Raw genomic sequence first — 53877 nt, 5'->3', positions numbered from 1 at the left:
AGCGCTGGGCCGGGCGCGTCGGTAGGGCGCGGGGGCGGCAGCGGCCAAGGGGTCCCCGCGGCGACGGGCGAGCGTAACGACCCAGGCCGGCGGGCGGCGAGTTCCCGGTAAGTGCGGTCCCGCGAGCGGAGCGCGCCGGAGAGGCGTGGAGAGGGGGGCTGGGCGCCGGGAACGTCTGGGTCCGCGCCCAATGGCTGGAGGGCGGCCGAGCGCCGCCCGCACGCCCCGCCCGCCCCCAATCCCCTCCCCCCGGCGCTCCCCTCCCCCTCCCCCGCCCGCCGCTTTCCCCCGCCCCCGCCCCGGCGCCAACTCCGCGGCGCCTCCTTAAAAAGCGCGCGGGAGTTGTAAGGGGGGGCCGGAGCGAGCCGGAGTGAGCAAGAGCGCAGGGTAAAGGGGCGGGCGGGGGGCCCGGGCTCCACCTTAAAAGCGGCGCGTGGGGGTGGGAGGGAGGAAGGCGGGCGGCGGGGAAGGGGGAGGGAGGGAAGGAAGGGGGGCCGGAGTGTCCCGGGCGCAGGGCGCGCGTGCGGCGGCGGCGGCGGCGGGGAGGGGCCGGCCGCGCCGCGCTCCCCTCCTCCCTCGCATCCCCGGCCCCGCGCGCGCTCAGTAGAAGCGGGGCTGTGTGTGCGTGCGTGCGAGTGAGTGAGTGTGTGCATATTTTTTTCTCTCTTTTCTTTCTCTCTCACTGTTTTTTCTCTCTCTCTCTCTCTCTCTCGCTCCCTCTCTCTCTTTTTTTCGCAAAGAAACAGCAGCGCCGCCGCCGCTCCGCCGAGGCGCTGCGCCCCCCGGGGGGGAGGCAGAGGAGGCGGGCAGCGGCGGAGGGAGGGAAGCCGGGGAGGGGGGCGCCGCGCTGGGAGGGAGGCAGCGCGCACGGTGCAGCCGGGCCGGGCGGGAGGCATGGCGGGGCCCCCGGCCCTACCCCCGCCAGAGACGGCGGCGGCCGCCACCACGGCGGCCGCCGCCTCGTCGTCCGCCGCGTCCCCGCACTACCAAGAGTGGATCCTGGACACCATCGACTCGCTGCGCTCGCGCAAGGCGCGGCCGGACCTGGAGCGCATCTGCCGGATGGTGCGGCGGCGGCACGGCCCGGAGCCCGAGCGCACGCGCGCCGAGCTCGAGAAACTGATCCAGCAGCGCGCCGTGCTCCGGGTCAGCTACAAGGGGAGCATCTCGTACCGCAACGCGGCGCGCGTCCAGCCGCCCCGGCGCGGAGCCACCCCGCCGGCCCCGCCGCGCGCCCCCCGCGGGGGCCCCGCCGCCGCTGCGCCGCCGCCGCCCACGCCCGCCCCACCACCGCCGCCGCCCGCGCCCGTCGCCGCCGCCGCCCCGGCCCGGGCGCCCCGCGCGGCCGCGGCCGCCACAGCGCCCCCCTCGCCTGGCCCCGTGCAGCCGGGCCCCCGCGCGCAGAGGGCCGCGCCCCTGGCCGCGCCGCCGCCCGCGCCCGCCGCGCCCCCGGCGGTGGCGCCCCCGGCCGGCCCGCGCCGCGCCCCCCCGCCCGCCGTCCCCGCCCGGGAGCCGCCGCTGCCGCCGCCGCCACAGCCGCCGGCGCCGCCACAGCAGCAGCAGCCGCCGCCGCAGCCACAGCCGCCGCCGGAGGGGGGCGCGACGCGGGCCAGCGGCCCGGCGCGGCCCGTGAGCCTGCGGGAAGTCGTGCGCTACCTCGGAGGTAGCGGCGGCGCCGGCGGCCGTCTGACCCGCGGCCGTGTGCAGGGGCTGCTGGAGGAGGAGGCGGCAGCGCGGGGCCGCCTGGAGCGCACCCGCCTCGGAGCGCTAGCGCTGCCTCGCGGGGACAGGCCCGGACGGGCGCCGCCGGCCGCCAGCGCCCGCGCGTCGCGGAGCAAGGTGAGCGCGCCGGGGAGCGGGGGCGCGGCGCGAGGTGGTGGGCAGGTGCGGGCGAAGTTGGTGGCTGAGGCTCGAGTCCCAAGAGGGATGGGGTGGCTGAGGCTTTTAGGTCCTTCCCTGCGGGCTCGGTGTGTGGTGACCTTGGCAAGTAACTAAATATTCTCGGACCTCAGTTTACTCTGCTGCAAACGCGGCTTAATAACAGTAGCGACCCCTTGGGGTTGTTGAGCAAGTTTGGTGAGATTTGGCTGCAGACAGCTTTATTAATCCAGGGCCTGGCACGGAGTGAATGTGTAAAAGTTAGTCAGTGTTGTTATTAAAGGTGGCGTTGGGCACGCGACTCAATCCTGGAGCCCAGGCTCTGGGTGCAGCGTTAGAACAGCTATTATTAACCTTGAGTGCCTGTCTCCCTGGCCCCAGAGAGGTGGAGAAGAACGGGCGCTTGAGAAAGAAGAGGAAGAAGATGATGAGGAAGAAGATGATGATGAAGACGATGTGTCAGAGGGTTCTGAGGTGCCTGAGGGTGACCGTCCTGCAGGTGCCCAGCACCACCAGCTTAATGGCGAACGGGGCCCTCAGAGTGCCAAGGAGAGGGTCAAGGAGTGGACGCTCTGTGGACCCCACCAGGGCCAAGATGAAGGGCGCGGGCCAGCCCTGGGCAGTGGCACCCGCCAGGCCTTCTGTATGGCCGCAATGAATAAGGAAGGGGGATCAGGTAAGGATGCCTGTGAGTGGGGGTAGTGCCAGGAGAGAAAAAATACACCCCCAAGACAAAGCCACAGATGGTGCTTTTGCTTCCCCAGCCTCTGCTGCCACCGGGCCAGATTCCCCATCCCCTGTGCCTTTGCCACCAGGAAAACCAGCTCTACCTGGGGCTGATGGGACCCCCTTTGGCTGTCCGTAAGTTGGAACATTTGAGATATGGGGTGCTGTTCAGGGGTATGAAACAGAACCAGAGGGGGCATCGCTGTTCACTGCTCCATTTTGATGCAGTTCTGGGCGCAAGGAGAAACCTGCTGACCCCGTGGAGTGGACCGTAATGGACGTGGTGGAGTATTTCACTGAAGCTGGCTTCCCTGAACAAGCCACGGCTTTCCAAGAGCAGGTGAGCTCCTGGCCTGGAGGCCTGACTCTCCGAGGACCTCAGTAGGCGCCTGCTCTGACTTAGCTCTGTCTCTCTCCCACCCAGGAAATCGACGGCAAGTCTTTGTTGCTCATGCAGCGCACGGACGTGCTGACCGGCCTGTCCATCCGCCTCGGCCCAGCCCTGAAAATCTACGAGCACCACATCAAGGTGCTGCAACAAGGCCACTTTGAAGATGACGACCCCGATGGCTTTCTAGGCTGAGTGCCCAGCCTCACCCTTTCCCCCACCCATTCCAGCCCCTGTCTCACCCCAAGACCCCCGAGTCCAGGAGCTTCTGGACGGGGACACCCTTAGCTCTCATGACAGATTCTACTGAGGGGGCACCTTCCCTAGTCATCTCCTTATGTCCCCTCGCCAGCCCTCATATCTGCCCCCAGCACATCTTGGACTCTGTGTTGGGGTGTGGGGTGGGACAGGGCCTGCCCATTTCATCTCAGGAGGCCAGCCTCCCCACCCCAGGACATTTATGAAAGAAAATGGGGGCTTCCCATCTCCCCAAGATCCTACTCGGTTCAGCCAGATGTTTCCTATATAAATGTCTTTTTCTGCCTGTTCATTTTGGTGGGTGGGTGGCCTGCCTTCTCTTCCCCACCACCCACGTCCCTTCCCCATCTGCCCCTGGCCTCCAGGCCCTGTGAGCAGCTGGGGTAGGGTCTCTGGGTCTTCCCCACCGCCTTTTCTTCTGTCGTTGTCGCTCCAGCTGGCTGTATTGCTTTTTAATATTGCACCGAAGGTTTTTTAAATAAAAATTTTAAAAAAAAGGAAAAGAAAAAATGCCAGGGAGTCCATTTTATGAATGGGTTGGGGGAGGAGGCAACTGAAGAGCCACCAGCCTACCAGTAGAGCCTAGGATAAGGACAGTGATGTTTGCGGAGGGAGGCAGCATAGTGAATGGGATATAATAGTAGTCCCTCCAGGAGGGCAGGGGTATCGGCTTTGTTCTGTGACATTTTCCCTCACCGTCCAGATAGTGCCTGACACACAGTAGGTACTCAAAAGTTTTTTGAGTGACTAGCAGTCCATTACAAGTCTTTTGTCAGTCATCCTTTCAGCAGCCCCATGAGGAGAGAGCTCATCAAAACCATTTTATAGATGAGGCAACTAGCTCAGTTTTAGATACTTGCTCAAGGTCACACAGGGCAGGGGGTGACACCTGTCTGCATTCTTTAAAAAACCTATTGCCCTGGAGTCAATTCTGACTCCCAGCGACTATAGAAGAGAGTAGAACTGCCCCAGAGGATTTCCAAGGAGTGGCTAGTAGATTGGAACTGCCCACCTTTTGATTAACCACTGTGCATTTTTTACCCAAACCAAAAAACCAAACCCAGTGTCACTGAACTGATTCTAACTTGGTGACCCTGTGTGTGTTAATAAAACACTCCATAGGGTTTTCAGTGGCTGTAATCTTACAGAAGTAGTTTGCCAGGCTCTTCTGTGGCACCACTGGCTGGATTCCAATTGACAACCTTTTGGTTAGCTGAGAGCAAACTGCACCACCCAGGGAACCTGAGTTCTTTACCCAGAGGCTTCAAATGTAATTAGTGCATTTGATCTAACAGCTATTTGCGTATCGGCCTTTGCATGCTGCAGAGAATCCAGTGTACAAGTATTGGGGGCAGAAGTATATTCTGGGACCACGGTAGGGTCTCTAGGCCTTTCATCTGCTGCATAAAAGGAACAGAAGAGATTGGGCCAAGTGAAGATTTTTATTCTTGGTAGTAGTACCAGCTAATACTTTAGAAGTCCCTACTAAATTTTAAGGCAGTTTCTCAACTCCATTGGCGTTTAAAAAATACAAGTTCCAGGGCCTGGGAAGTCAGTGTCTGGAGGTGGGGTCTGGACATCCTCTATACCTGCGCCGGGGGTTTGGACACACTTTAAGAGATCCCTTTTCCCTAGGAAACTGCCTCCACGAGAAAAAGTCCCCAGCCACACCTCCAGGACATGGCCGCGCCAGTCCTGGCCAAGGTCGACGGCCGGTGCCGGGGAGAGCGCGTGTGCGCGGGGCCCCGCGGGAGCGCAGAGCGGCCGGGAGCTGCGCGCCCCTCCCGCGTGTTGAAATTCAAATGAGGCGAACTCCCTAGACGCGGCGCGGCCCCGGCTAAGAGGTCGAGGCAGGGGCGAGTTGGAGGGGGCCGCGCTCCAAACCTAGGCAAGACTGAGTCTCCGAGACTCCCGGAGCTCCTGGGGCGGGGTCGAACCCGCGGCCAAGGTGCGCGGAGGCGCTTTAGAGAGCTCCCGCCCTCAGCGCGATGGCTACAAAGCAGTGGTTCCTGGGGCCGCTACTCCCGGGTCCTGGGGAAACGCCACCGTTGGAGGACTTGGAACCCGGGGCGCCGCCCTGTGGAGACCCCTCGTGGTCTACTCCCCTTGACAGGCCTGCGGACCCCGCTGATCTGGAGCCGGAGGACGCTCAGGGGCCGCTGCCTGAGGCCCCTGCCTCCACACCGTCCCCAGAACCTCTGACTCCGGCCCCCGGGCCGAATCCTGCTTGCCTACCCCTGGACACCATGTTCAGGCCCATCACCGAACAGCTTCGCTACCTGCTGAAGAAGGCAGATGATTTCCAGAGCTACCTGCTCTACAGGTGATGCTGGACGGGACTCTAGGTGATGGGTGAGGAGACTCGGAAGAGAGGGTAAATGGGTTAGCCACAAGCACCAGGGTCGCAAACTCAAAAGCACAAAGAGCCAGGTGGAGCCAGGCAGAGGCAGTAAATGAAGCTGGCAGGATTAGGAAACTGCTGTGGGTAAGAGAGGAGGATTGGATAGAATTAGGGGTGTGGGGCAACCTCGAATTACTCTCCTGAGGCAGCGTGCACCTTGTGTTGCCAAATCTCCAGGACTTTGTCTCCCAGTTTGTAAATGTCACCTCAGATTTTTAACTCTGCGCCGGCTAAACAAAACGCGTCTGAGCAAGATGCAGCCCGCGGGTAACCAGTTTGATACCCCAAAGAATAACCTGATTACATGACCAGGGAAAAGGTAATTATTGGGGCCGTGGTTCTCAAATTTCAGCGTAAATCCCAGAGGAGAGTGTGGTGTGTCAGTCAGGTGTAGGTTTATGAGACAAGTGCTGCTGGAAGAAGGCCTGGCATTGGGGGATTTCATGATGGGGGTCCAGGCCAGGAATATAAGTGGTGGGGCACATGGGAGAAATTAGGGGGGTGAAGGACCTCAGGCAAAGTTCCCCTTCTCTCTCCAGCAGGGACCGAGTGCAGAAGGAACAGCTGGCAAAGGCCATGCCCACCTTCTTAAAGATGTGTGAGCCCTACTTCCTGTACCTGGAGGCGGCTGCGCGGAGTGTGCCCCCCATCTATGGAACCTTGCAGGAGCTGGTTCGAAAAGGGGTGTGTGAAGCAGGTTTTCTGGGCCCCACAGCCCTTTCCTCACACAGTCCCAGGCCTGGGGGGGGCGGGCAGTGCTCCTGGCAAGGCAGCTGATCTCATGATGCCTCCTCTTCCATGCAGCTGTTGGAGATCTCCCAACAGCTGACCCTGCGCCTAGAACAGCTGGTCCTCATGTATGCCTCCTTTGGGTTGGTGGACCTGGAGGAGACTGACCCCCTGAGGTAAAAGGGTAGGAAAGAGGGAGGAGGCAGCAGGTCTGAGCCCACCCTCCTTCTTCACTCTTCCATCTCCTGCCAGCATCTCCTGTTTCTTCTGCGGGAGGTTCTCCATCAGCCCTTCCCATGAGGTGTCCATCTTCAGATACTGTGCCCCAGCCGCCTACACTGCCAGCCGCTTCCCCCGCTACCTCTACAAGAAAATGCGCTGGAACCTGGAGACCACCCCAGAGCCCAGCAGCTGGGGGCAAGATTCCCATGTGGATTAGTGAGTCCCCCTGCCAAAATTAAAGTGTCCTCCTTCCTATGCAGAATGCAGATATGCGCCTCTAAACCACTACCACCAAGTGTGAAAAGCCAACCAGGAAACCAAGGGCTTTGAAAGGCCATCCCCATCTTTTTTGTAAGTTAACCCATCTGCCCATCAAAATAAGAGTCCTCATCTCAAAAGCAGGCTGGCAGGGAAAAAAGTTCTCCATGTTGAGACACTGCCCTACCTTAGAACTTCAGGACAACTTCTGATAAGTTTCCACCTCACCTCCAAAACCAAAGCCCTCAACAGAAAAAGCTAGGAAACTGATAACTTTTAATTGCTACCGTCTCAACTCCCAGCTACTTCCTGTGCTATCGAGACACATGGGAAGACACAGGCAAGAGTCCAGTCAACTCCTGCGCCCAGATCCAGAAGCTGTGGTCCATTGGCCGATGGGTGCCCCTAGGACCAGTCGACGACGACCTTTATTCATGGTAGGAGTAAGGGCAATGGCAAGATAGGTTTGGGCTCTAGGGGGAGGGGCAAAACCCCCTCAAAGATCATCTACCTCCCCCAACACCTTAATTGGCTTCCCTTGATAATAAAGATAGCATTTTATTGTGCCCTTGTTTTATGCAGAATCACATAACAACCCATTGAGGTCCAGACTACTAGACCCATTTTACAGAGAAAGAAACCGGTGCTCAGAGAGATTAAGATATCTGCCCAAGGACACACAGCTAGCTGAGTAACTGGTGGGGTCAGGGCAGCTTCCCCCAGCCAGGCCCCTCTAGGTTTCTCATCAACAAGGAAACAACTTTTCCCCAAGGTTTTCCGACCCTCAGCTTAAACAAGGCCTCTTTTAGCATTAGCCTCTGGCTTGAAGGGAGAGGCTCCCAAGGGGCAGGGGGCGCTCACGTCTGGGCCTGTCTGTCTCTGGCTCCCAGGATTTTGTGCCCGCAGCCGCCTGGAGACTACCAGCAGCTGCTGACCATCGGCTTCGAGGAGCCGTCGCACATGCTGGCCACTGACTTGCTGGTGCAGATCCTCACTGGCCAGGCAGGCACTGCCCGGCCTCCGAGCGCGGCCGCTGCGTGGGCCGCTCACGGATCTTGAACTGGGGGACGGGGTGGGAGCTGGAGCTTGACAGTTCCAAACTCCAGGAGAGGGGGCAGGGCGGGGGCTCGCTCGTTCTCCTAGTGCCTCTCGGCCTCTCCCTTCAAAGGGTCAAGCCGAACTAACCCGTCGGTACTGGGTCAACCACGGTCGCGAGGCCCTGGGTATGGTGGACACGCCAGTTTCGTGTTAAATAAAAGAAAGAGGTTAGAGGCTCGGCGTCTGCTATGAGCGCCGTGTCCCTCCCGTTGGGGCGGGGGAGGTCCCGCCCACTCGCATGGCCTTCTGGGAGATGTGGTTTTTAGTAGTAAATTAGGCGGATAGGCGGACATGAGCCTGGCGCATGCGTAACGGTGCACCTGAGGCAAAAAAGAGAGTAGCGGCGCCAGTCAACAACCGGAAGTCAGAAAATTGCCGAGTTTCGGGTAACCAGAAAATTCAACGCCTACTGCGGGGTGGTGGGAGCTATAGCCACGCCCATTTTATACTTTGACCCAGAAGTGATTTCTTTCCTACCGCAAAAGACTTCATTTCCCGACGTGCCTCAGGACAGCGCCTGAGATCAGTTTCCGAAGGGCTGAGGTTAGTTTCCTCCTCCAGCTTTTGGGTTATGAAGCCCTGCACGTCGCTGTCCCGCCGTGGGGTCTCCCGGGCACGGCGAGGGTGTGAGAGTGCTGTAAGATATTCCAACTTGGGATCCCTAAGCCTCACCCCAACTTTGGACTGGATAGGAAACCCAGGTTGAGAGAGGTGAACTCACCTGTCCAAAGCCACACCGAAAGGTTTCAGTGTTATTCCTGAACTGGATATTACGAAGGGACGCTTTGGTCTCTTCCCCCACTCCCCGCGACATTTTTAAAGTCGGAGGGGAGACCTAGAGCCCTGCCCTTATGCTTTTGACCAAAGCACTTGCCTGCCTAATAGTCCCTGGCACGTAGTGTTATCATCAGCCTCATTTTACAGATGAGGAAAACGGAGGTAAGAGGTAAAGTGAATCATCAGCTAGAAACTGGTGACGCCAGGATTGGACACCAAAGCTCTTGCTCTTTTACAGGGTCTTCTGGTGACAATTTCTGACTACATCGTGGAATTTTTAGTGCCCAGTCCAGGTATGAATGAATTGAAAAGGATTCTGAAGCTTCCTGATAGTGATTTGAGGTAGTCCCTGTGACTTTTCCGCGGCTTAAGACTATTTAGACCGGCGTCTTCCACTAGAAATATAAAACGAACCATATACATAATTTCAAATTTTCTGGTAGCCTCATTTAAAAAAAAAAAGGTCAAATTTATTTTAATATTTTTATTTTACCCACTATGTCCAAAATAGTTCAACATGTAATCAATGTAAAAAGTTGAGATATTTTCCTTAAAAAAAAAAACTAAGTCTTTGAAATCTAGTGTGGATTTTACACTTAACACATTTCCGTTCAGTCTATCTGCAGCACTGCTTTAGACTGTCTCATTTAAGACAAATCCACAGGGCACTTAAGGCTAAAGTTTCCGGTGGGTGTGGCAATACTGAGAGGGGAAGGAAACAGACTTGATTTCCTGGGTGTCGTTGCACGAAAACTGTTTACAACCATGATTCTCAGACTTTACCGTGCATCAGAATCACGTGGTTTGTTCTAGCTCGAGGGTGAGGCCCGAGAATGTGCATGTCTAACAAGTTCCCAGGTGATGCTGATACAGCTGGTCCAAGCACTGCATTTTGCGCTGGTCTATAGCATGGTTCTCAAACTTGGCTGCAAGTCAGAACCACGTGGGAAGCTTTAAAAAACACTGATGCTAAGTCCTCACCTTCAGATTCTAATTCCGGATCCTCAGGTGATATTAAATAAAAAGGAGCCCTAGTGGCACAATGGTTAAGTGCTCAGCTGCTAACAGAAAGGTCTGGGTTCAAAACCACCAGCGGCTCTTTAGAAGAAAAGGCCTGGCAATCTGCTCCCATAAAGATTACAGCTTAGGAAACCCTAATTTGCAGTTCTACTCTGTCATATTGGGTCACTCTGAATCAATCAACTAGAGGGCACACAACAACAGCAAAGTTAGAGACTCCTAGGCTGTACTTGTAGTCCTGTCTACACCTCATGTTTCTCTTGTTCAACTCTCCACGTGCTTAGTTCTTAGCTCCCCTTTTGGGAATTAAGAATAGGTCCTGGGTATTTCTATTTCTCCCCTTGGCAACCCTGGCTCTTCCCTGCCCTTCACTCCAGACATCGCAATGTCATGGTCAAGCATGTGGTCAGTGTGCTGATGATGGGGCCAGGGGGCAGGCCCTTGGGCTGAGCTGCTCCTGGATGCAGTGCTGTGTGAGTTTTTCCATTTTCTGTTTTATTCATTCATCCTTCATTAGCCATTTTCTGCCCTGTGCAGGGTCAGGCACTATTGCTAGGCCCAGGACATACAGAGTTGGACAGATCCAGGAGTTTGGACAGATCCAGGAGTCTCCTTCCATGGAGACTTGGGTTCAGTTTCCGACCAATGCACGTCATGTGCAGCCACCACCTGTCTGTCAGCGGAGGCTTGTGTTTTGCTATGATGCTGAACAGGTTTCAGTGGAGCATCCAGACTAACATGGGCTAGGAAGAAAGGTCTGGTGATCTGCTTCTGAAAATCAGCCAATAAAAACCTAATAGATCACAATGATCCAGTCCTGTAGGGCATAGTGTCACTATAAATAAGGGGCTGACTCCATGACAGCTAACAACAACAGGAGTTTAGGCAGTGATTATAAAACTTCTGGGTCTCAGTGCACCTCCAACAAGCTGTTGTTACCCTACAGCTGCATCCCTCCAATATGACCACTTAGGGCATTCACAGAGCCCTTGAGCCCCATCCAGGGGGCCTTGAAACCCTTGTCCCAGGACAGAGAAATCAACCAGGGCTTGCAAATCGACAGCCAGCCACAGGCCCTACTGCAAGCTGGTGGTGCTTGTGCCGACGCCCCTCCCCCCCCCCCCGCCCCGCGCGACAATTTGAAAGCTTTTTCTTAATACTATCATTTAAAGTTCACTAGATTTCTCTTTTGAAAGCTGGGTTTCCAGTTGCTTTTGAAAAGCAGAAGCTCCGGCACCACTGAGCTCACTCATTTGTTTTCCAACACACCCCAGACTCCACCCCTCCCTATTGCTTCACAGCGGGCCTATTTCCCTCTCAATATCTGCCTGGCCCCGGTAGGCATCGGAGGTTTGTAGGCACGTTATCAACATGCCTGCTAAGGAGCTTGAGCCCCCCACTTTTGGGGGGGCAGCTGTTGTTTACGTCCTCAGTGCAGGAACAACCTCTTATCAACTCTGTCTAGCCAGCGCCCAGCTCGGGGCATGCTGCTGGCACCAATAAATTTTGACAACGCGGCGGGGAAAGGGCGTGAGCGCTTGGACGCCGCAGTTTGCGTCCTAGCCGCCAGGGGGCAGTAGGACCCGGGCCGGGCCGGGCCGGCTGAGGGAGGCGGGCGGTGGAGCAATAGGGCGATAAAAGCGCAATACTGCAAACTGGACCGCGTCTCCCGCGGGTTTCTCAGGCCTCCCTTCGTCTGCCGCGCTCCGGCCTTACCCCAGGCGAAGAGGCCCCAGAAGAAAACAGTGTGCATTGCCCAGGAAGAAGGGGCTTTATTGGGGAGTGGGGGGGGGGCAGTCGAGGCAGTGACCCTGGCCCTCTGTCAAGGCCCGAGGGAGAGGTTGGTTGGGTTTGCAGAGTTATGCCGAGAAGGGCTGGACAGTTTCACTTACAGGGATGGGGGTATGGTCAGGTTCCCAGAGGGGACTAAACAATTTTATAGAAGGGACTGGTCAATTTCATAAAGTCAGGTTCAAGGATGTAATGGTCGATTTCATTGTTCCCTTTGCGGTCAGCTGAACCCTCTCCAGGCCTCCCCGCAATCCGGGGGCACTCCTGGGGCACCCCCGACCCGGTTGTCCGACGTGAAGGTTCCTTCCTCCGGAGGTTCCAGCCTGCTCAAACCTCAAGGCTTGCGCTCCTCCTGGGGAGAGGGGGCCAGACGGAAGGCCGGCCTCAGGGACCCGCGCAACGCGATGGGGACGCCCAGTTCAGGGTGGGGCGGTTTGGAACTCAGGCCCACTGCCTCCTCTTCACCCCGTGGCGGCGCCCCAGCCTTAGTTGTGACGCCTCAGCGGGAGTGGACATGCGCCTTCCCTGACCCAGCGTTCTGGTGCGCAGGGAGGGGGGAACGACAAGCGCTCGGGCACGGTGGTAAGGGGCTCCTACCTGCTCCAGGCAGTTCTCTGAAGCCTTCCTGCGCGGGGGCCAGATCACCGCCAGCTTTCCGTTGCCCGTACTCGCTGCGGCGGAAGGGGGCGCTCAGCCGGGGCTGCCCCTCCTCTCACCTGCTAGTGGCGGCCAGGACCGAGGAGGCCAGCCGTGCCCCTTAAACATACACAGGCGTTCACCCCCCTCCTCCACCTGGAGACCTCCATCTAGCCCTAGGAAACCAGAAACATGAGGGAGGGGGGAGCCCGAAAGTTCAGAGACAGGACCCAGGATAACAGAAGCGAGGCAGAGGTTTCTGGAATCCAAAGAAGAGGAAGGCACCTGAATCCCTGAGCCTAGGGAGGTGGATCTTGGAGTCGTCCACTCGGGGTGGGGGGTGGAGTACCCAGGAGGGGGCAGGACACAGAATTGAGGAGTCTCAACCCGAGCAGGAACCCCGAGAATCGGAAGGACAGAGGAGGGGCCACTGGAGTTGGATAGTCGGGGGGCGCGGCTGGAGCCCCAGGGGGCCCCGGCATCCTGGCACCCGCGTCTCACCCGTGAGGCTCGGCGCGGGCTCCTTGAACTTGGCGGTGCCATAGACACTACGCCGCAGGCGCTGCAGCTCCCGCTCGCGCTCGCGCACCTCGCACACCTCCTGCTGCAGCAGCGACAGCTCGGCGAACTGCGGGGCGCGGGCCAGCACCGGGCACCCGCTCTGCGCGGCCGAGCGCCGCGGGCCTTCAGGTTCAGGTGGCCGCTGCGGGACCAAGCCGCCCGACGACGAGGGGCCGCGCTCCCCGGCGGCCTCGAAGAATCGCTTGAGCTCGCCGAGCGGCTGCGGCAGTGACCTGGAGCTTGGTTCGGGGGAGGCCGAGCGCGCTAGCGCCGCCTGGCGGTGGGCCTCCCGCTCGATGTCTCGCTGCATCTGCGCGCCCGCCCGCGCGCGCTCCAAGGCGCGCGGGAGCGCGGGGCCGGGCCCTGGCCGGCTGAGCACTGGCCGCACGCGCAGCTCGACGAGTTCGCTGCCCGCGCGGCCTGGGCTCAGGCCTCGGCTCCGGCGCAGGCTCTCCTCGCGTTCGCAGCTGCGCCGGATTTCGCGCTCGATGGGCGTCTCCATGAGCGGCTCCTCTGGGGACGGTGGGCGGGCCTCGGGGCGCAGTGGAAAACGCGGCTGGGTGGCTTCCGGGCCTGACCCCGAAGAAGGGGTCTCGGGATCCTGAGGGGGACACTGCCCCGAGACCTCTGCACTCCGCGCTTCGGACGGCCCGAGGTCTTCGCTGCCCGGCCCGGGGTTCTCTGAACCCCCGGCTGCGGACGACCTGGGACCCTCTGCGTCCTGCCCTGCTGGTGACCCGCAGACTTGGCTGTCTTCCTCGGGAGTCTTGGCGCCCTGCTCTGCAGAGGGCTTGGGGACCTCGCCGGCCGGCCTGGGGACCTCGGTGTTCTGCTCTGCGGCAGGCCTGGGGACTTTTCTGTTAGGCCCGGGGGGCTCGTGTCCCCACTCTTCAGAAGACTCCAGGGCTCCGCCCTCCGGCCCGGGGGCCTCGGCGTCCAGTGGTGGGAGCAGCTTGGAAGCCTCCGTTCCCAACGCCGGGGTTGTAATGTCCAGAGCTGGGACACCGTGCCTTGCGCGGCACCTGTGGCCACAGTCGCCGCCCGTAGGTTCCAAGGTGTCGCCCGCACTGCCCGCTTCTCTGACCCGCCTCTGGACTCCAAGAACCGCCTCCTGGAGCAGGGCCGGGCACCACCCCCGGCACCTGCCGGGAAATTTTCGGCCCCGCCCCTGCCCCGCCCTCGGGGCGGGGCGACAGCGTGGACCACCGGGTTTAGTCAACCCGCCGGTCCGAGGCCGGCTCCCGGCACAGGGCTTCCGTGAAGAGGGTTTCTCTAGATCCGGTCCACTACCTGGGGGGACGACTCTGGGTGCCGTGTTCGCCCGCCACTGGAAGCCACCCTGGCACCTCTGCGGCCCCACGTCCCCGTCATTGCCCAGGAGGCTGTCCCCAACTGTCCGCCGAGCTGGCCTTCTGGCGGGAGTGTCCACTGAAACCATCTTTTTGGAGCCTTGCCAGCCCCTCCCAACTCGTGCCCAGCCCGCGTGCAGCGACCCTCCTGGCAGTGGAGCCCTCCGCGTTCCACCCCTGCCGCCACAGCTCGGGCCTACAGGGCGCCTGGAGCCGGCTCTCGGCGTGCCTGGGTCTTCCTTTCAGTCCCTGGCATCAGCGAGGTTCCAAGTGGTTGTGGCCGTCATTGTCAAGCTCAGAGACCGCTTCACCTCACCCTCTCCGGGAAGAAGTCCGCCAAGCGTCCTCGGCCAAGTGCACTCCCAGGCTGAGAAAGGAGAGACCTACACAGCGCGCCCAGGTTGTGGTTAAAAGATGGTCGGTCACTTTGGGCAGCTGGGGAGGCCCTGATAAGGCAGAAGGCATGCATCCAGGCTAGCGGAAGGGAGCAGCTCCCTGAGATTGAGGCTACATCATGTTCAAGGGCAGGATCCACACCCCACCCACCCCCAAGGACAGTCTCCACTCTTCCCAGAATCTGGCCCCCACCACTATGGGGTGGCTGGGGAGAAAGAAGTAGTTACCTAGAGAAAGCAGGGGTCTACACAACCTCAAACCAAAAACCAAAACCTGTTGCCTACGAATCAGTTCTGACTTATCGCGACCCCATGTGTTAGAAAGGAAAACTGCTGTGTAGATTTTTCTTGTCTGTAATCTTTATGGAAGCAGATCCTCTCAGGCTTTTCTTTCAAGGGACGACTGGGTGGGTTTGAACTGCCAACCTTTAGGTTAGTAGTCAAGAGCAAACCATCTGTGCCATCTAGGGACCTTAGAAAGCCTTATTGGAACCCCCAGTAATCAACTACCTGATTACACCTTACCCCAATCCCTGGCTATGGTGATGCCCCTCCCCTCTTCCACCCTCTCACTCTACCCCCTTTTAGATCCCAACTTCCAGCTGCTGCCCTCCTCCCTCTGACCATCTGACCCCTCCCACCACCACCATCTCCTCATTGGCCTAATGGAATCGGTAAAACCTGGATTATTACCATTTATTACCTGTGGGAACTTGAACAAGGTGAGGGCCTTCTCTGAGCCTCAGTTTCCTTATCTGTAAAACCGGGATAACAGTGCCGTCTTAGTGATCTAGTGCTGCTATAACAGAAATACCAGAAGTGGATGGCTTTAACAAAGAGTTTATTCTCTCACAGTCCAGTAGACTAGAAGTCTGAATTTAGGGCACCAGCTCTAGGGGAAGGCTTTCTGTCTCTGTCGGCTCTGAAGGAAGGTCATTGTCATCAGTCTTCCCTTGGTCTGGGAGCATCTCAGCGCAGGAAGCTGAGGTCTAAAGGATGCACTCTGCTCCCAGCACTGCTTTCTTGGTAGTATGAGGTACCCATGTCTCTCTGCTCCCTTCTCTCTTTTATATCTCAAAGAAATTGACTTAAGACACTAATCTTGTAGATCTCATCAATATAACTGCCATTAATCCATCTCATTAAATCGTAGTGATAGGATTTACAACACATAGGGAAATCACATAAAATGTTGGATAATCACACACTACTGAGACTCATGACCCAGCTAAATTGACAGATGTTTTGGAGGGACACAATTCCATCCATGACAGGTGCCAACTCGCTTCTGAGGTTATAAGTATATATTCTTATATACTTCTTGAAAGGGCTGTCTCACATACTCTCTCCAGTTCATCATCTCTTGTTCTTCCTCCAGCCATGCTAACCCTCCCTGCTGAGGCTTCCCTGTTCTCAGGACACCAATAACCACCCTTGCCAGATTCAGTCACTGGCTCCTTCTCTGTCCTCATCTTCTCAGATGGTTAACTTTATGTGTCAACTTGGCTAGGCTATGGTTCCCAGTGGTTCTACCAAAACTACCATCTGTGGACTCACGGAATGCCTTACCCACTGTCATGGTATCCCACACAGCATTGCCTCAGATCAAGGAACTCACTTCCCAGCAAATGAAATGTGGCAATGGGCCCATGCTCATGGAATTCACTGGTCTTATCATGTTCAAAGCCGAAAGAGAAGAATACGCTCGGCATTTCTCATGCCAAAAGAACTGAAGAAAAAATTCTAGCCTTGAGTTGCAATTTTGAAGAATTCTACAGCCAAATATTAAACGACACAGGAAGCATCAAAAGCAGAGGGAAGGAATACATAGAGTCACTGTACCAGAAAGAATTGGTCGTTGTTCAGCCATTTCAGGAGGCGGCATATGATCAAGAACTGATGGTACTGAAGGAAGAAGTCCAAGCTGCACTGAAGGCATTGGCGAAAAACGAGGCTCCAGGAATTGATGGAATACCAATTGAGATGTTTCAACAAATGGTTGCAACATATATATACTCTATAATGCAATCAAATTTTCATGTTGAGCTTTAGACTGTGTTTAGTTGGGTTTATCATTTGCCACTGTCCATTTTACCACAACTTTTCTATTTCTAAGCTTTCTAAGCCATTCATCTCATGGTTAACTGGTTTTCTCTGTTGGATTTTTTTTTTTTCAAAATGGGTAAAGGCGCTATATTTCATTAACTTTTCACGTTTAAGAACGTCCTCTGTGGCCTTTTTATTTAACTAATAAGTTGTTTTGGTATAATCATTTTAGCAAATCATTTTATTTTTTTTAACCAAAAACCAGTTGCAGTGGAGTTGATCCCAACTTGTGACAATCCCAGGTGTGTCATGTATAAATTTTTGAGGAAGAGACTAATTTGCACTGTAAACTTTCACCTAAAACACACACACACAAAAAAGTATACTAAATGCAATGTGGTATCCTAGATTGGATCATGAACATGAAAAGGATATTACTGGAAAAGCTACTAAAATCCAAATGAAGTCTGAAACTTAGTTAATAGTAGCACTCCAATGTTGGTTTCTTAGCTGTGACGAATGAATTGTGGTAATATAAGATGTTAATATTAGGGGAGACCGATGAACAGTTGATGGGAACTTTTTTTTTTAATTTTTATTGTGCTTTAAGTGAACATTTACAAATCAAGTCAGCCTCTGAAACAAAAATTTATATACACCTTGCTATATACTCCTAGTTTCTCTCCCCCTAATGAGACAGCACATTCCTTCTCTCCACTCTCTATTTTTGTGTCCATTCGTCCAGCTTCTGACCCCGTCTGCCCTCTCATCTCCCCTCCAAACAGGAGCTGCCCACATAGTCTCATGTGTGTGCTTGATTCAAGAAACTCACTCCTCACCAGTATCATTTTCTATCCCATAGTCCAGTCCAATCCCTGTCTGAAGAGTTGGCTTTGGGAATGGTTCCTGTCTTGGGCTAACAGAAGGTCTGGGGACCATCACCTCCAGGGTCCTTCTAGTCTCAGTCAGACCATTAAGTCTGGTCTTTTTACTAGAATTTGAGGTCTGTATCTCATTGCTCTCCTGCTCCTTCAGGGATTGTCTGTTGTGTTTCCTGTCAGGGCAGTCACTGGTTGTAGCTGGGCACCATCTAGTTCTTCTGGTCTCGGGCTGATATAGTCTCTGGTTTACGTGGCCCTTTCTGTCTCTTAGGCTCATAATTACCTTGTGTCTTTGGTGTTCTTCATTCTCCTTTGCTCCAGGTGGGTTGAGACCAATTGATGGATCTTAGATGGCTGCTTGCTAGCGTCTAAGTCCCCAGATGCCACTCTCCAAAGTGGGATGCAGAATGTTTTCTTAATAAATTTTATTATGCCAATTGACCTAGATGTCTGATGGGAACTTTTTGTATTGTCTTTGGAGCTTTTCAGTAAATCTAAAATTATTTCAAAATAAGTTTATTTTTAAAAAATTGGGGAAAAAAAGACTCAATTACAGCTCCAGCTTGGTGGCAATACCTTGCAGGGCTGGGTCGATGTTCTCCAGGAGGCTGTATACGTTCACAGTCAGCATCCAATACATGACGCTGTTTCTCCCATAGCCAGGATTCACCCGTCCAGGAATCAAGGAGTGGAAAAGGGAGTGGCACTACTTACTATTACCCTCAGTGATCCACTTGCAAAATTTGTGCATCCTGTCCCTGCAACCCTATGCTCCCCTGGTCTAGAGGCATTAGCTCCAAAGGGAGGAATGCTCCCACCTGGAGATACAACACTGATTCCTTTGAAATGGAAGTTAGGAATGCCACCTGGCCACTTTCCGCTCCTAATGCCTCTGAATCAACGGGTAAAGAAGAGAGTTACTACACTGGCTGATGTGATTGATCCTGATTACCAAGGGGAATGGACTGTTTTTACACAAGGAGGTAAAGAGAGTATGGAAGACAGGAGATCCTTTAGGGCATCTCTTAGTATTACTATGCCCTGTGATGAGAAGCCTATGGAAAACTATAACAACCCAGTTCAGGCAGGATTACTAATGGTCCAGGCACTTCAGGAATGAAGGTTTGGGTCACCCCAGCAACCAAGAAACCATAACCGGCTGAGGTATTTGCTGAGGACAAAGAGAATAAAGAACGGGAGTAGAAGAAAGTACTAGCAGGACCACATGACCAGTTGCAGAAACGAGGACTGTGAATGTTATGGATATTTCTTCCTTATTTTGTTATGAATATGTTTGTGTATGTGTATATATATAAAATATCTTTGTTTACTTCCCTCTTAGCCCATTATTTATCATAAAATACAAGATGTGAAAGAAATGTGTTTTCAGTTGTACACATATTAGTGCTATCACGTTAGGCGGCAGTATGACTTTGTAATTGTCTTTATTTGGAGATTATGTATGATTTAAAGGATGTGTATAGGTGGCAAGTCGACAGGAAATTGGACTGTGATGGTTAATTTTATGTGTTTACTTGACCGGGCTATGATTCTCAGTGGTTTTGCCAAACACTAGACTAGTTGTTGTTCTATAATGTAAGCTCAAGAAATATAATGTAATCACTTTCCATAATGTAATCTAATGTAATGTAGCCAGTCAATCCTTTGAAAGGAGTTCCTTAAGATGAGGTCTGCCTTCAGACTATAAATAGATATTTTGGCAGAACTTGCTGTCCACACTCTTCCAGTCCCCTGACCTATTGATCTTGGAACAAAAGCCTACAGAAGTCTCCAGCCTGCACCTGACCTACAGACTTTGAACTCGCCAGACCTCCACAATCCCGTGAGCCAGCAGAAGTCTCCAGCTTATCATCTGACCTGGTTCTGCTTCCCCAGAGAACCCTGACTAAGGCATCTTCTTTGACCTCTCAGCCTTAGCTCCTCGGTTCTCTTGGCTGCAAGGACTCCACCCTCTCCTGGTTCTCCTCTTATTTCACAGACAATCCTGCTCAGGCTGTTTCACCTGCATCAGTGAGCTTCCATCCACTCTGGGCTTCCACTGGGTTTGACTGATGAGTGAAGGGAGCCTGAGATCAGGGTGTTTATTCCATGTCCCATGCAGCTCTCTCTCTCCAGGGTCCAGGGGTGTGTTACGGATTGAATTGTGTTCCTCCCCCGACAAGAAAAATTTATGTTGAAGTCCTAACTCCTGGTACCTGTGAAGGTAACCTTGTTTGGAAATAGGATGTTTGAAGATGTTAACAGTTGAGTTACATGAGTAGGGTGGGTTCTAATCCCATCTGAGTGGTGTCCTTATAAAAGAGAAGAGACACGGAGACACAGACAGGGAGAAGACATAGGTATCATGTGATGATGGAGTGGAGTTATGCTGCAACTGCAAGTCAAGGAAGGCCTGTGGCTACCAGGAGCCAGGAGAAACAAGAAACGATCTTCCCCTAGAGCTTTTGGAGACAATGTGACCCTGCCAACAGCCTAGACTGTTAGCCTCCAGAATTATGACACAGTAAATTTCTGTTGCGATAAGCCACCTGCTTTGGGTGGTAACAGTTCCTGGATGTTGCTAGTCTAGGGTGCTGTACTATTCTTTGAGGATCTCCCTACACCATTGTAAGGAGCCCTGGTGGTGGTACGGTTAAGCACTAAGCTGCTAACTGAAAGGTTGGCAGTTCAAACCTACCTAGTGGCTCTGTGAGAGAAAGACCTGGCGATCTGCTCCCATTAAGATTACAGCCGCGAAAGCAGTTCTTCTCTGTAACACATGGAGTCACCATGAGTCAGGATTGGCTTGACGGCACTCAACAACTGGTACACCTTTCTAAAGAGCCTGTTTGCTAAATTCTCATCAATTACTCTGTTTCAGTACACAATCTCTTTTCTGCCAGAAAATCCCCTGACCCTAACAAGTCCAATCTCACAGCTTTAAATACCATCTATATGCTGGTGGGAGCGCTGATGGCACGGTAGTTTAAGAGCTCAGCTGCTAACCAAAAGGTTGGTGGTTTGAGCCCACCAGCCACTCAGCAGGAAAGATGTGGCAGTCTGCTTCCATAATGATTTACAGCCTTGGAAACCCTATAGGACAGTTCTACTCTGTCCTGTAGGGGCACTATGAGTCAGAATCGACTCAATGGCAACAGGTTATATGCTGATGTCTCCAAGATCATATCCCTAACCCCCACCTCTCTCCTGAGTTTTGGACTCATATCCAACAATCTCCAGTCTGACAGATATCTCAGAATGAGTATTTCCAAAATGAACTCTTGATTCCCCAAGCCCTGTTCCTCTCCTATATATATATATAGACAGAGAGTTGGAATTCAGTAAAAATAAAAATGAGCCATTTTAAAATGTACAAATCAGTGGCCTTTGTACCTTCATAAATTTGTACAACCACTCTCTCTATCTGGCTCCGAAACATTTTCATCAGTCCAAAAGGAAACCCCACACCCATTAGGTAGTTACTCCCCATTTCCTCGTCCCTCCACCTCACCCCTCACCCCTTCCTGCCCAGCAATCACCCATCAGCTTTCTGCCTGCATAGATTTGCCTCTTCTGGACATTTCACAGCAATGGAATCCTATAATACATGACCTTTTGTGTCTTACTTCTTTCACTGAGCATGATGTTTTCAAAGGCTATCCACACTGTAGCATGTATTCGAACTTTGTTCCTTTTTATGGCGGACTGATATTGCATTGTACAGATACACCGCTATTGTTCATTCATCAGTTAATGGATGTTTGGGCTCTTCCCACCTTTTGGCTGTTGTGAAGAGTGCTGTTATGAACATGTGTGTACAAGTTTGTATTTTGTTAGCTGCCATGGAGTCAGCTCACGACTCATGGCAGCCCCATGCACAAAGGATTGAACTGTTGTGATCCCTAAAGTTGCCAAGTCTGTCTTAGCCTGGAAGCGCCACTGAAATCTGTTCAGCATCACAGCAACATGCAAGCTTCTGCTGACAGACGAGCAATAGCTGTGCTTGAGGTGCACTGGCCAGGAGTACTGCTTGCAGTTATTTGGGGTGTAAACATAGGAGTAGTCCCCACTATGTTTTGGTAACTCTGTTCATCCAGCTCCTCAGGCCAGAAATATAGGAGTCAGCCTATTTCTCTCTTTTCCTCACCTCCCACCTCTGATCCATCAGCAAAGTCTGTTGGCTCAGCTTCTAAAACATCTTCTGAATTAGTTCACTTCTCACCGCCCGTGTCTCCCAGCCACCATCATCTCCCTTCTAGACAAATGCAACAACCTCTGAGTTGCAACTGTCCCCCTCCCCTACAATGGGTCAAGCCCCAGTGCACAGGGTTTTTTTTTTGTTTTTTTTTTCCCTGTATTAAACTTTCCAGTGAAGTTTAGAATAAAATTTAGAATAAAAATCTAAATTCCCTGACCCGGCGCGGAAGGCCCTGCCCACTTCTCAGATCTCATCTTCCGCCACTCTCCCTCTCCTTCACTCTGTTTCAGCCTTCCTGCTGTCCCCAACACCCCAACTGCATTTCCACCTCAGGGCCTTTGCACTTGCTGCTCCCTCTACTTGGAACGACTCATGACGCAGCTGGCCCCTGCTATTCAGGTCTCAGCTCAATGATCAAGGGGGAAGCATGGGGGTGGGGAGGGGCGGGACTGGGCCATATGGGCCTTATTAGATCACTCAGCCTATGTAGCACCCCCGGCCCTCCCCACCAGCCCCATCCTAGTTATTCTCTAGAACTACCTCTAGGCTGCAGTTACCACTGTTTTTGTTGTTAGCTGTGGTTGAGTCGATTCACGTGACCCCACGTACGATGGAACAAAACGCTGCCCAGACTTGTGCTGTTCCCGTGATCGCTTGCAGTGAGGATTGGACCATTGTGACCCATAGGGTTTTCATTGGCTGATTTTCAGAAGTAGACCACCAGGCCTTTCTTCCTCATCTGTTTTAATCCGGAAATTCCTCTGAAACCTGTTCAAGCCTCCGCTAATGGACAGTAGTCTGCACTTAAGGTGCATTGGCTGGGAATCAAACCCAGGTCTCCCAAAAGGAAGGCAGAAATTCTACCACTGGGCCACTAATGCCCCCTAGCAGTTACCACTCATCACCTTTAGTTTATTTGTCTATTATCTGTCTCCCTCCAGCAGAAAGTGTGTTGCATTACAGCAGCTTGTTTGTTCACTTCTGTATCCAATCACTCCCTCCCATGCATAGAACAGTGCTGGCACATAACAGTTGCTCAAGAATTATTTAATGATACACACTAGGTGCCTACCCCAGTGTTGGGAATAAAGAGATAAATCAGACTTGTAGGTCAAAGTCAATGGGGGAGACACACACAATTATAACACAGAGCAATCCCACCCCAATGCAATACCCCGGACAAGAGTACAATGGGACATTCACATGCTATATGTCTACGTATTTAAGTTATAAAAATCAAGCTACAAACAATTAAAGGAAATATGTTCTCTCCTCCTATACTGACAAATATACCTTCAGAATGACCTAGAAGGCCAGGTTCAATTTTAAACATTTTTGGAGTCCTACTTTTCTTTTTTTTAGGAGTTATAGACTTGAATGTGGAGCAGAGGGAGACCTCAGCCTTCAGTCTCCCCTTCTATTATCACCCCCAATTCTATCCTGCAGAGTAAAGGCCCTTGCACATGCACCTAGGAACACCCCAGCCTGCATGTGGTAGCTCTTTTCACACCCCTCTGTCAACAGCCACCCCTTGGTTACCTCTCAGGCCAGGGGACAGGGGGGCATAGCCTGGCAGTGTGGTCTGTTCTCTGGAGGACCCAGGGACAGGGCCATATGGGCCTTATCAATGAGCTCAGGACCATGTGGGCAGGGATTCTGGGTTCCCAAGGACCCAGAGTATGATCTGGAAGAGTGAGATGCCAGATTTAGGTGGAACGTCCCCTTAGTGCCATGGGAGGGGTCACAGCAAGAGCGAGGCCCTCTAAAGCATCTCAGAGCAAGGGCACCAGAGTGAGGGTCCCAGAGCAAGAGTCCCTGTCCGGCTAAGATCATATTGCACAGTGTGACCAGGACTGTGACAGGGGAAGCATGGGGGGGCAGGGGCTGCAGGAGACCAGAAAGGCCCCTGGCCCAGCCTGGAGAGTAGGAGATGACTTCCCCAGGGAGTGGTTAAATGAACCATTGAGTCAGCTGAGGAAGGATGTGCTGGCCCTTTAAGAATGTGATGGAGGGTAGAGCAGGGACCCTCAAGATTTGGGTGGACTGTTCTCTGGACTTTTCTCACTCTCACTTCCACCCACCCCTAACTCTATCTGAGGGATGTCCAGGGTCCTGGAGGCCACTTTGTCTAATTCACCCATTTTACAGAAGGGAAACCGAGGTTTAGAAACATAACGCAAGTTACCCACAGTTTCCCAGGGTCAAAGCCTCCTGGTTCCCGTCATGCCTAGCCCCTGGTCTCCAGAATCCTCCGGGTGCATGGGCCCTTCCTCTCCCCCACTCCAGAGCCGGGGTGCCAGAAGCGAGGGGTTTGGCAGCGTGGAGCTATGCAAATGTGCACACATGTGCGCAACCCTTGGGGGGCAGTTGAACTTGAGATGTCTGGGGTGCCAAGTGGAGGTGCAGTTCTCTGGGGGGGTCAGTAACCCCCTCCACCCTCGTCAGCATACCTAGCCACGTGTGTGAGAGCGTGTTTGCTGAGAGGCAGCCGAGAGCTGCAAGGTGGCCAGTGGCTGGTAAATAATTGATTAGGACAGCTGATAGTGCCTCCCCAGAACTGCCCGCCAGCCACCAGCGCCCCTCGCCTGGCCGTTCCCGCCTCCCTCCAGGCCCAAACCAGCTGGACCAGCTCTCCCGGTGCCGCCCCGCCCGCCGCCGCCCCCCCACCCCCACCGGCCTGCCAAGTCACAGCCTCCAGGGCACCTTCAGGCAAGCGGGTGGGTCCTGAACTCAGAGACAGCGCGGTGGGCTTTGGGGAGAGATGGCCCTGCAGAGCCAGGTGTGGTCTTCTGCCATACCTATGTAAGTGCTCAGGGTGGGTGGGGGGGGGACAGTGGGCAGGGCGTGGAAGTGCCCGGGGGGATACTGGCTTTGCTCTGGGGCCAAGAGCCCCAGCTGGTCTTTGTTGAGGGGACCAGGGAGGGTGGAGGGAGGCAGCAGCGAACCCAGGGGGTGCTTCAATGTCCCCCAGCCCCAGGGAGGTGGGTGGGAGGTGTGGACCTCCTCCCCCGCCCCCTTTCTCTGTGGGGATTTTCCACTGGCACTCTGCAAGCCCAAAGTCCAGCCTGGGGGTGGGGCTATGGCTGAGGCTGGGGGGTGCTAGGGTCCCTGGCTCCCACACTCTGCCTCTAGAATTGCCCCTTCAGTGTCCAGGGTGGGAGGAAATGTTTGAGATCCTGCAGAAGTTAACAGCCCCTAAACTGGGAGAGGGGATGGCACAATGGAGGTGATGACCTGTTGGATGAAATGGCCTCTGGACATTCCTGGTGGCAACAGGCCACAGGCCCTGTTCTTGTATAGTTAGATATAAGTAACTTCAAACGGGGTGTGCAGAGTGTTTTAGTATCCTGTGCCTGAGGGCCTTTTAAAGCAAGAGTGTGGAGGGGGTCCAGAGGTTTGTAAAAAATTCTGGAGAAGGGGCTCCCCCCCCCAGGGACCCCAATTTGGTTTCTTACCCTTCTGGGTCCCCCATTGCATTATTTACCAACTACAAACCTGGTTGCCTAGCAGTAGGAACCCGATCCCCCCCAGCAAAGAAGAGGCAGAGAGATTACATCTTGGGGGCAGGATCCTGAAGGGGTGGCCTTGGATTCTCCCCCAGGGGCAAACCTATAAACTGGGAGTGGTGGTGTCTTGGCTTTCTTTCAGCAAATATGACTTTAGCCCACTGCCCCAACCGAAATCCAGTTGGGGCCTCCTGGCTGTCAAGCAATATGGGAGTTCCTGGACCCCCACCGTGTTTTAGTGGTTTGAATCTGAGAGCCTTGAGTTCTTTTGTTGACCCAGTGATCTTGGACAATTCTATCTGCCACTTCTCAGAGCCTCAGTTTCCCCATCCGTAAAATGGGGGCAGTAAGATTACTTGCTTCCTAGGATTGTTGAGAGGCTGAAATGAGTTACTCTGTGTAAAGCATTTACAGCAGCGCTTGGCAGGCGGTACCCACTCACTAACAGTTGGCTAATTTTATTCTTGGCTGGAATGTCAACTCAGCAACCAGTCGGCTACAGTGTATCATGATCAGGGCAGACCAGGGACGTGGAGGTGGCTGTGGGAGCCAGCGAAGCATCATCCTGCACTTAGAACAGTATGTATACACAAAGTGCTAAATAAGTGCTGAAGGCACCTTGTTTGAACAGTGTGGTTAAGCAGTTGGCTGCTAACCTGAAGGTCCACAGTTCAAACCCACCAGCCCGCTCTGAGGGAGAAAGATGTGGCAGTCTGCTCCCATAAAGATTACTGTCTTAGAAACCCTCTGGGGCAGTTCTATCCTGTCCTACAGACTTGCTATGAGTTGGAATCGATTCGACCACAATGGGTTTAGTTTAAATAAGTACTCATCATTATGCCTTCATGGTGTGACCAGGGAAGATCTGGTGGCCCTGCTGGAGTTTGGCCAGCGGGGCTGATGCTTACCCAACAGGGCTGGTGTTCAAATTAATAAGTGCTCTGTGCCTTCTAGATACCAGACTGTAAAGCACCTACATATAGTGGGTGCTCAATCAGTGTCTGTGATGATGAGGTTGACGTGACAATGACTGCCCTCTAAGTGCCCTGTGGTACTACAGTCAGTCTCTGGCTTCCAGGGCACCCAGGATGGGGTCAGGGCAGGGATCTAGGGTGCTGTGAGAAGGGGCAATGAGAGAGGAATCTCAGGTTAAACCTTAAACAGCAAGTCCCCCTCCCCACTCCCAGCTGAGTCCAGACCTAGGCAGTGTGACCCAGTGACCCTTGCCCTCAGGAATGAGGATTGGCAGGTGGAGGAGTTACCATGGTAGTGGCATGTGTCCATGGCAGGATGGACACTTCTTTCCCCAGACTTCCTCACCTCCTGGTGCTTAAGGGATCCTGGGTAAGAGGCAAGGACCAGAGAGGGTATAGAGCTGGCAAGTGACACACAGTATGTTAGGGACCTGGTAGGATTCAAGAGTTCCAGTAGGACGGACTGGGAATGGCTACTATAAATGTTATTAATCATTTGCATTTTTAAAAGTTTTTTTTCATAATTTAACTTCCATTTATTATTTTTCTTTCGTTTTTATTGTGCTTTAAGTGAAAGTTTACAAGTCAGTCTCTCATACAAAAATTTATATACACCTTGCTATATATGGGCAGTTCTACTCTGTCCTATAGAGTCGCTATGAGTCGGAATCGACTCGAAGGCACTGGGTTTTGTTTTGTTTTTTATATATACTCCTAATTGCTCCTCTCCACCCTGTATTTCCGTGTCCATTCAGCCAAAAGTATTATTAATAATAAACCATGCTACTATTTTTGGAGCACTATGTCCTAAGCCTTTCTCTGTTTAGATACTTCTTTACAAGAGCCCTGAGAGGTGGGGGGGGGTCAAGCTATTCCGATCCATTTTACAGATGAGGATACTGAGGCTTAGAGGGGTGATGTTAGGACTAGAAGGGCTTTAACTCAGGCTTTAATGGTATCTGCTCACTCCCCCTCATAGGACTCTCTACTTCTGCCTGACTCCTCCGGGTGCACAGGGAAACTGGCAAAAAGCCTGGATTTGGTCGGTTTCCAAGCAGCTCAGGGATATTGGCGGTGGGGGCAGGGTGTCGTTCTAGGGGCCGCCCCGCTGAGGCGAGGGGGAGGATGGAGGCTCTGGGACTTCCTCTTCCTTCAGCACCCCCTGCCCTCTTCCCACAGGCCCATGGCCGAGAGCTCCCTCTACCGGCAGCGGCTAGAGGTCATCGCGGTAAGTGAAACTCTACCAGTACACACGCCCCGCACTCCGGGCACCCCCAACCTTGCTCCACTCCCATCCTCGCCTCCCCTCCTCCCCGGGAGTGCCACTGCTCCCGGTTTGCCCGGGCACCCCACCCAAATCCTCAGGCCCCATGCTCCCCAGTTCCTCTGTCTGGTCACCACCACCTGACCTGTCCTGACCTCCCCACCTTCAGAAAGGCAGGGCTGTCGAACCCGCACTCACAGGACCTACACCACCCCACTCGTGAACTCTAGCCTCCCAAATACTCCATCGCTCTGATCTCCCGTTTATCAAACCCCTGTCTCTCAAACTTCGCTGCTCTGGACCCCATCTTTGGACTTCTTTCTCACTGACCTCCATCTCTGACACCCGTCTCTCTGATTCTGTGTCCTTCCCCTCCTCATCCCGTCCCTCTGACCTTCATCTCTCGGACGGCCCCATCTCTGCACCCCCATGACTCTGTCCCCCAACTCATTAAACCCCCTATTTCTGACCTCATGTCTAGACCCCAATCTCTGCACCCCTATCTCTATGGTCTCCATCTCTTTGGACCCGGACCGGTGCACCCCCATCTCATTAACTCCCATCTTTCTGACCTCCCAACCCTACACTCCTTCTCTCCGGACTCTCATATCTCTGGACCCCAACCGCAGCACCCCCATCTCTGACTGCCCCGTCTTACTAACCTCCGTCTCTCTGAGAGCCCCCATCTCTGCACATTCTGTCTTTCTGGACCCCAACTCTGTACCCCTGACTCTCTGGACCTCATCTGGACTTCGGTCTCTCTGGACCTCTCCCTGCACCCCCGTCTCTGAACCTCGTCTCTGATTCGCTTCATCTCATTAACGCCCATTTATGTGACCCCATATCGCCGACCCATGCAGCTCTGACCGCCCCCCCCCCCCCCGCAACTCCTCCTCCCAAGGTACTCCAGGTACAGACTCCCATCGCGCGCGGGCGCAGCCTCCGCAGCATCTCGGGCGCGGCCGGCCCCGGCCTGCCCCGCCCCCGCAGCCCCGCCCCCCGCAGCCCCACCCCCGGCGGCTGCTGAGTCAGCGCTGCCACCGCCCCCTCCTCGCCCCCGCCCGACGTGCGCCTCGTGGCCCCGCGGGGCCCACGGCCCGGGAGTCCTGGTGAAGGCCACTGTGGGGAGGCGGCGGCGTCCGGCCCCGACCCGCCCGCGGGCAGCTCCAGGTCCGCTGTGTGCAGGAGAAGCGGCGGCTGCAGGAGGAGATCCGCGCGGCGCGCCTGGAGCTGGAGGAAGAGAAACTCCGTGTGGAGCGGCTCAAGGTTGGGGGCACCTGCCCAACCTGGGGAATGAAGTGAGGTGTCTGTGCGAGTCGGATGTGGGACAATAGGAGCCTCTGTCCAATCTGCGAGGCTGGGGACGTTCGTCTCAGCTTCTAGGGTCTTTTGTCCCAGGCTGGTGGGGGGGCTTGAGAAGGATATTTGTTCCACCTTTGGGAAGAAGATGGGGACAATGGAAGTGTCTGCTCCAATTTTAGGGGAATGAAAGGAACTCCAACCAAGCTTTGGGATGAGGGGGATACTGATTTCACCTTTGGGTTGTCTGTCTCAGCCTGGGAGGGCTGTGGGGAGCAATGGGGTGTCTGTCCCAGTCTGGGAGGGCTATGCAGAGTGATGGGGTGTCTGTCTCATCTGGGAGGGCTGTCGGGGGGGGGGGAGTGATGGATGTCTATGGCAGCCTAGAGAGTTGGCGCCATTGATGGGTTGTGTTCAAGCCTGGGAAGGCTACGGGCTGGCACTGTTGGTGTCTGTTCCCCTGGCAGTATTGGAGGCCTGGTGGGTGACTGGGCGGGGGGGCAATGAGGGCATGTACCAGCCTGAGGGAGAAACAGGGTGTCTGTCACATCTGGGAGGTTGTGGGGTGATAAGAGATCTGCCCAGCCCAGAGAATCCTGGGGGGACCCCATGTGGAGTGGGATAGCCCTCATGCCCAGCCCCAGCTTCCTTCCCACGCCCAGAGGAAGTCTCTCCGGGAGCGTTGGCTGATGGATGGGGCGGCTGAGGAAACAGACTGGCCCAAGGATCCCGCCTTGCAGGAGCCCCAGTCACCTGAGGGCCAGGCCCAGGCCCGCATCCAGAACCTGGAAGACAACTTGTTTACGTGAGTGGGACCCCACCTACTGGCCCTGCACCACCCAGCTCTGCCAGGAACCTGGGCCCACTTCAGGGACGTGGCAAGTTGGGCCTGGGGTCCTGGCTCCCAGCAGCCTCCTCTCTTTCTCAGACTCCAGTCTCAGCTCCAGCTGTTGCAAAGTGCATCCACAGGTGCCCAGCACAAGCCCTTGGGCAGGCCCATCTGGCGCAGACAGGTGAGGAGCCAGGGGAAGGTTTGGGAGGAGGGGTAGTCAGCAGGGCCAAGGCAGGACACCTGCAAGTGCAACTTAGCTGCTAGATCTGGATTCGAATCCACCCTCTGCTATTTGTTTCCTCTGCGACTTTGGGCAAATCGCTTACCCTGCCAGAGCCTCTCTTTCTCATCTCTTAAATGGGAATAATAACAGCATACACTTCAAAGAGCTGTTGGGAGGGTCCGTGAGCCCATAGCCTCGTGCTTGTAACAGCACGAGAGAAAGCTTTGATAAAGGTTACCTAATAGGGTAACCTATAGGTTACCTATAGGGTAGTTATGAATTGGAATTCACTCAATGGCAACAGGTTTGGTTTTTTTGGGGGGGGTAGTTTAATGTAGCCCAAACGAGAACTATAGTCAGAAGATGTGGGTGGGAGGTCACGGGACTCGGTCTTGGAGGTGGGAAAGGGTCACCATGAGATGTTCTCCAGTTTTGAGGCATCCATTTGAGTTTTCGTCTTTTTTTTGGAGGGGGGTTAACACCTTTAATGAGTTTTCATTCACATACCATACAACACACGGGGTTTTGAAAACCGGGGCACTTCATGTTAAAATGTGGCTTTCTGGTGACATTTGGTTCTGGCAAGGTGTGGGTTTTCCACAGTCCCCACCTCTCCCTAGTGTCTCATTTTAGCTTCCCTCTGTCTGTAGGGAGCCAGAGGGGAGGGGGCCCATTCATTGGGGTGGGAAGCACTTGTTCAGTTTTGAGTATAAGCCAGGCGTTCATTGCTGCATGGGCTTAAGGCGTCCTTCCCAGGCCTAGGAGCTCATTAAAGGGTACTGTGAGATGGGGGAGCCCTGGGCATGGGGGAGCACGAAGGAAGTACCTGAGTGAGGTTGGGGGTTCAAGGAAGACTTCCTACAGGTAGTGACATCTAAGCTGAATGCAGGTGGGAACCAGGCAAGAGGTCAAAGAGCGTTCCGAGTATAGGAAACAGCCTGTGCAAGGGCCCAGGGGCCGGAAAGCGGGCGATAGGGTCAGAGACCTGCGAGGAGAGCAGTGGGGCTTGGCCTAGGCACCCTACGTGGCAGTCCCCTGCTCCCTTGCCTGAGCTCATCCTCCTCTCACTTCCTCTCTCCCTCTACTCCAGCCACACTGATCCTTTTTTCCTTGAACATGCCTAGCTCATTCTGGCCTCAGGGCCTTTGCACTTGCTGTTTCCTCTGCCTGGAATGAAATGCCTTTCCTTACCTCTTGACTCATGGCTGGTTCCTCTTACGCTTCAGGTCGCTGTTCAGTGTTAACCTCCTCAGAGCTGCCTGGCATATCTTGTATCTAAAGGAGGCACCCCCATCACCTCCCAGGCACTCCCTGGCCCCTCACCTCGCTATATTTTTTCTCCATAGCACTTCTTGCTTCCTGATTTTAAGCTTTATTTATGTTTATTTTCCACCTCCCATCCACTGGAATATAAGCTCCATGAGCAAAAGGCTTAAGGCTCCCTTGTCCAGGCAACCTTAGTATCTGATGGAGTAGGCCCAGCACGTAGGGCCTGATTGAATGAATACAGTATTGATTAAGCTCCTGGTATGCATGAGGCATTGGAGCAGAGGATGATAAGACAGGTACTGGGGAGCCAGTGAGGATGTTAGAGCAGGGGCATATGGGCATGCAGGGAAGGTGGGGGTGGGGCCGAGGGCTGGGCCTGACCTTCTCTCTGCCTTCTCTGCAGGGTCACCGTCCTCTCTCCCAGCCTATCTTGGAGGCAGGTCCTGCAGGTGGGTGTCTGGGATCAGGTTGCCCCCAGATTGAGTGGCCCAAGAGGAGTAAGGATGGGGACCCCTAGGTCCCTGCTCAACCTGTGGCCTCCTCTCTTTTCTCCTTTGCTCCCTGACTGCCCCAGACCCAGCAATTCTAGACAAGAGAGCCTCCCTACCACCTGGACCAACAGGCATGTCCCCGGAGTCCCCATCTGAACCCAGGGAGGAGGCTCTTGGGGCTTTGCCAGCCTTAAGGCAGGTCCCTGGGATGACAGCAGCAGCTTCCTCTGAAGCCAATGGCCCCTGCCCCGGGCTCAGCCCTCCTCCGGAGCAGGAGCTGAGTAAGGGGGTGACAGCGGTGGAGAGGAGGGTGGGTGAGGCCAAAGGAGGGGGTGTGGTGAAGGTGGTGTGGGAGGGGCTGAGGGCTACAGAGGATTGTGCCATGGGGGCCACAGGCCCGGAGCTAGAGGCTAAGGTGGAGGAGATGGTGCTGGAGGCCATTGGGGACAGGCAGGCAGCTGGCAGCCCAGAGCTCCCATCCTGGGTGAAGGAGGACAGGAATGTCGTGGAGGTGGTCTGGGAAGGGGTAGGGGGCACAGAAGGCAGTGACTCAGGGGGCACAGGGGAGGGAGGTAGGGGTTTGGAGGCTGCACAGCAGAGCTTGCCAAGGCTTCCGGAACAGCTGCAGGGAGTGATTTCTAAAGAAGGGGAAGGTTCTCACCGGGGCAGCCCTGAGGGCAATGGGCAGGGGGGCTCTGGAGGCGAGGAGGGGTCTTTCATTTGGGTGGAGAGATTGGCTCTCAGCGAGGAGTGGGAGGAGCTGCTGGTGGAGGGGCCAAAGGGGCCAGGGCAGGTGGCAAGGGAGGAAGAAGATGAGGGCCTATTGGGGAAGGAGAAGGGAGGAGGTGAAGAAACCTGGGAGGTGGAGAGGAGGCGAGCAGAAGAATCACTAGTAGAGAAAAAAGGCGGTGAGGAAGAGCCAGGTACAGAGAGGGAAGAAGCCAAGGAACCATCTGGAATAGAGAAGAAAGGAGATGAAGAAGAGCTAGGGGCAGAAAAGACAGGAGTTGAGGAAACCCCTGAAGTAGAGAAGAAAGGAGATGAGGAACAGCTAGGGACAGAAAGAAGAGGAGTTGAGGAATCAACAAAGACAGAGAGGGAAGGAAGGGAGGAAGGGGCAGAGAGGAGGGTTGAGGAAGCATTGGGAGTAGAGAAGAAAGAAGGTAAGGAACAACTAGGGGCAGAGAAGAAAGCGGAGGAACTATTAGGAGCAGAGAAAAAAGATGGTGAAGAGTCACTGAGGGCAGAAAAGGAAAGAGGTGAGGTACAACCAGGGACAGAGAAGAAAGCAGTTGAAGAATCACTCGTGGTAGAGAGAAAAGGAAGTGAGGAAAAATTGGAGGCACAGAGAAAGGGAGGTGAGGAACCACTGGAGGTAGAGAAAAAAGGAGGTGAGGAAAAATTGGAGGCAGAGAAAAAAGGAAGTGAGCAACCATTGGAGTCAGAGAAAAAAGGAAGTGAGGAACCACTGGAGGCAGAGAAAAAAGGAAGTGAGGAACCGCTGGAGTCAGGGAAGACCCAAGGGGTTGAGGAATATCTCAGTCCAGAAGAGCAGAGAGAGTCAGGGGGTGGAAGGGAACCCCAGGCAGAGGAGGTGAGCGAGGCAGGTACTCCCCTGGGGGCCAAGAAAGAGCCAAGGCCAGAGGAGGAAGAGTTGCAGCCCCAGGAGAAGCAGGAAGGCTCCCTGGAGGAGGCAGCAAAGCTCCAAACTCCTGCTAAGGGGCAGGGCCCCATGGGGGATGCCATGCCCCTCCTGGCAGAGACCGCCACTCCAGAGCAGCCCGCCTCAGAGCACCCTGCTGAGTGCCAGCCACTGCTTCCAGTGGAGGGGCCCAGCGCCAACACCAGTGCCCACCCTGTGCCCACATATGCCCCTGCCCGGCAGCCTGAGCCACCTGCCCCCGCTGAACGCGAAGAGGCGAGGGGCCCTAAGCAAAAGACGTGCCAGTGTTGTGCGGTTATGTGAGGCCGCATCCGTCCACACCCAGCTCCTCTCACAGCTACCTCGGCCTCTTGGCAACCAGCAGCGGGTCCCAGGCACACACCACGGCACCATGGGACTGGCCATGGCACCTGGGAGCCAGCTGGCCTGCACATCCACCTCCACCTGGGCTTCTGGACCCCCTGTCTACTGCCTGTAACCCTGGCCCCCTTCTGCAATGAAGCCTTTATACTTGAAAATAAAAAGTTAAAACACTTGGACAGCTTGAAATGTGTGTGTTGCTAACACAGAACTTCCCCACCACTTTCTGGTGGGAAATCAAAGGTTTACTGGAATCAAAGAGTATGAAATCAGCGAGAGTACAGATTTAGCTGCTATAACCGAAAGACCTCAAGCTACAGTAGCTATAAAAACATAAAAGTTTATTTTTCCACTGGCTCGGATCCATGTGATCACTCAGAGACTTAGGTTCTTTCCCACTTCTTGCCCCACCCTCTCCTTGGGCATGGTCAAACCTGGAACAAGGGCACGGTGATTCTCCAGCTCATGGGAAAGGGAGGAGAATGTGGAGGAGCCCCTACCCAGTGTCTTAAGGCCCACCAGACAGGGTGGGGGGTGAGAGTGGCACACATCGTTTCTGCTCTTGTTCTGTTGGTGAGAACTCAGTCCATACCTGCACCTGGCTGCAAGGGAGGCTGGCAATTGTTCCCAATTACAGTTCTGTTAAAACGGAAGGACAGACTTTGGGAGGCAGCTGATGCTCTTGATTTCATCATACATTTTCTTTTACTCCTTCGTTCACCTACTGTAGTCCTACTAGGGCTGGCCCTTCTCTGTGGAGGTCCTTCAATCCCAGCTCTTCCAGCTGGGTGCCCTCAGGCAAATGACTTGGCCTCGCTCAGCCTCAATGTCTTCATCTGTCAACAGGGCTGATCTAGGGCTGGGGTGAGCACCTTTGTGATGTGACCTGTAGCCCCCGGCCTGGGGTAAGGTTCAAGCCAGAATCTGATGTCTGGGGGCCCCCAGCAGGCCCAGCTCCTCGGGTGTGGGCAGGAAGTGTTTCTCATACCCATAGTCAAGCGTGGTGAGGGGCTGGGAGGGCTCCATACCTGGTGGTGGCTCCATTTCCTGCACCTCCAGGATGGGTACGTCTTCGAGGGGCCGGGCCTGGAGCCCCTCCTGGGAAGGGTTGAGGCTGAGATTCTGACCCTTTGCCCCCACTCCCCACCTCCCAGATATCCCAGGACCCTCCACGTCCCCGGTGGGCCCTGACAGCCCTGCCTTTTTTCTCACCTCGATGTGGGGCTGGCCAGAATTGCTCTTGGCTGGGTCTGGAACATTCTCCCAGACCCAGTGGGGCAGCACCTTGTGCCAAAGGTGGGTGCACCTGGCAAGCAGGAAAGAGTCAGGGCAGGGATCCCAGTGGCCAGACACCTATGCCCAGGTTGCATAGTCCAGGAGCATGGACGTGCCCTCAAGCCTTATCCCTCTCCCCACCCCAAGCTCAGCTAAAGTCCAGCTGCCCTCCCCACCCTGGAAGAGACCCTTGTGTCTGAGAGCCTCACCTTCCAGAGATGGCCAGGAGCAGGCCCATCAGGGGCACACCCCATAGCAGTAGGACACCTGGAAGAACTTTCCACTTCAGTGTGTTATCTGTGGGGGAAGAAGAACGTTTGGACACCAGGGGGGAAGGCTTGGGGCTGGGAAGGGACTAGGTAAGGCTCATGGATGAGGCAGGGATTAGGTGAGGGAGGATTTAAGTGGGAGGGGCTTGTGACTGGGTGGGGGCTAAGGTTGGGGGGGATCTTGAGATGGAATGTGGCTTGTGTATAGAGCAAGGCTGGGTGAAGGGCCAGTACTCAGTGAAGGGTCAAGGGGCAGGGACGGGTGAAAGGGTGAGAGACACACACTGCCCCAGAATACACAGCAGCACTGAGCAGAACCAAAATGTCCCAAGGCATTGTCAACAACCACCTCCCAAGTCAAAAGGTTGCCCACCTACTGAAGGTCAAGTAATGATTTCAGACACCCCCCCACCTCAAATGGAGCAGGCCCCCTCCTTGCGGCAGTCCCACCCCAGACTCCCTACCTGGTAGGTGCAGCTGGATTCTGGGACCAGGTGGGCCCTGTCCTGCCATGTTGGACACAGTCATCCACAGCTCAAAGGTACCCCAGTGAAGGTTTGTCAGGGTAGCATTCTGGGTGACACCACTCACTAAAGGACACAACCCGACAGGTTGAGCAGGTAGGTAAAGTCCCACTTCAGGGCCTTTGCACATGCCATTCATTCATGGCTCCTTCCTTGCCTCCTTTAAGTCTTTGCTCAAATATCACCTCCTCATGGAGGCATTCCCTGAACCTCCCTTTTAAAACTGCAAGCCCCTTCACCACCTGCATTCCCCGCTTCATGGCCTACTCAGCACTTATCACCATCTGACACACTGCCTACTGTTTATTCTGTGTATGCCTGTGTGGCCCCCATTAGAAAGGCAGCTTCAGCACCTGGCCCAGTGCCTCGCACAGGGTAGACACAACCAAAACCATATATTCAAGTAAATGAAAGAATGAATGAGCATCACATCCCTACCTGCACAAAGCCCCGTGGAGAGAGATGCAACCCCAACAAGGGGGAGATATTCCCACCTCCTAGAACTATTTTTGTTGGCCTTTTCTCCTGAATTGTTATTTTTTTAGCTGAAAGAGGAAGTAGCTTTTGAGTTGGCTATAGGATCAAGGGAGAACTGCACACCAATCAAGATCCATTGACATGGAAAGGTGTCCAAGCTAAATCATTACCTGCCGTGGAAAAGGCAAGTTGGCGAAACATCTCAGTCGTAAGATCCAAGAGCTAAACTATAGCATGGTCCACTTTTATTTTTAAAAAATGTGTATGAGTGTGTATGGAGCCCTGGTGGTGCAGTGGTTAAGTGCTCGGCTACTAACCAAAAGGTTGGCGGTTCGAACCCACCAGCTGCTCTGTGGAAGATGTGGCAGTCTGCTTCCATGAAGATTACAGCCTGGGAAACTCTATGGGGCAGTTCTACTCTGTCCTATAGGGTTGCTATGAGTTGGAATCGACTTGATGGCAATAGGGTTTGGGGTTATATATATACACATCTATCTATCTATCCATCCATCCATCCATATCTCTCTCTCTCTCGCTCTATCTAAGTGTTTGCACCACCCAGGAACTATACACACACATATGCACTTATAAAACTGCACACTTATAAACTTAAAAAACTGCATGTTTATAAGTGTGTGTGTGTCTGTGTGTGTATAGTTCCCGGGTGGTGCAAACAGTTAACGTGCTCAGCTACTAACTGAAAGGTTGGAGGTTTGAGTCCACCCAGAGGCATGATGAAGGCCTGGTGATCTACTTCCAAAAAACCAGTCATTGAAAACCCTATAGAGCACATTTCTACTCTGACACACATGGGATCATCATAAGTTGGAATCAACTTGATGATAACTGGTTATTTATTTTTTGGGGGGGAGGGTTAATCATATTACGGTGATTTTATTTAAAGGTCTATTTAAAGGAGCCCTGGTGGCGCAGTGGTTAAAGTAATCGACTACTAACTGAAAGGCTGGTGGTTTGAAAGCACCAGCGGCTCCTCTGCTTACATAGAGATTTACAGCCTTGGAAACCTATGTGGTCACTTTGAGTCAACTGGCTCAATGGCAGTAGGTTGGTTGGTTTGTTTGTTTTTTATCAAGAAAGGGAAAAAATGTGGAACAGAACTTCAAATTCCCAAAGAATCCAGACTTCCTGGACCCACTGATGCTAGATGAACCCCTGATACTGCCCTGAGATACTCTTCAAATCTTGAACCTAACCTATCCCCTGAAGTCATCTTTAAACAGAAAAACAGTCTAGCTCAAAAAGTAAAGAATGTCACCCTTAAGTACTGCGCTTTTTAAAAAAATTATCTTTTATGAGACCAAAGGGGCAACAGTAACTCTAAAGCATAGATGAGAAGTTTAAGGGGAAGTGAGTCTAAATTGACGGGTTATGAAACACCTAGAGCAGAAATAATGGGAATGTCGACACAACACGAAGAATGAAACCAAAGCCACTGAACGATATGTGTAGAAATGGTTAAATGGGAGCACGTTTTGATGTGTATATTCTTCCAAAAAATACAAATAAAACCTTTATCAGTTAGAGACAAATGCTGAGGTACTAAAATACGTAAGGATGAAATGACACCAAAGATTTTAGAAAAAAAAAAAAAAAAAGTCTGGGGGATAAATTAAAATAGACAAAATGTTGGTACTTGTTGAAGCTGGGCAGTGGGTACTGGGGTTTTGCTGTGCTTTCTAGTTTGTACGTGCTTGAAAATTTCTATGATAAAAAGTGAAAATCAAAAAACAACACACACGCTTCTATGTTAGCATCTGCATAGGAAAAATCTGGATGCTGTATTGTCAGCATCAGAGAAACAAAGACAATGCTGATACTCTTGACGATATATGTATATATTTTAGCTTTTGTAACAAGCACAAATAACTTTTGTATTTAGAAAAAAGAGCAATAAAGAGATTTTTAAAAAGTCATTTGTGCTCAGGGTAAAAACTGAGCCTATACCCAAAGGTATGAAAAAGAAATAAAAATCATTTGTAATCCTACAAGCCCTGTTAACACTGTGGGGAATTTCTTTTCATATATTCACACTTGTATTCACTGCTCAGTACAGAGCAATGGAATTTTGTAATCCTGTCTATCTTTTTCACTTAACAAAATATGACAGGCATCTTTCAATGTCAATAAATATAGATCTGAATCTTTATCTTTAATGGCCAAATGATAGTCCATTACACTGATAGCTGTCATTATCCTCTACGGGATAGATGGCATCAGGTATTTGCCCAGGAGCTGAGAGGGAGCCAAGGGGCTCATCTAGGCGCAAGGGTTGGGATAGACTGATGGTGTGGGTCTTGTGGGGGCTGGGAGGAGGGGGCAGGGAAGCTCACCATTAGTGCAGACGCGGAACCCAGTTTCACTCTGTATGCACAAGGTGTAGTGGGTAAGGTGGCCACGAAGTTGGTGCCGTGGGACCTCTCTCCATGCTATGGTGGGGATGCCTGAGGGCGCATCCTGGAGTCGCCAAAGCTCTGGCCCCATCAGGGGTGCTGGAGAGAAAGCCAGTGGGTCAGACCTGCTGGGGTTCCAGAACCCTCCATCCTCCAGCCCTACTTCTTACCTAGTTCCTCTATGAATCCCCAGACTGAGGGGGCAGGAGCCAAGCCCCAAGGAGAGACTGTGGTCACTGTGATCTGATAGGGCACTCCTTTCTCGAAATTCCCTGAGTCGGGGAGGAACAAAGTCCAGTTAGACTTGGCTCTCCTTCCCTCTCATTTCCTACTTTGTAGGTGTCTTCATTAGGGTCCCCAGAAGGAGACCCTGAGATAGGGATTTGAGTACAAGTTGCTTATATGGGAGATGACCCTAGCCAGGCAGCACCAGCAGGACAGTGGGGAAGAGAAGGCAGCCAGTGAATGGTATGTTATCAGGGAAGCTCCCACCATGGGCAACTGGGGCTTAGTCCCACTGGGAACCTCAGGGAGACAGCAGAGAGCACGCACCTCAGAGTCATCCCACCCAGGAGTGAAGAAGCTGGGGTATTGATCCACCAACTCCCTCCCATCAGTTATTGAGCGAGGGCTGCTTCTGAGGGGCCTTAAATTCCCCAGCACTTCCAGCCAGTTACCCAGGCAGGCAAAATGCTTCAGTGACCAGGAAAAGCCCTTGGGCCAGGAAATGCAGGTGCTGACAGCTGGGAGAGGCCCAGCGGCTGTGAGGTAGTCAAAGGAGGGGATATGGGTCGGGCAGCTACAGCTCCTGGGACAGGAGGTGAGCAGACCCCCTTCAAAACCTACTGCTTCAGCATGGCCTTCCCCAATGGAAATTTCTCCAGAGTTGAGGGTCCTAATATTTCACCCAGGGAGCCCTGGTGGCACAGTGGTTAAACGCTCAGCTGCTAACCAAAAGGTTGTCAATACGAACCCGCCAGCTGCTCTATGGGAGAAAGATGTGGCAGTCTGAGTCTGTAAAGATTACAGCCTTGCAAACCCTATGGGGCAGTTCTACTCTGTCCTATAGGATTCCTATGAGTCAGAATTGACTCCACGGCAATTTTTTTTTTTTTTTTTAATTCTTTCACCCATATTTGTGGACCCTGGGACTCTGTCCTAGATTTCTCACTCACACCTTCTCACGCCCTCTCAAGTCCTCTATATGAACAACTGAATCTCCAATACCAAGCTCCAGCCCAGAACTCTTTGTGGGCCCAGACCTGAATACCCAACAGCTCCATGGATGATGCCAATTAGATAACCACATGAGCATCACAGACCAACATACCCAAATGGGTTTACAAAACTTCTGCTCTGAGACTCCCGATCAGAACCTGCCTGGCTCTCTCCGCTCCTCGGTCCCCACCTGGTCCAGCCCCATTGTCTCCTATCTGGACCAGTGCAGTTGCCCTGGTCCCCAGCTTCTACTCTCAGCCCCACAGTCTGTTCCCTTCATAGCCACCAGAGGGCGCCAGTGAGCACCTAAGACAGGGCACATCCCTCCACTGCTCAGAACCCTCCACGGTTCCCACCTCAGTCAGGGTTAAAGTCCAAGTCCTCCCTGTGGTCCACAAGGCCCCTGACCTCCTCTGCCCCCAGTCACCCCCTTGCTCACTCTGTTCCACCATACTGGCCTCCTTGCTGTTTCTCTAATATGCCAGGCATGGACCAGCCTCAGGACATTTGCACTGGCTGTTCCCTCTCCCAGGAATGCTTTTTTCCTCAGACATCCTCATGGCTCCTCCCTCACCTCCTTCAGGTCTTGGCTCAAATACCACTTCCCCAGAAAATCTTTTTCTAACCTCTCCTTCTAAAAGAGCAGTTCTCCCTCCTACCCCTCCCCCTGCTTTATTTTTCTCCAATTACATATACAGCTGTTTGTTTAATTGGCAGCCTGCCTCACAAGAACAATGGCTCCATGAGGTAAGGGACGTTGCTGAGAGGTAGGGTACTGTGACGGCGCAGGGCTTAGCTTCAAGAGCCTGACTATGTGGTTCAAATTCTGCTTCTACCACCTACTTGCTGTGTGGCCTTGGGCAAGTTGCTTAACCTCCCTGGGCCTGTTTCCTCATCTATAAATTGAGCGTTATAATAGGAACTCACTTTATAATGAAGTTCAACTGACTGAATGCATATAGAAAATGCCCAGAAAATACCAGCTGCCCATATGTGTACCACTGTCTAGAACAGGGAGCTCAACAAATCTTTACTGCATGAACAAATGATACTCAAACCATAACACTTTCTCCTTCCAGACTGCCCATTAGTCTGCCTTCCTTCACCAGCCAGGATGGGATCTCAGGTGTCCCACAGCCTCACCTGACAACAGGACACTGAGATTCCCTGGGGGAAGCCGGACCCAGCTGAGGTTCTCTGGGGTATCCCCATCTCGAGCCCAGTCCACCACATGCTCCCACAGCTCCCTGGCTTCCTGCTGCCAGGTCACCAGCAGCTCCTTACTGTCAGTGGTGCTGCTGACCACCACATCATGGGGGGCAGAGCCTGGAAAGAAAGGGTGGGGAGGAGAAGTCTTGCCTGTCCACTCAGGAAGTTCCCTCCCAACCCTCCAGGGCACTGAGTGGAGGAAGTTCACAGCCTCTTACCTGAGCAGGCCAAAGATAGGTTAGTGAAGATCTCCCGGGTGCTGGTGTTGACAGCGGACACCCCAGCCCACTCCGCCTGGGTTGGGATAGAGGAGCTGCAGCAGGGGGTCCCTTCCTGGAGCACCTCTCTACCTCCAAGCCAGAACTGGACTCTGTAGCTCATTTGCACACAGGGCCCTGGGGCCTGAGGGTGGAAGAGAAGTAGGGGTTAATAGCTCCCATTTATCAGGCACATACTATATGCTTCAGTGAGGTCACCCAGCAAACTAGCCAGCAAAGTACTTTTTTTTAATTTATTTTTGTGTTGTTGTTGAGAATATACACAGCAGAACATACACCAGTTCAACAGTTTCTACAGGTACAATTCAGTGACAGACACTGATTACATTCTTTGAGTTGTGCAACCATTCTCACCTTCTTTTTTCCAATTGTTCCTCCCCCATTAACATAAACTCACAGCCCCGCCCCCCCAAGTTCCTATCTAATCTTTTGAGTGGCTGTTGTCTATTCGATCCCACGTAGGTCAAGAGATCTTAAAACAGCCAAGTATTTTTGTTGGCTCCATTTTAAAGATGACGAAACTGAGTCTCAGAAGGGCTCCAAAACAGAGAAAGGCAGGATTAGAATGTGGTTCCAGGGCTGGGACTAGGACAAGTTGGGTGAGATATTCACTTTGGATACAAAATTTAAGGGAAGGCTGAAAACCCAGTAATCAAGATAAATAATATTTTACTAAATCAAAATTAACACACACCAAAAAAAAAAAAAAACCCACAATGAGCAAAATATCAACCTTTTAAGTAAAGACAGGATCTGGCCCTGCGCTTGCATGATGCTGCCTCACTTGCCTCACCCTAATCCTGATTCTGGTTCCAATCAAGCTTTATTTTCAAAAACAGGCAGCTGGCCCATGGGCCATAATTTGCTGATTTTTTTTTTTTTAATATTGCATTAAATCATTATTTATCTTGATTACTGAGTTTTTTGGCACTCCTTAAATTTTGTGCCCCAGGCGAATGAGTGCCTCACTTGCCTCACTGTAGTTTGTGTCCTGTGCAGTTCTTACGAATTTCAGATTTCTCACTGTCATATAGCCAAGTGGGTACATGAAGCAAAAAGGGCGGTACCCTCGAGGGGACTCTGGGGGAATTTGTGGGAGTTTTTGGTTGCCTCGAGGATTGGCATTTGGTAGGCAAGAACCAGGGATGCAACACTGTCCTGGAAACAAAGAAATGTTCCCATATCTCTTGTCACTTGAATGTTGTCCCCACTGGAAACTCATGTGGATAAAAAACTTGTTGCAGGTGGCTTGGACTGCAGATACGATGGCTGGAGCTCAGGCATACATATTGGACCATGAGGTAACATATAAAACATAGCAGACCAGTGTGATGAAGGAGCCTGGAATGGTGAAGCTGCCACATCAGGCTAATGTGCCAACCCCTGAACTCCCTTTATATGAGAGAAACAACCTCTGTCTTGTTTACATCATTGTTATTTGGGGTTTCCTGACATGTGCAGAGAAATGTAATTGGCCCCTGCAGCTCACCTTCCACAGGAGCAAGGCTTCCTGTTCAGCAGCTCTTGGTCCACAGAGGTTCCCAGACACCCACACATCTTTTGGAGCTGATGAGGTGAGGTAAAGAGGGACAAAAGAGAGGGGTATGATAAATCAGGCTTCCAGAAGCAGAGACAAAGGTTTGAGGGCAAGCCCGGAGATCCTCACCAGAGGGCGGTGTCTGGAAGGACAGAATGGGGCTCCACTCGCCCCACAGATCCTCTTCTACTTGCATTCGACAGCGGCCAGACATCTCATAGCCAGTGGCTAGCTCCAGATCCTGGATCTCAACAGGGGTCAGAGGTATGGACTTCAGTTCTGGCTCCAGCTGGGGGAGAGACAGGAGAGACGGGATAAGCTGAGGATACTTGGCTATACAGGAGCTAACCCTTATGTGCCAGCATTTTGGTCCCATTTTGCCTGGGAATGAGGGGGTTCTCAGGACACAGAACTTTTAGTCCCAGGACACCAAGACTAGTTGGTCACCCTATTATTATGCTCATTTTACAGATGAGGAAAGAGAGGATCAGAGAGGTGAAGTGACTTGCCTGAGGTCACAGAGCTGGTGAGTATCGGAGTTGGGATTTGTACCCAGGCAGTCATACTCCAAAGTCTGCATCTACCATTGCTCGGAACTGTATGAATAACTGCAAAGACAGTAACTCTGCTCTTTATTGTGGTGTTTTGTGTTAACAGCTGTGGCTGAGACAGCTGGTTGTCTCCAATATCCACTCTCTCCTTCTTCCTTTGGAAATAGAATCCCTGAGTATTAGTGGGAAATATGGCTGCCTAAAACACACTACATTTCTCAGCCTCCCTTGTAGTCAGGTGAGGCCATATGACTATGTTCTGTCCAATGAGAGATGAGAGGAAGTGATGTATAAAACTTCCAGGTCATGCCCTTAAAATGCATGGGCAGGTCCCCCAAATCCTAGCTCTGGAGTTACCTTCTGCCATCTTGATGTGTGACCTTGGGAAAGTTGCTTAACTTCTCTGAGGTTCAGCTTCCCCAACTATAAAAAGAGATCTTACCAGGAACTCAATAGATAGTCCCAGATAGAATGGGAAAAAAATGTGGAACAAAATACAAATTCCTAAAAAAACGCCAGACCTACTGGACTGGTAGAGACTAGATGAACCCCTGAGACTATCGCCCTGAGATACTCTTTAAACTCGGAACTCAAACCACTTCCAGAGGTCACCTTTCAGCCAAATGACAGACTGGCCCATAAAATAAATAATATCACCTATGAGTATTGTGGAAACCCTGTGGCGTAGTGGTTAAGTGCTACAGCTGCTAACCAAAGGGTGGGCAGTTCGAATCCGCCAGGCGCTCCTTGGAAACTCTATGGGGCAGTTCTACTCTGTCCTATAGGGTTGCTATGAGTCAGAATCGACTCGACGGCACTGGGTTTTTTTTTTTTTTTAATGAGTATTGTACTCCTCAAAATAATCGTCTAGGTGAAATCAAACGGTTAACATTTACCCTAGACCAAAGTTAAGAAGGCTAGAGGGGACAGGAAAGCTAGATGAATGGAAACAGAACAACCAGAATGGAAACGAGAATGCTGATATACTGTGAAGAAAGTAACCAATGTCACTGAACGATATGTATAAAAAAACAACAAACAAACCCATTGCCGTCGAGTCAATTCTGACTCATAGAGACCCTATAGGACAGAGTAGAACTGCCCCATAGGGTTTCCAAGGCTGGTGGATTCGAAATGCTGACCTTTTAGTTAGCAGCTGAGCTCTTAACCGCTATGCCACCAGGAACAGTATGTACAGAAATTGTTAATTATTAATTGTTAATGAGAACCTAATTTCCTGTGTAAACTTTCACTGAAAACACAATAAAATATTTAAAAAAAAAAAAAGAGAGAGAGATCTTAAAAGCATCTACTGTACAGGGAGGTTGGGAGAACTCAGCAAGATAATCTTTGCTGAGCAATTAATACACAGTAGGTGCTCAGAAGTATCAGCTGCTTTTATTATTATTTTTGACTATTTACTGGAAGCCAGGCTCTCCTCCTTATCTGTAAAATGGGTAGATGTAAAATGCATTTACCTCAAAGAGGTTTTCCAAGGATTCAATAAACTCATTGATTCAATAAACTCTCATGCTTGGGAAGAGCCTAAAACAGTGTCTGGTACACAGTAGACATTCTTTGAGAGTTTGCTGTTGTTTTTATAGGCAGTCCCCGACTTAGGATGTATTCAAGTTATGACGAACCATACTTATGACTGTCCTTTTCTGTTTATCTTAGCATTAGTAATACATACCGCATACAATATCACAGCTCATAATTTGCCGATGTTAACATTCTCAGGTATAATGTTTCCAACCCCCAAAGACAAAGAAAGATTGAATTTATAAAGATACAGACAATAAAAGGCAATAATAGTGAAAAAAAAAAGGTATTCAAATACGTCAGAACTGACTTCTGACAGAGTAGTCGCTGGCACGGAAGCCCGTCATAAGTCAGGGAACACCTGTATTATTTTAAGGTTAACTTAAGCTGTTTGAGACTTTCACTTGTTCATAAAAATGTTAAAGAAAGTTTATTGAGTTTCTCAAAGATTTCAAATACAGTCTGGGTTGTGACTGCATGGAATTTATAGACTGTTCTGGGAGAAATTTTTTAGCTAAAGACGACATATATATGGAGTGGTGGGGGGCAGGGATGAGCCCTGAGCTGGGTCTCTGATTTGGGAGTGATGTCCCGGGGCTCTGCCTGAGACAGGCTGGAAGGAATAGGGGCCCTGACCCCTGACACTCACCAGGGTCCAGGCCTCCTCCTGGCATCTTCGGTAGTAGAACTGACAGACCATGTCCTCCTGATGGTGTGGCCATGTGGGTGGGGCCCATTGGACAGTGGTCTCCAGGGGGTCGTCCTCTGAAAAGTTTATGTCAGGGGACAGCCGCGGGGCATCCAGCTTCACTGGGGAAGAGGCAGGATACAGTCAGCTGGGCCCTCCAGGACCACCCACCCCCCCCCAGAATGCCCTCCCCACTAAGTTACCTCGGGTTTCTAGGTCCACGGAGATTGGGGGCCAAAGAGGCCCACCTGCCTTGGCTCCCCAGACAAGGAGTGTGTCAAACTCTGTGAACAGTTCCCGCGGAATGGTCACCCAGCTCTGCCCCGCAGGCACTGCCACGACCTGAGTTCTGTTGAGATGGCTATGGGGAGAGATGCTGGGATGGGGGTACACTGGGACCCAGAGCCATAATGACAAGAATCCTAGTGCTGGCAGAGAAGTCATCTAAGTGCCATGGCTGGAGCCTGCTCTGCCTGGATTCAAATCCCGGCTCTGCTGCTTCCAGCTGTGTGACATTGAGCAAGTGACTTAATGTCTCTGTGCTTTAGTTTCCTAATCTATAAAATGAGGCCAATAAGCTGAGAGGGCCAGAGAGGGGAAAAAATGAGATAATAGACGGAATGTGTTCGGAACATCGTCAGGTGCACAATATATGGCTGGTTGTGGCATTGATTATGTACTATTACACACATATATATGCATATTTACATACATTCAGCTATTTGGTTAGCAAATCTTTACTGTGTTAGGCCCTCTTCTAGAAGCTGGGGATAGAGCTAGGACCAAAATAGACAAGGTCCTGCTCTCTGAAGCTGATGTTCCAGTGGATGAAACAGATAGGAAAGACATATGTATATTTTTGGTGCCATCTCACCTGGTGGTAAGGAGGTTACGGTGTGACGATAGAGGGGGGAACGATGGTGCTGTTTTATTGAGGGGGGAGGTCAGGAAGGGTCTCTTGGATGAGGGGACATTTAAATAAAGGCCTGAAGAGGTAAGGAGTCATGCAGTACCTGGAGGAAAAGGATTTCAGGCAGAGTGAATACCCAGTGCAAAGGTCTTGAGGCTGGACTGTGCCTGGTGTGTTTGAGGAACAGCAAGGAGGCCAAAGGGGCTGGAGCAGAGCAGATGAGTGGGGGAGATGAAGGCAGGGAGGGGATGCGGCAGATCCTTCAGGGCTTGTGGGCCGCAGGGCAAACTTAAGCTTTTACCTAGAGGGAGGTGGGAGTCATAGAGGGTTCTAAGCAGAGGAAGGATGTGCCCTGACTGCTCACAAGCTCCCTCTGCTGCTGGGGAGGGGGGTGGAAACAGACTGTGGAAAGTGAGCATAGGAGCGGGAGGTCAGGGTGGAGGTAACTACACTGGTTGAGGTGGGAGATGATGGGGGCTGGAGGGTGGGGAGAAGACCCTGGTGGCATAGTGGTTGAGAGCTACAGCTGCTAAACAAAAGGTCAGAAGTTCAAATCCACCAGGCGCTCCTTGGAAACTCTATGGGGCAGTTCTACTCCGTCCTGTAGGGCCGCTGTGAGTGGGAATCGATTCCACAGCAGTGGGTTTTTTGGGTTTGGAGGGCAGGGGGTGGGAGAGGTGTTCTGGATAACACGGATGATGGAGCAGATGTGGGCGAGAAAGAGAAGAAAGTCCCCAAGGTTTAGATTTCAAAGGCTTAAAACAGGGCCTTCACCAAAAAATCAAAAAATAACAAGTGCTGGCAAGGATGTGGAGAAACTGGAATCCTGTACCTGGACAATAGGAATGTGAAATAGTGAAGCTGCTTTGGAAAACCGCCTGGCAATTACTCAAAAAGTTAAACAGAGAGTTACCACATGACCCAGCAATTCCTCTCCTAGTTCTATTACCCCAGAGAATTGAAAACAGGTGTTCAGACAGATACTTGTCCACACATGTTCATAGCAGCATCATTCACAGTAGCCACAAGGTGGAAACAGCCCGAGGGTCCATCAATGGATGAATGGATAGACAAAATATGGTATGTTCATGCCATGGAATATTATTTGGCCACACTGATACCTGCTACAACATGGCTGGACCTCAAAAATATGACGCTGAGTGAAAGAAACCAGACACAAAAGGTCACGTACTGTATGATCCCATTCATACGAAATGTCCAGAATAGGCAAATCCATACAGACAGAAGCAGGTTAGGGGTTGCTAGGGGCTGCAGGGGGAGGGGAACAGGGAGTGACTGCTGAGTGGGTACCAGAGTTTCTTTTAGGGGTGAGGAAAATGTTTGTAACTTGGTGGTGGTTGCTTGCGAATGTACTAAATGCCACTGAATTAACTGTTCACCTTAAAATGATTAATTTTATGTTACGTGAATGTCACCTCTTCAAAATAAATTTTAAAACAGGACCTTACAAACCCCTCAATCTTCACCAATTAAAACCAGGCCCCCTATACCCCATTCCCACCTTTTGGGGCCCGTTGACTCTTCCCTTGCTTCACAGAATTTGAAATGGTAAGTTTTCAGGTATGATTCATCTTTAAGGGGAGGCTGTCTCCCAGGCCGGCTGCGAGCCCCACGAGGGTAAGGCTTTCTGCCTGCCTCATTTGCTGCCGGGTCCCCAGTGCCTGGAACAGCACCGCCAAATAACAAATGATCTTTTCAGAGGCACACAGAGGTTTAGCTACTTGCCTAAGGTCACACGGCACTAAAAATAGCTCCTAATTGTTAAGTATGTCCTCCTTGCCAAGTGCTTAACTCACCTAATGCTCAAAATCGACCCAAGGAGGCAGGTTCCATTATCATCATCATTTAATAGGGGAGGAAACAGAGGCTCAGAGAGGGGAAGTGATAGGTTCAGGGTCACACAGCAAAGAAATGAGGGAACCTGGATTTGAAGGGCTTGACATTGGGGGGAGGGCTGGGGTCAGGACTCCCGGGTCTTCTCAACCTGAGAAGACCCCTCCACCCCCCCCATCCCTCCAACGCCTCAGTTTCCCCATGCCACCACGCATACTCACTACTTCTGGCTCTGGAAGTGCAGCGTGGAGGGGGCTCCTAAGTCCTCAAGAGGCTCCCATGAGCAGTTCAAGTCTCCTAAGGATCCAGCTCGGTAGCACTGCATTGGACCAGGGCTGCCTGGAAAGGGCGCGGGGCGCGGGGGGGAACAGGAGAGTCCCAGGGAAGGGTCACTGCACACTCCAGGACTTCTGGCAACTGCGGGGGCGTTCGGGGTCCCTTACGGAAGTGAGCAGCAGGAAGGGAGAGCGGGGGGCCTCTACCCGGCTTCGGGCGGCACTTGTCCCTCTCTCTGCCAGCGGGAGAGCGATGCTTGTCACATCCTGTTGCTGCCCCAAGAGCCGCCACCCCCACCCCGCCGGCTGGGGTTCCGACCTCGCTGCCGCCCCTTCCCCAACTCCTTTCTTTGCCCAGTGCCTGCCTCTGAGGGGCCGAGGGGCGTCCCGCCCTCTGCCGTTCATTCCGCAAACTTCTGGCACACCCTGGCAGGTTTGCGCTTCAATGGTGAGCGCTCCAGACTCACCCTGTAAACGAATCCGGTTCAAAAGCAGAAACAACAGAGGCAGCAGCCATAGGTTCGGCAGCGGCCGCAGGCGGTAGGGCGCAGCCCGGGCCCCCTGCATGGCGCGCCCGCGCCCCTAGTCCCGCCCGGCCGGGCGCAGCCCGCCTCGGCTCCGTCTCTGGGTCCTCCGCTCGAGGCGGCCACGGGAAGCGGAGTCACCCCTCAAGACCGCCCCCGCACCTTGCGCTCTGGGTCCCCGCCCCTTCCCCGTGACGGAAAGTCCCTGGGTGCAATCACTGGGGCTGGGGAGGGGGAGTGGAGAACCATCTTGAAGGCGTCTGGCCGGGGGCGGGTAGAGGGGCGCCGAGGGCTGGACCATATACTGCCCAGAAACCCACCCCAGCAACAACACACACGGGCTGCAAAGTCCTTTGCAACTTTTATTTTTGGGGTTGAAAAAGTTCTGATCCCTCCCGCTATCAGGCCCCCATCCAGGGTTATAAAGAGAACCCAGGGGTCTGGCTGCCACCCTTGGGGTCCACAGCCTTGGAGCTGGGCAGGTGGAATTGGAGGGGAAGGGGCTGGAAGGCAGGGAAAAGGATGTAGGGTAGGGTATGAGGAGGGCTGGGGCAGGGGTATAATGTGGGCAGTGGCCCTAGTTGGGGCTGGGCAGAGGTCAGGGCTCAGGATTGGGGCACCATTTGGCCAGGTAGGGGGCCAGCTGGTTCAGGACACAGGATCAAAATAAGCTGGACAAAGGGCAGGGCAGGGGACCATGTCCCAGCCCACACTTCTCAGCAGCCAGTGAAGCATTGATGAATGGGTGCATGAGGGTGGAGAGATGGGTGGGCACCCATAAGTGGACAGCAGGGCTGGGGCATTGGCCTGGTGCCCTTGGCTGCCCAGCACCCCCCAACTAGCAGAGGCTGCTGATTTCACTCTTGCTGCACCCCCACTTGCAGCAGTTGCTGGAGAGGCCAGTCAGGACATCACGGCCACCCCGCAGAGCCCCTGGGGTTCCTTGCCAGCTAGACCGGCCCCCGTAGAAGGCTTGGGGGGACTTGGTCAGGGCCAACCACTCATTGGAGGCCACTGTCTCATCCAGCTTGCCCGCCAGGCTGTCTGCATCGGCATCTGCGTCTGGAAAGGCACCCCCTGCAAAAGATGAAGACACTGCTCCAGATTCGGCTCTGCACATCCAGAGCCCTGGCTGGCCCGGCTGCTTCTCTGTTCTTGAGATGTGGGCTCATGGGCAAATTTTTTTTATTCCAGCCAGGCCTGGGTTCAAATTCTGGCTTTGCCACCAGCTTTGATGGACAGATTATTCAACCTCACTGAGTTTGACTTTCCTGTCATTTATTTTCTCCTGCTGTTTATGTATTGAGAAACTGATGACTAAGTGCATGCAGCCAGGCTGACTGAACATGGATGCAGCCTCTTTGGGCTAAATAGTGAGCAAGTGAAATTTCTTCTCTTAGCCTTGGTTTCTTTGTCTGCAGAGCGGGGAAAATAATAACTCCTATGTCTTGCGTTTTATAAGGAGTAAATGAGTTTTTGTTTTTTTTTTTTTAAATGTAGAACGGTGTCTGGCATGGAATAAGCACTCGAAATAGCCTCGATGACTTATCGAGTACTTACCGTGTGCCAGGCACTGTTTTAAGTGCTTTTGTGGATTAGATCCTTTATTCTTCTCAATGTCAACACCATAGGGAGGGGTGATTTGTTCACCCCATTTTCCAGAGAGGACCCTGAAGCCTAAAAAGGCAGAGTAACTTGTACAGGAACACACAGGTATTAAGTTGTAGGGGTGCTGTTGGAACACACAAGCACAACAGTGTGCTTCTGTGTCCACATTCCATCATGTCCTCGTCATGAACATCTATTTTTTCTGCCAGGCCCCTGCCCATGATGACACCAGGACTCCTGCCCTCTGCTGTGCCCAGACTGAGCCCTCTACCCTGCACAGACCATGTCCTTATCTGTTTCAACTCAACTATGCCACTTAACACGAACTGTCTGTCTTGTTCCACAGATGAAGAGGTTCAGAGAGGGATAGTGACTTGCCAAACAGGGACACCTAGTGGGTGGCAAAACCTGGCCTTATAGCCACCACACCTCGCATACGACCCGCACCAGAAGGCTGGAAGCACTTCGTGAATGGCCCCTCCTGGAGTTGTATGAGTGGCAGCCCACAGAGCACAGACTCAGCATGTGGGGTGCTGCGGAACTAGCAGACCGTGCTGACTTCCAGCCCCCATCCTAGCTCTGCAGCTCTGCTCACCTGCTCCCCGAGCCCTTGGAGGACTGGGCTGTTCTCCCAACTGGAGGTGTGGAGGCCAGGGACCCTTCTACCGGAGCCCCTGCTCTTATTTCTGTCCCTGGCTCCTTGGGCCCATCCTGCCATCCCGCTTCCCCCCCGCCCCGCACCTGCCCAGTCTCACCCATAGCTTCCTGGGTCAGGGCATCTGCCCGTCTCCACCTGGAGCCTCCACAGATGAAAATGACTGCTCGGATGAACTCCCGGCCGCAAAGCTTCACACCGTAGGGTGCAGCCCGTGCCTCAGCCTGTAGCCACAACTCCCCAGCCAGCACCCACACCGCGAGCAGCAGCAGCCGTGTGCGCTTGACCATGCTGGATAGAGGCACCCCAGACGCAGGAGAGGGCTTGGCCAGCAGCTTCCTGGAGTGATGACTCTGCTGGCTCCAGGCCCCCCATTTATATCTCCTACCTACCCCGACACCTTGTGTCCAGGAGCTGAGTGACATCCTTTATCTCCCCCAGCAGAGGAGAAGCGAGCATGACCCCCCTCTACCTTGACCTTTCCAGTTCCTGGACCAAGTGATAACCTTTCACTAGGGACTGGGTGACGTGGCCCAGCTCACTGTCATCTTCCACGCAGACAGGCGAGAAGGTCTCGATTCAGACCCAGACCCTGACCCCACAAGGCTGGGCGAGAAGGTGCGGCTAGACCCTGTAGGTCTGGGGTCCCAGGTCTCTTCTATGATAATAATAATAACCAAAACAACACCAGTAACAGTGACTGCTCCCCAGTACAGGCTATGGGGCATTTTGTATGCATGTAATTCTCCCAACAACCTGTGACAGTGGTTTTCAAGCTGGAGCCAGAGTCAGAATCTCCCGGAGGGCCTGTTAAAACACAGATTGCTGGGCCCCACCAGCAGAGCCTCTGATTCTGCAGGGCTGGGGCACCCAAGAGCCTGCATTTCTAACGCGTTCTCAGGGAGTGCCCAGGCTGCTTCTGTGGACCAGGCTTTTCTTTTTAGTGTGTTAAGTATGCATATATAACAAAACATTTATCATTTCAACAGCTTTTATGTGTACAGTTCAATGACATTAATCACCTTCACCATGTTGTGTGGCCATCACCACTATCAGTTCCTAAATTTTTCCATCACTTTTAACAGACGCTCAGTACTCCTTAAGCAATGACTTCCTCTTTCCCCTTCCCTCCCACCCTCGGTAACCACTGATAAACTTTGGTCTCTACACATTTTTTTTTTTAATTTTTAATTATACTTTAGAGGAAAGTTTAGAGAACAAACTAGTTCCTCATTAAACAGTCAGTACACACATTGTTCCATGATATTGATTAACAACCCCACGACATGTCAACACTCTCCCTTCTCATCCTTGGGTTCCCATTACCAGCTTTCCTGTCCCCTCCTACCTCTTAGTCCTTGCCCCTGGGCTGTTGTGCCCCTTTAGTCTTGTTTTGTTTTATGGGTCTGTCCAATCTTTGGCTGAAGAGTGAACCTCAGGAGTGACTTCATTACTGAGCTGAAAGGGTGTCCAGGGGCCATACTTTCGGGGTTTCTCCAGTCTCTGTCAGGCCAGCAAGTCTGGTCTTTCTTTATGAGTTAGAATTTTGTTCTACATTTTTCTCCAGCTCTGTCCAGGATGCTCTATTGTGATCCTTGTCAGTCTCTTCACATTTTTAAAAAATTTTACTTATTTACTTTTTTGTTGTTGATGAGACTACATACACCAATTCCTCCGTTTCTACGTGTACAATTCAGTGACATTGATTACGTTCTTCAAGTTGTGCAACCATTCTCACCCTCCTTTTCTCAGTTGTTCCTCCCCTGTTAATATAAACTCACTGTGCACTAAAGTTCCTATCTAAACTTTCAAGTTGCTGTAGTCACTTAGGATCACAGAACTGAATTTATCATATGATTACAGAATAATATCTACATGATCCCACATAGATAGTTCTTAAAAGAGCGCAATGCTCAAGGCAGACATTCATTCTTTACCATTTAAGCTAAACTATTGTTTGTTTTTAAGAAGACTTCAGGGGATATTTTTCGTTTAAGGTTTAAAGATTATCTCAAGGCAAAATAGTTTCAGGGGTTCATCTAGCCTCTATGACTCCAGGGAGTCTGGAGTCCCTGAGAATTTAAATTCTTTTCTGCATCACCCCCTTTTGGTCAGGATCCTTCTATAGCCAGGTACCATCTAGTTCTTCTGGTCTCATGGCAAAGGAGGTAGCTGTTCATGGAGGCAATTAGCTACACTTTGCACTTCCTCCTCTTATTCCTTCTTCCTGTGTTGCTCCAGGTGAGTAGAGACCAATTATTGTGCCTTGGATGTGGTCTTTATACATTTGTCTATTCTTGTTATTTCATATAAGTGGGATCATGCAATATTTGTCCTTTTGTGACTGACTTACTTCACTTAGCATAATGTTTTCAAGGCTCATCTGTGTTGTAGCATGCACCAAGACTGCATTTCTCCTTATGACAGAGGAATACTTCATTGTATGTGTATACCACGTATGTATGTACCACATTTTGTTTATCCATTCATCTGTGAATGGGCACTGGGGTTGTTTCCACCTTTTAGCTATTGTGAATAGTGCTGTAATGAATATTGGTGCACAAGTATCTATTTGTGTT

At 52.4% G+C, this 53877-nt stretch overlaps 6 protein-coding genes across 10 annotated transcripts; 3 read left to right on the top strand and 3 right to left on the bottom strand.

Moving 5' to 3' along the window:
• The first annotated feature begins 879 nt into the window (after window positions 1–879).
• SAMD1 (sterile alpha motif domain containing 1) lies at window positions 880–3328 on the top strand. The gene is made up of 5 exons (XM_023552322.2): window positions 880–1839; window positions 2260–2554; window positions 2643–2739; window positions 2833–2944; window positions 3029–3328. The coding sequence occupies exons 1-5, from the start codon at window positions 895–897 to the stop codon at window positions 3185–3187; spliced, it is 1608 nt and encodes a 535-aa protein (XP_023408090.2). The 5' UTR covers window positions 880–894; the 3' UTR covers window positions 3188–3328.
• A 115-nt stretch (window positions 3329–3443) lies between these two features.
• Window positions 3444–7927, top strand: C3H19orf67 (chromosome 3 C19orf67 homolog). The gene is made up of 6 exons (XM_010593271.3): window positions 3444–5573; window positions 6191–6335; window positions 6456–6556; window positions 6633–6818; window positions 7163–7297; window positions 7751–7927. The coding sequence occupies exons 1-6, from the start codon at window positions 5239–5241 to the stop codon at window positions 7917–7919; spliced, it is 1071 nt and encodes a 356-aa protein (XP_010591573.1). The 5' UTR covers window positions 3444–5238; the 3' UTR covers window positions 7920–7927.
• A 49-nt stretch (window positions 7928–7976) lies between these two features.
• PALM3 (paralemmin 3) lies at window positions 7977–33856 on the top strand. 4 transcript variants are annotated; one of them, XM_064280796.1, is made up of 8 exons: window positions 7977–8595; window positions 8974–9028; window positions 27272–27320; window positions 28542–28622; window positions 29318–29460; window positions 29584–29668; window positions 31383–31428; window positions 31554–33856. In XM_064280796.1, exons 3-8 carry the CDS (start codon window positions 27276–27278, stop codon window positions 33434–33436), a joined length of 2283 nt encoding a protein of 760 aa, XP_064136866.1. In that variant the 5' UTR covers window positions 7977–8595; window positions 8974–9028; window positions 27272–27275; the 3' UTR covers window positions 33437–33856. The 4 variants fall into 4 exon arrangements, with proteins under 4 accessions (XP_064136866.1, XP_064136865.1, XP_064136867.1 ...); XM_064280795.1 differs by having other exon boundaries at window positions 7977–8897; XM_064280797.1 differs by having other exon boundaries at window positions 8426–8501.
• On the bottom strand, window positions 11788–13771 carry MISP3 (MISP family member 3). Its single transcript, XM_064280800.1, has 3 exons — window positions 12684–13771; window positions 12144–12217; window positions 11788–11898 (listed from the first exon to the last, which is right to left on the bottom strand). Exons 1-3 carry the CDS (start codon window positions 13243–13245, stop codon window positions 11881–11883), a joined length of 654 nt encoding a protein of 217 aa, XP_064136870.1. The 5' UTR covers window positions 13246–13771; the 3' UTR covers window positions 11788–11880.
• IL27RA (interleukin 27 receptor subunit alpha) lies at window positions 33666–49110 on the bottom strand. 2 transcript variants are annotated; one of them, XM_064280798.1, is made up of 14 exons: window positions 48979–49110; window positions 48458–48575; window positions 45676–45833; window positions 45434–45594; window positions 42821–42980; window positions 42644–42720; window positions 41095–41278; window positions 40811–40993; window positions 38620–38721; window positions 38390–38548; window positions 35502–35627; window positions 34978–35065; window positions 34706–34799; window positions 33666–34591 (listed from the first exon to the last, which is right to left on the bottom strand). In XM_064280798.1, the coding sequence occupies exons 1-14, from the start codon at window positions 49076–49078 to the stop codon at window positions 34406–34408; spliced, it is 1896 nt and encodes a 631-aa protein (XP_064136868.1). In that variant the 5' UTR covers window positions 49079–49110; the 3' UTR covers window positions 33666–34405. The 2 variants fall into 2 exon arrangements, with proteins under 2 accessions (XP_064136868.1, XP_064136869.1); XM_064280799.1 differs by lacking the exon at window positions 38620–38721.
• An 85-nt stretch (window positions 49111–49195) lies between these two features.
• Window positions 49196–51975, bottom strand: RLN3 (relaxin 3). Its single transcript, XM_003413334.3, has 2 exons — window positions 51399–51975; window positions 49196–50112 (listed from the first exon to the last, which is right to left on the bottom strand). The coding sequence occupies exons 1-2, from the start codon at window positions 51721–51723 to the stop codon at window positions 49874–49876; spliced, it is 564 nt and encodes a 187-aa protein (XP_003413382.3). The 5' UTR covers window positions 51724–51975; the 3' UTR covers window positions 49196–49873.
• Window positions 51976–53877: the final 1902 nt, after the last annotated feature.

The sequence above is a fragment of the Loxodonta africana genome, chromosome 3 (assembly GCF_030014295.1).
Source record: "Loxodonta africana isolate mLoxAfr1 chromosome 3, mLoxAfr1.hap2, whole genome shotgun sequence".
NCBI lineage: Eukaryota > Metazoa > Chordata > Mammalia > Proboscidea > Elephantidae > Loxodonta > Loxodonta africana.
Note: the sequence above shows the minus strand (reverse complement) of the source record. Positions and strands in the feature narration are given on the sequence as shown.

Bases quoted from the DNA above. Each gene is read 5' to 3' on its own strand.
- C3H19orf67 (XM_010593271.3), top strand. From the start codon at position 5,239: ATGGCTACAAAGCAGTGGTTCCTGGGGCCGCTACTCCCGGGTCCTGGG. The intron at 5,574-6,190 runs GTGATGCTGGAC...TTCTCTCTCCAG, and splicing joins CAGAGCTACCTGCTCTACAG to CAGGGACCGAGTGCAGAAGG. The intron at 6,557-6,632 runs GTAAAAGGGTAG...ATCTCCTGCCAG, and splicing joins GAGGAGACTGACCCCCTGAG to CATCTCCTGTTTCTTCTGCG.
- MISP3 (XM_064280800.1), bottom strand. From the start codon at position 13,245: ATGGAGACGCCCATCGAGCGCGAAATCCGGCGCAGCTGCGAACGCGAG. The intron at 12,218-12,683 runs GTGAGACGCGGG...CTTCCGCCGCAG, and splicing joins GCCCGCGCCGAGCCTCACGG to CGAGTACGGGCAACGGAAAG.
- PALM3 (XM_064280794.1), top strand. From the start codon at position 24,374: ATGGCCCTGCAGAGCCAGGTGTGGTCTTCTGCCATACCTAT. The intron at 24,415-27,271 runs GTAAGTGCTCAG...CTCTTCCCACAG, and splicing joins TGGTCTTCTGCCATACCTAT to GCCCATGGCCGAGAGCTCCC. The intron at 27,321-28,541 runs GTAAGTGAAACT...CGCTGTGTGCAG, and splicing joins AGCGGCTAGAGGTCATCGCG to GAGAAGCGGCGGCTGCAGGA.
- SAMD1 (XM_023552322.2), top strand. From the start codon at position 895: ATGGCGGGGCCCCCGGCCCTACCCCCGCCAGAGACGGCGGCGGCCGCC. The intron at 1,840-2,259 runs GTGAGCGCGCCG...CCCTGGCCCCAG, and splicing joins CCCGCGCGTCGCGGAGCAAG to AGAGGTGGAGAAGAACGGGC. The intron at 2,740-2,832 runs GTAAGTTGGAAC...ATTTTGATGCAG, and splicing joins GGGACCCCCTTTGGCTGTCC to TTCTGGGCGCAAGGAGAAAC.
- IL27RA (XM_064280798.1), bottom strand. From the start codon at position 49,078: ATGCAGGGGGCCCGGGCTGCGCCCTACCGCCTGCGGCCGCTGCCGAAC. The intron at 45,595-45,675 runs GTAACTTAGTGG...CCTCTTCCCCAG, and splicing joins CGTGGACCTAGAAACCCGAG to TGAAGCTGGATGCCCCGCGG. The intron at 41,279-42,643 runs GTGAGCTGCAGG...TTCCACCCTCAG, and splicing joins AAGCCTTGCTCCTGTGGAAG to GCCCCAGGGCCCTGTGTGCA.
- RLN3 (XM_003413334.3), bottom strand. From the start codon at position 51,723: ATGTCACTCAGCTCCTGGACACAAGGTGTCGGGGTAGGTAGGAGATAT. The intron at 50,113-51,398 runs GTGAGACTGGGC...CATCTTTTGCAG, and splicing joins CCTGACCCAGGAAGCTATGG to GGGGTGCCTTTCCAGACGCA.